Here is a 72,089-nt window from a genome sequence, read left to right as displayed (position 1 = left end):
ATGAAGGGGTATTGAATTTTGTCAAATGCTTTTTCATCACCTAAAGAAATGACCATGTGGTGTTTTTTTTTCCTTTGAGTTTGTTTATATAGTGGATTACATTAATGGATTTTCTTATATTTAACCATCCCTGCATCCCTGGAATGAAGCCTTCATGATCATGATTGATATTCGTTCTGATGTGTTCTTGGATTTGGTTTGTGAGAATTTTATTGAGTATTTTTGTGTCAGTATTTATAAGGGAAATTGGTCTGAAGTTCTCTCTTTGTTGAGTCTTGTGTGGTTTAGGTATAAGCATAATTGTGGCTTCAGAGAAGGAATTTGGTAGTGGTCTGTCTATTTTTATTTTGTGAAATAGTTTGGACAGTATTGGTATAAGGTTAAATAATTCCTTTTCGGAAATAAATTCTTAACTTTGTGAGGAACAACATTAATAGCTCAATCACCATTTGCAATGCATGGTTTTTACTCTATGTCCCTGTATATAGTTTTGCACATAGATATCCTGATTCCTATAACACTAATATTTCATATAGATTGAAATTTAACTATTTATTGTACTTTTCCCACTGATTTCACTCAAAAGAAAAGATTGACATCAATACATACATACTATCTGTGTGGAATAGTTTTAGGCGGTTGATACAAGATAGGTTGAAGCAAGCTAGATGTTCCTGGACCAATGAATGAATAAAGAAAATGTGGTATGTTTTAACATTGCAGTATTGCTTAGCTGTTAAATACAAACACATCATGAAATTTGCAGGGAAAGGGATGAAAGCGTGAAAGATCATCCAGAGTGAGGTAACCCAGACCCAGAGAGACAAAACTGGTATATACTCACTTATAAGTGGATATTAGTCATAAAATATAAACTTGCTTTAATCTACAGACCCAGATAAGCTAAATAACAATCTCATCATGAATAAAAAAAAATAGAATTGACATTGTGGGTGTACTTGAGGAGGGTCTGGAGAGAAATGGGGTAGGGATGTGAATAGGAGGTGTCAGGTTTCTGGGAGTATAAAGGGAGAGTGTATTTGGAGAGACAACTGGAAGGAAGGGGTCTGTAGGATGAACCAGGAACTAGGGAAATGCAAAGTCTGGGAAGTATATGAGGTTGACCCTAGCTAATATTCCTAGCATGCTGTACATGAACCGTGCAAGCTATTTTCTCTAACCAGGCAAGACTGCCTTTTGAAGGTTTGGGATGATACCCCAGTCACAAAACCTTTGAACTAAACTTTGTCCTGCTTAATGGAAATACTGGGGTACAGATGGCACAGAAATTGTAGGAGTGGACAGTGACTGATCCATCTTGAGGTCCATGTCATGAATCTGGGCTCAACACATACTGCTTCAAAGCCCAAATCCAGAGAGTGGAAACCTAGGGCAGAATAAACACAACTGTCATGAAAATCAATGAGATGATTCTTAATGGTAATCTTCCATACTCATAGATTGGGGCTAACTCAATTATTATCAGAGAGGCTTTACTCAGGACCTGATGGAAACAGATTCAGAGAATCAAACAGACAGAGCCCAGAGTATCCTGCAGAAGAAGGAGAGGAAGGAATGTAAGAGACAAAAGCAGCAAAATACTCCACAAGAGAACCCACAGAAAAAAACTAACCTTGGCTCACAAGAACTCAGAGTCTCTACCATCAATCAGGGAGCCTGCATGGGATGAACTTATTCCCTCTGCCCTTATTATACAGTTGGGTAGCTAGGTCTTCTTGTGTGAATCCTAAGAGTGGTAACAGGCCTGTCTGATTTCATTGCTTGGCTACAGGACCCTGTTCTCCTACTGGGTTACATCCTCCTGTCATGATAGGAGAGAAGGTGCCTGGTCTTGCTGCAACCTGATATGCAGTAGTTAGTTGATATCCATGGGAGGCTTGCCTTTTCAGAAGAGAAATGGAAGAGGAGAGGACAGGGATCAAGAAGGTGGAAAGGTTGGGATTAGGGGACTGAGAAAAATGGAGGGAGGGAATCCTGTGGTCAAGAAGTAAAATTTGAATAAATAAATAAATCAACAAACAAACAAACATACAAACATATAAAGTGAAAGTGTTAATGCAATAAAGCATCAATTTCCATGTATAGTCATGTTTTCCAAAAATAAATTGAATATTTGTTTTTAATTTTTTATAATAAAAGATAGGTTTTATTTAAACATTTCATCTTTTTAACTTACTGGATTCCATTTTCTCATTGATTCTTCTCCAGGACGTTTACCCATATCACATTAAGTTTACTTCATATTTCTTCTAATTTTCATTGGATATTTTTTATTTACATTTCAAATGTTATTCTCTTTCCCGGTTTCCCAAACATAAGCCCTTTATCCCCTCCCCCTCCCCCTTCTTCTAGGAGGGTGTTCTCCCTCCCCAACCACCCCCTTTCTGCATACCTGCCCTGATATTTCCCTACACTGGGGTGAGGGTCCAGACTTGAAAAGAAAAAGGGCTTCTCCTCCCATTGGTGCCCAACAAGGCCATTCTCTGCTCCATTTACAGATGGAATCATGGATCTGTCCATATGCACATTTTGAGTAGTGATTTCGTCCCTGGGAGATCAAATTGGTTGGTATTATCATTCTTATGGGGTTATAATCCCCTTCAGCTCCTTCAATCCTTTCTTCTATCTCCTCCAAGGAGGACCCTATTCTCAGTTCAATGATTTGCTGTTAGCATTCACTTCTGTATTTGTCATGCTCTGGCACAGCCTCTCAGGAGACAGCTATATCAGACTCCTGTAAGCTTGCATTTTTGACATTAGCAATATTGTTTGGATTGAGGGTGTAAGTATAATAAGGGCTGGATGCCCAGGTGGGGAAGGTTTTGATTGGCCATTCCTTCAGTCTCTGCTCCAACCTTTGTCTCCATATCTCCTCGTATGAATATTTTTGTTCCCCCTTTTAAGAAGGAGTGAAGCATCCTCACTTGGTGGTTCTTCTTTTTGAACTTCTTGTGGTCTGTGAATTGTATCTTGGGTAATTCAAGCTTTTGGGCTAATATCCACTTATCAGTGAGTGCATACGATATGTGTTTTTTCATGATTGGGTTACCTCACTCAGGATATTTTCTAGTTCCAACCATTTGCCTATAAATTTCATGAAGGCATTGTTTTCAATAGGTGAGTAGTACTCCTTTGTATAGATATACCACATTTTCTGTATCCTTTTCTCTGTTGAAGGGCATCTGGGTTCTTTCCAGTTTCTGGCTATTGTAAATAAGGCTGCTATTAACATAGTGGAGCATGTGTCCTTGCTATATGTTGGAGCAACTTTTGGGTATATGCCCAGGAGTTGTATAGCTGGGTCTCCAGATAGAACTATGACCAATTTTCTGAGGAACCTCCAGACTAATTTCCAGAGTGGACATACCAGCTTGCAATCTGACCAAAAATGGAGGAGTGTTCCTCTTTCTCCCCATCCTCGCCAGCATCTCTTGTGAACTGAGGTGTTTTTTGTTTTCTGTTTTTTGTATTTTTTGCCATTCTGACTGGTGTGACACGAAATTTCAGAGTTGTTTTGATTTATATTTTCCTAATAACTAAGAATGTTGAACATCCTTAGCTACTTTCCAGCCATTAGGTATTCGTCAGCTGAGAATTCTTTGTTTAGCTTTGTACCCCATTTTTTAATAGGGCTATTTCAGTCCCTGGAGTCTAACTTCTGGAGTTCTTAGTATATATTGGATATTAACCCTCTATTAGATGTAAAATTGGTAAAGATCTTTTCCCAATTTATTGATTGCAATTTTATCCTAATGAGAGTGTCAGTTGTCTTATAGAAGCTTTGCAATTTTTTGAGGTAAAATTTGATGAATCTTGATCTTAGAGCATAAGCCATTGGTGTTCTGTTCATGAAATTTTCCCCAGAGCCCATGTATTTGAGGCTCTTACCCCATTGTTCTAATATTAATTTGAGTGTATCTGGTTTTATATGGAGGTCCTTGATCCACTTGGACTTAAGGATTGTATAGGGCTATAAGAATGGGTAGATTTTCATTCTTCTATATTTTGATCTCCAGTTGATCTAGCACCATTTATTGAAAAATGCTATCTTTTATCCATTGGATGGTTTTAGATCCTTTGTCAAAGATCAAATGAGCATAGATGTGTTAATTTCTGGGTCTTCAATTCTATTCCACTAGTCTACCTGCCTTTTTCTGCACCAATATCAAACTTTTTTTTTTTTATCACGATTGCTCGATTGCTCTTGAGGTCAGGGATGGTGATAAACCCAGAAGTTCTTGTATTGTTGAGAATAGTTTTCACTATCCTGAGTTTTTTGTTATTCCAAATGAATTCATGAATTTCACTTTCTAACCCTAGACGAATTTAGTTGGAATTTTGATGGGGATAGAATTGAATTTGTAGATTAATTTTGGCAAAATGGCCATATTTACTATATTAATCCTACCAATCCATAAGCGTAGGAGGTCTTTCCATCTTCTGAGATCTTCTTCAATTTCTTTCTTCAGAGACTTGAAATTCTTGTCATACACATCTTTCACTTGCTTGGTTGGAGTTACACAGAGTTATTTTATGATATTTGTGACTATTGAGAAGGATATCATTTCCTTACTCTCTTTCTCTGCCTGTTTCTCCTTTAAGTAGAGGAATTTTATTGGTTTGTTTGAGTTAATTTTATATCCAGCCACTTTACTGAAGTTGCTTATCAAACTTAGTAGTTCTCTTGTGGGGCTTTGGGGCTCAGTTAACTATACTATCATATCATCTGCAAATAGTGATATTTTTACTTCTTCATTTCCAATTTGGATTCCTTTGACCTGCTTTCATTGTCTGATTGCTCTGGCTAGGACTTCAAGTACTATATTGAATAAGTAGAGAGAGAGTGGGCAGCCTTGTCGAGTCCATGATTTTAGCGGGATTGCATCTAGTTTTTCTCCAGTAAGTTTGACGTTTCTACTGGTTTTCTGTATATTGAGTTTACTATGTTTATGCAATCGTCCTTGAATTCCTGTTCTTTACAAGACTTTTTTATGAAGGGGGTTAAATTCTGTCAAATGCTTTCTCAGTGTCAAATGAGATGACCATGTGTTTTTTTTTTCTTTGAGATTTTTTACATAGTGGATGAAGTTGATTGATTTTAGTATATTGAAGCATCCCTGCATCCCTAGGGTGAAGCCTACTTGATCATGATGAATGATCCTCTGATGTGTTCTTGGATTCAGTTTGTGAGAATTTTATTGAGTATTTTTCATAGATATACATAAAGGAAATTGGTCTAAATTTCTCTTTCAGTGTTGGATCTTTGTGTGGTTTGGGTATAAGTGAAAAGGTGGCTTCATAGAAGGAATTGGGTAGTCCTCCTGTTTCTATTTTGTGTAATAGTTTGGACAATACTGGTATAAGGTCTTCTATGAAAGTCTGATAGAATTCTGCACTAATCCCATCTGGTCCTGGGCTATTTTTGTTGCTAGACTTTTAATAACTGTTTCTATTTCTTCAGGAGTTATAGGAATATTTAGATGGTTTACCTGATTCTGATTTAACTTTAGTACCCGGTACCTTTCTGAAAAATTGTCCATTTTATCCAGATTTTCCAGTTCTGTTGAATATAGGCTTTTGTAATAGGATCTGGTGATTTTTTCGAATAACCTCAGATTCTATTGTTTTGTCTCCCTTTTCACTTCTGATTTTACTAATTTGAGTACTTTTCCTGTGCCTTCTCATTATTCTGGCTAAGGGTTTATTTATCTTGTTGAGTTTCTCAACGAACCAGTTCCTGGTTTTGGTGATTCTTTGTACAGTTCTTTTTGTTTCTAAATGATTGATTTCAGCCCTGAGTTTGATTATTTCCTGTCGACTACTGCTCTTTTGTGTATTTGCTTCTGTTTATTCTAGAGGTTTTAGGTGTGCTGCCAAGCTGCTAATGTATCCTCTCTCCACTGCTTTTTGGAGTCACTCAGAGCTATGAGTTTTCCTCTTAGCATTGTTTCAATGTGTCCCATAAATTTGGGTATGTTGTACATTCATTTTCATTACATTCTAAAAAGACTTTAATTTCTTTCATTACTTCTTCCTTAGCCAAGTTATTATCACTGAGTAGTCATTGTTCAGCCTCCATGTTTATGTGCGTTTTCTCTTGTTTTGGTTGTTGTTGAAGACCAACCTTAATCTGTGATGATCTCATAGGATGCATGTGTTTATTTCAATCTTCTTGTATCTGTTGAGGCCTGTTTTTTGACCGATTATATGGTCAATTTTGGGGAAAGTACCATAACGTACTGAGAGGAAGGTATATTATTTTGTCTTAGGATGAAATGTTCTATAAATATCTGTTAAGTCCATTTGGTTCATAACTTCTGTTAGTTTCTCTATAGTTTTTGTTTAGTTTCTGTTTCTATGATCTGTCCATTGATGAGAGTAGTATGTTGAAATCTCCCACTACTATTGTGTGAGGTGCAATGTGTCCTTTTCACTTTAATAAGGTTTCTTTTATGAATGTAGGTGCCCTTGATTTGGAGCTTAGATATTCAGCATTAAGAGTTTATCTTGGTGGATTTTTCCTTTGATGAATATGAAATGTCCATCATTATCTTTTTGGATAACTTTTGCTGAAAGTCATTTTATTCAATATTACAATGGCTACTTCTGCTTATTTCTTCGGTCCATTTGCTTGAATTTTTTCTCCAGCCTTTCTATCTGAGGCAGTGTCACTGATGAGTATTTCCTGTATGCAGCAAAATGCTTTGGGTCCTCTTTACATATCCATTCTGTTAGGATATGTCTTTGTATAAGGGAATTGAGCCCACTGATGTTAAGAGATATTGAGCAATACTGATTGCTGCTTCCTATTACTTTTGTTTTTAGAGTTGGAATTATGTTTGTGTGTCTCTCTTCTTTTTGTTTCATTGCAAGGATATTACTTTCTTGCTTTTTTCTAAGGCGTAGTTTCCCTCATTGTGTTGTAGGTTTCCATCTATTACCCATTGTAGGGTTGGATTTGTAAAAAGATACTGTATAAATTTGGTTTTGTCATGGAATACCTTGGTTTCTCCATCTATATTAATTGAGAGTTTGTTAGATATAGTACTCTGGGCTGACATTTGTCTTCTCTTAACATCCGTTCAGCACCTGCTCAGCATCTTCTGGCTTTCATAGTCTCTGGTGAGAAGTCTGATGTAATTCTGATAGGTCTGCCTTTATATGTTACTTGCCTTTTTTTTCTCTTCCTACTTTTAATATTCTTTCTTCTTTTTCATCCTTTAGTGTTTTGATTATTATCTGATGTGATGAATTTCTTTTCTGGTCCAATCTATTTGCAGTTCTGTAGTCTTCTTGTATGTTTATGGTTAACATTTCTTTAGGTTAGGGAAGTTTTCTTCAATAATTTTGTAGAAGATATTTACTGACCCTTTAAGTTGGGAGTCTTTGCTCCCTTCTATACCCATTATTCTTTGTTTTGATCTTCTAATTGTGTCGTGGATTTCCTGGGTGTTTGGGATTAGTACAGTATCTTTCTGTCAGTGTTTACAATGGTATCTTCTGCCTCTGAGGTTCACTTTTCTATTTCTTGTATTCTGTTGTTGATTATTGCATCTATCACACCTTATCTCATTCCTGGAGATTATTTCTATCTCCAGGGTTTTCTCCCTTTGTGATTTCTTTATATTTTTTTTCTTTTTCTTGCCATTTTTAAATCCTGGATTATTTTTCACCATTTGGGTTGTGTTTTCCTGTAATTCTTGAAGGGATTTTTGTGTTTCCTCTTACGAGCTTCTACTTGTTTACCTGTTTCGTCCTGTATTTCTTTATGGGAACTATTCATGTCCTTCTTAAAGTCATGTATCATCATCATGAGATACGATTTTAAATCCAAATCTTGCTTTTCCCGTGTGTTTGTATATCCAGTATTTGCTTTGGTGGGAGAACTGGGCTCTGATGATGCCAAGTAGTCTTGGTTTTGTTGCTTGCCCCTCAACCTCAATTTATCTCTGGTGTTAGCTCATCTTGCTGTCTCTAACAATGGCTTCACCCTCCTATAATCCTGTTTGTCAGCACTCCTGTAGACATGTATTCTTTCAGCCAGATCTCGGTACAGAGATCTGTGGAAGAAGTTCAGCTCCTCAAGCTTGCAGGTACTGGAAGTGTCCTGTCCCAGATTTCTCCTTTGTTTGTGTGTCCTGAGGCCACCAGTCAGGTTGCTCAGAGTAGAAGAGTTGCTCTTACCTCTGCTTTCAAGTGCTTTCCTGGCAACTGGCTTTCAGCTCTGAGCCAGGCAGAAACTGGAAGGTCCTGCCCCTAAATGCTCATAAGCTTCTGGGCCCAGAGGTCATAGAGGGCACTAGGCCAGTACTCTTACACCAGGAATGTGCTCAAAAAAGTTGTCTCCCCTGAGATATCAGAATTGTCCACACTTCTGAGAGTCTAACTGTCTCCTTCATGGGATTTGGGTACAAAGAGCTGTGGGACCAGTTCAGCTCCAGGCACAGGTAGAATCTAGACTCTTATTTGTGTTTTAACTACAGACTATGCATATATATGTGTATATGTAAATATATACATATATATATACATATATATATATATATATATGGCATAGTTATGATTTAAGCCAGCCTGTATGACTATGGTTCAGCTGTTTCCTGGACTCCTCCGTAGGATATGCATCTCTTTCTTCAGACTATATATGAGTTAAAATGCTCCTAAACGTTTTCCTACAACCTTCTCATGAAAAAAAATCATTACTATTATTATTAAATGGACATTGCATATTTAGAGTAATGCACTGTTCTTGCACACCTCTACATTAAAATATATTTAAATCAACTAATCTAAGTTAAAATATGTGAACACAAGATAAAATAATTCCAAATAAGATACTCCCTCCTTATGTATATAAAAGCATGCCTTCTTAAAAGTCTCAAAAGCTTACACCTCTTTTAAAATCATTCCTTCTCAGTTTAATTTATTGGGTTTTCTCCTTTATATGCTGCAATTTAGTATAATCCTCAAGCAACCCCACATGCTTTATTGCTTATACCATCGACACTTTCATAAGTGTCTCAGTTATCAGAACATTATTTCAGCCACCTGGAAGGAAACAAAAAAGGAATCAAATCTGGCTCATCTCAGCTTGCAATTGCCTGGTTGAGTTATTAAGCATCAATACTTAATTTTGCATTTATACTAAGTGAGGTGCTATTAATTGCTTTAGAAAATAAGCAATAAAGAAAATACTTCAATATCATACAAATGATCAATAAATATTGACTTTAAAGAAAATCATGTCTCTGTGGAATAGTTTATTTCCACATTAATGATTTATAATTTTCTTTTGTGTATACTATATGACTATTCTTTTAAAAGTGAGTTAATTGAAGGGCATATATGACAACCTAATATTAATGTCCTAGTAATTTTTTAAATATCAGTGTACATTTTAAATATGTAGATCATCCCAAAATATTTGAGGAATTGATGTGAAAGTGTTGGAAAGTTGCTTCAGGTAAGGTCTTCAACCCGTGTGACTGGCAGTTGACATTGTCAATAAGCTTCCAGACTGAGATTAGTCTATCAGAGTGGCTGGCACAATCAAAAAGGATCTTCTCATTTCTATTTCCAAACTTCTATTGTTTTGATATTAATGAAAAATGTAGTAAACTTAAGTCTAATTGGTTCTCCAGGGAAACTAATGACTAAGTCATGAAAAACCCCAAGGGCATATGAAGGAAATGATAGTGGGGGCAATGAAGGTGTTCAAAACTTAACAGCACACACATACTACAAACATAAAATCACATCCTAAGGGCGAGAAACCCTGAACTCCTCTAGAGTACAAAAGAGGGTGAATTGAGTTTCTTTACAACATAGAAGAAAGTCTGATGCTGCATAAAGTGTCAAGTATCTCCAGTTCAGGTGTTCTTGCTGGGATTGGGTTGGACTGATGAGTGGGAGCATCACAGTAAATTCAAGCTCAGGATGAACTGGTGAGACATTGTCTCCGACAACACAGGGTCTGAAATATAGCTCAGCCAATGAGCACTAACTTCCCAAGCTTAGAAAATGCTGGGTCTAATTCTCTGCATTGAGAAGAAATGCACCTGTGTTCTGGCATGAAAAGTGTTTCCACATGTGGTTGTTTTTTTCCCTAATGATATTTTGCTACACATTCACTGAGTACATGACACCTGAAAGGTAGGAAGGTTCTAAATACTCATTTATTTTTAAAAGTTTTATTTTTCTGAAAGTGGATTTAATTAAGAGTAGCACACTTTCATTTTCTTAGGTACATGATTTTATGTAAGAATAAATTATACTTTTCCATAAATCTATGTTGTATATCTATGTTGTATGACATTTGGCTTTCTCATCTTATATTTTAACCTAAATGTTGTAAATGTATAAAAATTTCCAATTGTGATTTAATATGCATTTTTGATTGATATTGTTGAATATTTTTCTTATAACTAATTGACATTTACTTAACAGTTGTGATGAAAATTTGTTCAAATCAGTTTCTTGATATTTAAAAATTACATATACTATTTCTTGTTATATATATATATATATCACATAAATTATTTCTCAAGGTGAACTATTTTTCTTAATACTTGGATAAGAAAGTATCACAGAATAATCTATTTATTCAAATTTAGACTTAGGTTTTCAGAACTAATTTAACTTGCAAATATCTAAGGCCCAGAGTACTTTGACAGCAGTATGTGTCTTGTTATAAAATTTATTACCATCACTTTTTGTCAGTACATTAACATGGTTACAATTCTACTGGCTACTAACTTAAATTTAATTCCCTTCAATTGTCACCTAATGAACAAAAACATTGTCAGGAATCTCTAAAAATCTCCCACTGCATATTCTTTTTTCTCTGCTTAGTGCCCTGCTATCCTTAACTGCTCCATATTCTTTTACTGTCTTTCATTAACTCAACATAGAAAATCTCAATTTCAGGTTATTTTATTTGAAAGTAAATCAAAATTGCAATTTGTATATGAGTGAAACTAAGGTCACTAAAACTGTTTCTGTTAATATCTAGAGGAATTGTATATTCAAAATTTGCATTGGAACTATGATATATACATACAAATACATACATACATACACACACAATATGTATGGCCCAATCATTGCTTGGCCATTCCCTCACTTTCTGCTCTATCTTTATTTATGGACATTAGGTAGGCAGGACATATTTTGGGTTGAAAGTATTATGGGAGAGTTGTTCTTTTTGACTCTCTCCGTTGGAAGTACTGTCCACCTACCGAAGTTATCCAAGCCCTGATCCATTTCCCCAGTGCTATGAGTTGCACCCAAAGACCCCCTGGAACCTCCCTACATCCCAGGTTTCTAGCACGTATTAGTGATTGCTGTTCCCTCCCACACACCCTACCTCCCAACCTATTTTCATTTTCTCTTTCCTGTTCTCGCTACATCTGGTCCCCATCCCATTGTGTTTCTCTCCCCGTCACTCTCCCACTCATTTCCCTCCCTTTGTCCACCTCTGATATATATTTTAGTTCCCCTTCTGAGAAAGATTCAGCCATCCTCCTTTTGGATGTGTGAATTATAGCATGGAAGCTTGTTGTGAATTTAATTTTCCAGGATGTCTTTAGTCAGTCTTAAGTAAGATGTCCAAAACAATGACAATTGATTGGTAACACAAATGCTGTTTTTTTTATTAGTTAGTTTAGTTAGTTTATTTTAGTAAAGTTGCTACATTTTAAGTAACTTTGAATTACAAACCCAATTCCAAAGTTTTTCCTTTGCAAATTACAAGCTGATAGTTTTTGTTTTAGACTTGTTTCATTTAGTAGTTTCTTAAAGACTGCCTTTACCTTCTTTATGAAGAGATAGAGTGTGTGTGTGTGTGTGTATGTGTGTGTGTGTGTGTGCGTGCATGTGTTTGTGAATGTGTGAATGTGTGTGTGTGTGTGTGTGTATGTGTGTGTCCATAAGCTCATGGAAGCCAGGAAATAACCTTGAAATTGTTGCATTTCTTATGGACCAGTTACCTGATATTTTATATTATTATTCATTTTACAACTGGATCCTGCCCCCTCCTACCCCTCCATCCTCTCCTTCCAGTCTCACCCATACCAATCCCTCTCCCAATTATACCCTTCACTTGTCCTCTTACAATTATTTCACTGTTGGTTATTATTACTCCAAGATAGTTTATATTATGTGGCTATTGGATAAGACATAGTTTCCCCAATTTCCTTCTCAGTAAATTTATTATTTGTATATAGGAGGGCTACTGATTTATGTAAATTAGTTTTGTATATTTTCACTTTGCTGGAAATGTTCATCAACTCTAAAGTTATGTGGAGTTATATTCTATGATACCATCTGTAAGTAAAGGTAAATCAATCCTCATACGTTATGAACATTTACTTTGCAAAAATAGATAATACATATATTTATTATGTAGCAGAACAAGGAAACATACTTTAATACTTGTTTTTTTTCTTCCTGGAACTAGACTTTTTACCTCCTCTAATTCAAAACAGTTGAGGGGAAAGAAGAAAAATTGAAACAGTAAGATTCTTATTCCAGAAATGTTGTCACTAATTGTCATTTTATAGATATGTCTCTGCCATTTATGATTTAGGCACACTTGTATTTTGAAAAAGAGTTTAAAATCATGACTCACATTAGCTATTGTACTTACTCAAATGTACTTCTTAATAAATTATGTGGTTTAGAGTTAGTATTTAGAAATACTAGGTTCGGAGTTTTGATATGATGAAATAGAAAATTAACAGTGCAAACATTTTCAACAGTATAAAGACAAATTAAATATTTTCTGAAAACTGTCATTAATTTTGAAAATCGAATGTAAAAATTTTAAAATGAGACAACTTCTACAAAGTGAAGATGGTATAGCAAGACATTCGCATATAGAATTTAAGGTGGTAGCTGCTTCAAAAAGAAGAGCAACCATGTACCTCAAAAGTCCATATCTTTTCCTTTCAGATTCTGATCAGAGAGCATGGAAAAAGGCAATCGCTCCACAGTGACCAAATTCTTCCTCTCTGGCTTAACAGACCAACCAGAACTGCAGCTGCCCCTGTTCCTCCTCTTCCTTGGAATCTACCTGCTAACAGTACTGGGGAACCTTGGCACGATCATCCTGATCCTGCTTAGCTCCCACCTGAAAACACCCATGTACTTCTTCCTCAGCAGTCTGTCCTTCATTGACCTCTGCCAATCTACTGTTATTACTCCCAAAATGCTGATGATTTTTTTGATGGCGAAGAATGACATATCTTACACTGAGTGCATAATTCAACTTTACTTCTTTGTCATTTTTGTTGTTTCAGAGTGTTATGTGCTGGCTGCAATGGCCTATGATCGCTATGTTGCCATCTGTAACCCCTTGCTTTACAGTATCATCATGTCTCAACATAAGTGCCTTTCTCTTGTTTTAGGAGTTTACATTATAGGCATAGTTTGTGCATCAGTGCATGTAGGGTGTATATTTAGGGTTGATTTCTGCAAATCTGATTTCATCGACCATTATTTCTGTGATCTTATTTCTATCCTTCATCTCTCCTGCTCTAATGTTTTTGTGAATGAGTCAATGATTCTAATTTTTAGTGTAATTAATACCATTCTCCCAAACCTGACCATCCTCAGTTCTTATGTTTTCATCATTATCAGCATCCTACGCATTAAATCCACTGAGGGCAGAGCCAAAGCTTTCAGCACCTGCAGCTCCCACATCTCAGTTGTTGCTGTCTTTTATGGTTCTGCTGCAGTTATGTATCTGAACCCATCATCTTCAAGTCCTATGGGTGAAGGAAAAGTGTCTTCTGTATTTTACACCATCATTGTTCCCATGCTCAACCCCATGATCTACAGCCTGAGGAATAAGGATATAAAAATTGCTCTGAAGAAACTAATAGGAAAAAAATTACTTTTCTGATAAATATAATGTATAAAATATTCCATTAGGTCTTAATCTAGGGCTACTACATAGTATGAGTTGAATATGTTTTAACGAGTGTGTCATTTTTCTTTTTCTGAGACTCTATGACATTATTTCTTTCTTTTTTTTGGCCTTGATCTTGCTAGGCAAGTGCTCTATCACTGAGCTAAATCCCCAACCCCTTCTATGACATTATTTCTTTCATAGCTTTCTTAATATTATTTTCCATATTATCTTACCTCAAATCTTCTTCAGTATCACTTCCAGTTATCAAGAAATTATTTCCTAGTACCAGTCCATGATAATTTTTCTTGATATCTATTTGTCCCTAATATATACAATTGACATCCAATATGTATCAAAATGTTGTTGCTTATTGACCATTCTGTGTTTCACACAGTGTTTTCTGACATTGTACGTAAATTTCACAAGTTGTTCAAGAGTGTATACGAAACTGTTGGCAGCCCACTGTTAATAGAGAAAGTTTGAAATATATTACTCATAGTTTATCTGAAATAAATCATCACACAAAGGTGATAACATTGATTATTTTTTAGTTTTTTTTTTGTTTTTGGGTATGTATGTGTATGTTTATATGTTAATATGATTGTGTACATACATGTGAATGACTGTACACATATGCATTTAAAGGTCACAGGGCAAGTTCAGGCTTTATTCCTTATACGCTGTCTATCTAGCATTATAGAGACAGCACTCCCATTGCACTGACTGCAGCCTACAATACCTGATATCCAGACAAATCCTGCACCTTTCAGTTCCATGACCCTTTTCCTGGTGACCTGTCAAATACAAAAATCTCTGTATACTCTTCCATAAACTTTTGAATTTCTACAATAAGAACATACTAGAATCTTTGGATACATAATTGTGCTAAGAAAATGAACTTTGCTCAGATGAAATTAGAACTAGAACTTCTGATATTCCAATTGCTCACCAACACTGACTGTGAACATTAAGCACAATCTGGTTACTCAAAAACCTGGTACCTTATGTGAATTGCAGACATCTCAACAACCACACAACAAATGTGAAACAAACGTCCATACCAAAAGAAACTACCAAGCGTAAGCTTCACATGCCCATTTTTCATAGTGAAACAACAGCAGCATACAGATAAAAAAGCAAACAAAATGCTTTATCGCTGTAAAAATGATGATGACACAAAATATAAACATGTAAGAAACAGTGAGAAATAATATAAAACTGAAATTATAATAATGGTATAATAATGGTCAAAGAATTCAAGTAGGATATTAATGCTGATTGTAGGCTCAGAAAATACACAGTTAAGGAAATAAGTAAAACAGGTAAGGATACAAAATATATTTTAATTTATTCATTAGTTTCAAAATACAATTTCTGAAGAAAATCCAAATGGAATAAAACTGTAAGCTACAAAATGGAACAAACCAAACAAAATATTTAATATAAAACTTCACCAATAAAATGAATCAAATGTAAGAGATATCGGGATAGAAGACAAAATAGATCACTCAGTCAAAGAAAATGATAAATCTAATAAAACCTAAGAACAGAGCCATAGGACAGTACAAAAGCATGAAATCTATGACTATAGCAGAAGAAACCCAATTAAAGGCACAGAGAGTGTACTTGTCAAAATCACTGAAGAAATATTTTCAAACCTAAGACAGAAACTCATTAGGAAGACACTGTGTATATCAAAATACTTCCAGTCAGGTTTTATGCTCTGTAATAGTTAGCCAACACAAAATATACTTCATAACTATGTTGCATTTTTTGTTGTTTTTACATTGATTGTTTTGGTTTTGTTTTGTTTTTTTGGGGGGGTTTGGTTTTAGTTTTATTTTTTTATTCCAGAGAGAGGTGTGGGGCAAAATCATGAATTTCACTGTGCAGTGCAGGGGAAAAAGTTATTGGAAGGCAAATGTGATTAAAATATAGTGTATAAATTTTTTTTCAAAATATTATTTTAAAAATCTAACAGGAAATTTTAAGAGGAGGAACAGGCATAAAGAAAGGAAAGCAGCTATGTGAGGTGGCACACATAACATAAAGAAAATTTTCTAAATCAAAGGAAGGAAATGTTTATCAAGGAGCAAGAGAAATATGGTCCAGTGAATAGACAGACCCATAAAGGAGTCCCCTGGTAATATAATACTGAAATAATAAACATTAAGTTTCAAAATTAGCGAATTTCATAAGAAAGATGTGTAGCATGTAATTTTATAAAAATGCTTGCTATTTATTGAGAGCTCTGCCTTACTCTCTGCTAGGTTCTGTGATCAGCAGTCACCCCACTCCCTTAGCTCTTTCAAGTGCCAGATAACATTTTTCCCAGGAATGCTGACAGCTGACATACCTTTCCACCAGCCAACAACCCTGAGGCTAGCCCCACAAAGCTGCCAATGAGCACACCAACTGTGCACTTTCTCTCACCACCTTTGTTCTGTGGATGGAAAATCACAGACAGTTCTAACTCTAAAACCCTTGAGATAACACAACTGCTGATGCAGAATCTATTGCCCTAAACTCATCAGCTATCCTATATTAGAATTCTGCTTATTGCAGAAGCTGCCATTCATTCTACTTGAAGCCAGACCTTATATAACATTTGTGCTCCTCCATCGAATGCTGGACTAAGAGGAACTTTTCTATCTTGTTGCTTTCTCTTCCTACTGGGACCTGAAAATCTCATCTTTTTCCTTTGACCCAGCAGTTAGCTTCCACCTTCTCTATTAACACAATCAAGAACCAATTAGGGAATCAATACCTCTCTCTACACAGACCAGGTCACATATAAAAGTAGAACCATCTGAACACCAGCTCATTTTTTTTCAGTGTGATAACTTCATTAGATGATTTAAAGCCTTTGGCTAAATCCAACATTTCTTCATGATAAATTTCTTGGAGAATCTGGAATACCGAATATATATCCAACATTACATTATTAACATGTTGTGTTAAATAATGAAAATTCAAATACAAGGATGTTTCCTTCGCTTGTGTTAAATATAGAACTTGACATTTTTGCTGAAGCAGTAATATCAGTGTAGAAGTAAATGAGATGTAAATAGAAGAAGAAATCAAAGTATACTTCGTTGTAGACAGTATGATCATAGATGTAGAACAACATAAAGCTACCACTCAAATATACATACAGCTGATAAAATATTCAACAAAATACAAACAAGATTATAAAATCAACACATATAGCCCAGCAGGATTCTATGTACAAAAATAAAACAAATCATGAAAAGGATACCATTCACAATAGTATCCAAGAGTTAAATATTCTGGAAACAGATAAGGAAATGAAGTATTTGTTCAATACAACTTCATGACAGGAGAAAAGAAATCAAAGATACCGAAGGTTGAAAACCTTGTACACTCTTGTAGGGATAATATTGTGGAAATGGCATCCTATCAAAAGTAGTCTACAAATCCAATTCAATCTCTCCCTTCATCAAAACTGGCAATAAATAGTCTTAAATGTTACCAGAAATCATAAACACCTAGGAAACCCAAAACAGGTTTGAACATATGGGATTGTGGAGACATCAGCCTTCCAGATTTCAAGTTGGTTATAGTGTTTGATAAGAGCTACAAGAACGTTAGCTAAAAGTTACCATCTAATCTTGGTGTTAAGACCCTAATAGTGAAGATACCACATATCTGTGTCATAGTGTATAGAGAAGTAATGTTATAGCCAACGTGAAAGTGCCAACCTTACTGGCTAGCTTTCATCAGACAGAAATGTACTTTTCATTTTACTATAGGAGAAAAAACACTAGTCCTGCTAAGTTGTGATCCTTAAATTCCCTAGAAATCTTTGTTCAATGTTGTTGTGAAAACAAAATGTTATAGGAATAACCAATAATTGGGCCTAAGTCCTTACCAACAAGATAATTGTTATTTCCAGTACCATTAACTGAGTCACAAACCCAGGCTGGGTAGATCATAAACCATAGAGTTGAACATACTATGGATCACAAAATTAACACAGTGCTGGAGATGGAAAGATGGATTGGTCCCATATTACTGTTATAAGTCCTTTGTTTATATATGCATATAATGATAGTTACATTCATTCGTATTACTACTATTTTTGACCTATGTATGTTTTTGTTAGATCCATTAAAATAAGAAGTATAGGCACTGGAGAGATGGTACAGTGGGTAAATGACCTTACTGCAGGGCACTGAGTAAAGTGAGAAAAGGCCAAATTGATTTCCCATGTGGTTATTCAAATTCACACTCCCACCAGCAATGAATGAGTGTTCCTCTTACTCTACATCCTCACCAGAATGTACTGTCGCTTGGGGTTTTCATCTTAGCATTCTGATGTGTGGAACCTCACAGTTGTTTTGATTTAAGATTCCTCTGTTGAGACTTCTTTGTTTAGTTTTGTACTCCATTTTTTAATTGGGATATTTGGGTTGTTAGTGTCTAACTTCCTGACTTCGTTGTGCATTTTAGATAATGGCCCTCTTTCAAATATAGGGTTGGTAAAGATAATTTCCCAGGCTGTGGGTTGACTATTTGTATTATTAACAGTGTCCTGTGCCTTATAAAACCTTTTAAGTTTAATGAGGTCTCTTTTATCAATTGTTGATCTTAGAGCCTGAGCCATGATGTTCTGTTCAGGAAATTGTCTCCTATATCAATGCTTTCAAAGGTATTTTCCACTTTCTTTTTTATGAGATTTAGTTTACCCACAGACCCAAATAAGCTAAACAAGAAGGAAGGCCCAAGTGAGAAAACTTTTATCTTACTTAGACAGGGGAAGAAAACCATCATAAGAGGCACATGAATAGAGGGAAATGTGATGGAAGAGAATGGGGAGGGAAAAGGCATATTCAGGATCAGGTATTGGGAAAGACAGGGGAGATGGCTTGATGGCCATGAAAATTAAAGAAAATCTCCACCTTATGTGAGTGAGAAGGTGAAGGGCATCTCCAGGAAGAGACAGAGACCTGGGATAAAGGAGGCACACTAGAATTAATGGGGGTGACCTTACTTTTGATTTACTACGTTGAGGATAGGGAAGCTGAAGAGGCCACGTACTATAGCCAGACACAAACCCCAGTGGAGAGAAAAAGACACCAACCTACCCACAAAATTTTCAACACAAAATGTATCCTGTCTACAATAAATGAAGGGACAGGAGACAGAGCAGAGACTGGGGGAATGGCAAACCAATAAGCAGCCGAACTTGAGACCCATCCCATGGTCAAAAACCAATTCCTAACATGAATCTGTCTTGCAGAGGCCCCACCCAGCAGCTGATTAAGACAGGTACAGACACCCACAGTAAAACAGTGGATGGAGTTTGGGGACTCTTATGTAAGAATAGGAGGAAAGATTTCAGTCTGAGAAGGGGATAGGAACTCCACAGGAAGACCAACTGAGTAAACTAACCTAGATACTTGGGGCTCTCAGAATCTGAACCACCAACCAAAGAACTTACATGGACTGGACCTAGATTTTCCCACTCCTATATAGCAGATGTGCAGTTTACCATCATGTAGGTCCTGAATATATGGCCAGAGATTATCCCAAAAGCTGTTGGCTGTATGTCTATTTGTTCTACTGGCTGAGCTGCCTTGTCTGGCCTCAGTGGAAGAGGAAAGGCCAGGACTCCAGAGACTAGGAGTTCCAGGGTGGAAGGCATATCCAGGAGGGTCTCCACCTGTTCAGAGGAGAAGAGGCAAGGGGAAAGCTTTTTGGGAGCAGGTGACCAGGAGAGGCTCAATGATCAGGATGTAAGGTGAATAAGTAAAAACCATCCATGACCTCAAGCAGTAATAGAGAGCAATAGTCATAAAAATTGCATGGTATTGGTACAGAGACAGGCAGAGAGAATGAATTGTGGAACAGAACTGAAGACCAAGAAATGAACCCACACAACTATGGTCACTTGATTTTTGACAAAAACGTAAAACCATCCAATGGAAGAAAGATAGCATTTTCAACAAATGGTGCTGGTTCAACTGGTGGTCAGCATGTAGAAGCATGGAAATTGATTAATTCTTATCACCCTGTACAAAGCTTAAGACCACGTGGATCAAGGACTTCCACATTAAACCAGATACACTCAAACTATTAGAAGAAAAAAGTGGGGAAGAGTATCGAACACATGGGCACTGGGGAAAATTTCCTGAACCAAACACCAATGGCTCATGCTCTAAGATCAAGATTTGACAAATGGGACCTCATAAGACTGCATAGCTTTTGTAAAGCAAAAGACACTGTCACTAGGACAAAATGGTAACCAACAATTTGGGAAAAGATCTTACCAATCCTACATCGGATTGAGGGCTAATATAAAAAATATACAAAGAACTCAAGAAGTTAGACACCAGAGAGCCAAATAACCCTATGAAAAATGGGGTACAGACTTAAACAAAATATTCTCAGCTGAGGAATTTCGAATGACTGAGAAATGTCTAAAGAAATGTTCAATATTCTTAGTCAGCAGGGAAATGCAAATCAAAACTACCCTGAAATTCCACCTCACATGAGTCAGAATGGGTAAGTTCAAAACTCAGGTGACAACAGGTGCTGGCAAGGATATGAAGAAAGAGGAACCCTCCTTCATTGTTGGTGGGATTGCAAACTGGTACAACCACTCTGTAAATCTGTCTAGAGTTTCCTCAGAAAATTGGACATTCTACTACCTGAGGACCCAACTATACCTCTCCTGGGCATATAACCAAATGATGTTCCAACATACAACAAAGACACATGATCCACTATGTTCATAGCAGCCTTATTTATAATAACTAGAAGCTTGAACGGTCCCAGACGCCCTTCAATAGAGGAATGGATACAGAAAATGTGGTACATCTACACAATGGAGTACTACTCAGCTATCAAAAACAATGACTTCATGAAATTCATAGGCAAATGGAATGAACTAGAAAATATCATCCTGAGTGAAGTAACCCAATCACAGAAATCACACTTGGTATGCACTCATTGTTAAGTGGATATTAGCCCAAAAGCTCAAATTACCCAAGATGCAATCCACAGACCACAGGATGCTCAAGAAGAAGGATGACCAAAATGCAGATGATGCCACTCCTTCATAAAAGGGGAAAAATATATCCATAGCAGGGAATATGGAGGCAAAGTTTAGAGCAATGACAGAAGGAACGGCCATTTGGAGCCTGCCCTACATGTGGTCCATATATATACAGCCATCACAACTAGATAAGATCGATGAAGCTAAAAAGTGCATGCTAAACGGAACTGGATATAGATCTCTCCTGAGAGACACATCTGTAGCATGTAAAATACAGAAGTCAATGCTAGCAGCAAACCACTGAACTGAGAACAGAACCCCCTTTTCGGGGAATTAGAAGAAGGATTGAAAGAGCTGAAGGGGCTTGCAAACCCATAAGAACAATAATGCCAACCAACCAGAGCTTCCGCAGACTAAACCACTACCAAAAGACTATACATGGACTGACCCAGGTCTCCAACTGCATATGTAGCAGAGAATAGCCTTGTTGGGGCACTAGTGGAAGGGGATGCCCTTGGTCCTGCCAAAATTGAACCCCCAGTGCAAGGAAATGTCAGTGAGGGGGACAGCAAGGGAGGTGGATTGGGGTGACACCCGAATGGGGGACAGAGAGGGGATGGGTGCTTATGGACAGGAAACTGGAAAAGGGAATAACATTTATATGTAAATATATATATATATATATATATAATAAAAATGAATAAATAAATAAATAAATAAACAAACAAACAAACTATAAAACCAACTTTCTCTAGCAGCAATGCAGCACAATTGGCTGCTCACTCACACCACAGTCTTGAGGACAGAAATGCTGACTTGCATGGACAGGAGTGAAAAGCACACTCTGTTGCACTTTCAGTGAGGTATGGGTAAATGGCAACACTTTAGCAAAGGAAATACAAGTAAGCTCACGTGTGGCAGCTGCTGAGGGGCTTTGGAGGGGGAGCTTGAATCTTCCCCAGTGACTACCATTGTGCAACTTGTGTAAGAAAACACCCCAGAACTATTTAAATGCTGCTATTTTATTATATTTGCAAATTCTGCTATTCAAAAACTCAAAAACAAAAAGCATAGTGTTGCTAGCTTGTCCCATGTTGTCAGATCCCCCAACAGGTAAGGCTTAGCAGTTAAGAGCTAAAATCATCTGGAGGCATCTTGGCTCACACATCAACAGGGACAGTCGGAGAAGCCAGCAGAGCACTCACAGGCTTCTCTCTGTGTGGACTGACTCACCTATACAATGAACAGCAGCCGTTGGGACCTCAGGTACAGGTCCCAAAGAGGGGAGATACAGAACCTTCCCAGATCCAAGCATAGAAAGAATATAATGTCACTAGCCCTCTATTCTACTGGGAACAGTGATATAAGTTGTTATGGCTTGCTAATGCTTGGCCCAGGGAGTGGCACTATTTTAAGGTGTGGCCTTATTGGAGTAGGTGTGTCACTGTGGGTGTAAGTTTTAATACCCTAGTCCTAGCTGCCTGGAAGCCAGTCTTCTGCTTCAAGACTTCAGATGAAGATATAGAACTCTCAACCCCTTCTGAACCATGCTTGCCTGGATGTTGCCATGTTCCTGTCTTGATGATACTGGACAGAACCTCTGAACCTGTAAGCCAGCCCCAGTTGAATGTTCTCCATCATATAAAAAGAAAAAGAAAAAGAAAACAGAAAGAGCTGAAGGGACGTGCAATCCCATAAAAAAAACAATGCCAACCAACCAGAGCTCTGAGAGACTAAACCACTACCCTAAGGCTATACATGGACTGACCCATGGCTCCAACTGCATATGTAGCAGAGGATGACCTTATTGGGCACCAAAGGAAGGGGAAACCCTTGGTCCTGCCAAGGTCCTCCCAGTATAGGGGAATGTCGGGGGTCTGGGTGGGAAATGCGTTGATGGAGAGGGCAACACCCTTGTAGAAGAAGGCAAGGGGGTGGGCATAGGGGGCTTATGTTGGGGAAACCAGGAAAGGGAATAACATTTGAAGTGTAAATAAAAAACACATACAGAAAAAAATGCAGGAAAAACAAAACAAAACAAAAAAATTAAGTTTTAAAAAAGAGTTAAAGAGCAGGAAAAAATGAAGAGTGAAGATGGTCATGTAACTGAGCCCTGTTTCACAGTTTTTCTTGTCAGAATTAGGCACGCTAAGCCTCTAGCAAGTCACTGTTTACAGTTTCAGATTGCAACATTGTCACTAGTTTCATTACAAGTTTCTGTTTAGGGAGTGTTGTGGTAATAAAATTTAAATATAAGGCTTGAAGTTAGTCTTACCTGCTGGAAGACCCACCAAGTGATGCACAAGTGATGCACAAGAACAGAGGTTTAAGCACACAAGAGGTTTAATTTCCAGCATGTCGGGTCAGTCTTCAATCAGCCCCTTGTGGCAAGTGACTAGAAGGAGACCCCGAATGTCTATAAATAAGCAGTTTTTATACTTTTTAGGGTACAGATTACATCAGCAAGTTTAGTTTAAACTAATATGACATGCCTTCAAGCTCTATCTGAGAAAAGAGGGTCATTTAACTATCAGACAGCACATTCTTTGGATGTTCAAGAATGTCCCTGCTCCTCCCAAGAACTGGGGGTAAAGGATGGAACTTGACCCTGCCTTGACCAGAGGCAGGAAGCTAGTACTTGACCTAAACTGGACCTAATGCGGTGAGTGTAAAGCTGGCAAAAGCCCTTAGGATAACCTCATAACCTCATAACCTACCAACTTTCTACCAGGCAAAGCCTCCTAATAGTTCTTATGCTTCAGTAAGAATTAGGGTCCTTCAAAATCTCTACATTCTTCACTTTCAACAGCAGAAATTTATCCCAGGTCCTAAACTCCTCTGCTGAACCAAATTCTCAAGTGTCTGCTTTGGACACATAATGAAACCTTATTTTAATACAGGATTATGATCCTCTAGAATTAATTCTTTTGCTTCTTACTTCATACAGAGTACTTTGATATTTCCTACATAAATGTAACATTCTTAACACAACACACTATTAAAACCTAAATTGCTACAGAGAAATTGTTTATCTGACATTAAGCATGTTAGTAATCTGATATATGGATTGTGAAATATGGACAGAAGATGCTTTTAAAGGAAAAACTATCAACATATGATGAATGCAAATCATTAAATAAAGATAAGTATTGTGGTGGTACATGTCTTAAATCAAAGCACTTAGGAGATAGAGGCAGGAGAATATCTGAGTTCATGACCAACTGGGTCTAGAAAGTAAGTTCTAGGAAAGCCAGGGATAAACAGACAAATCTTGCGTGATGGTTTACCTATGCCCTCCCTAGTGTTTGGCAGGATTAAAAAGAATGGCCCTGTTAGATTTGGTGTGGCCTTGTTGGTAGGTTTGTCACTGTGGGTGTTGGCTTAAGAACTTTGTCCTAGCTCCCCGGAAATCAGTATTCTATTTCAGATGAAGATGTAGAACTTTCAGCTCCTCCTGCACCATACCTGCCTAGATGCTGCCATGTTACCACCTTGATGATAATAGACTGAACCTCTGAGCCTGTTAGCTACTCCCAATTAAATGTTGTCCTTATAAGTGTTGTTTCGGTCATAGTGTCTGTTCACAGCAGTAAAACTCTAAGACAGAAATTGGTACCATGGACTGGTAGATACTGTGATAGGCCTGACCATGCTTTTGTTTGGAAAAATGTAAATTTTTTGGGACTTTGGGTTTGGAAAGCTGTGGGATGCTTTAAATGGGGTTTATTGGGCCATCCTAAAAGACTTTTTTGCTGAGAGTAATTTTAAATGTGTAGACCTAATCCAATCAGTTTCTAAGAAAATGAATTTTAATATGTGGTATAGGGACTGTTTTGTGAAAATTTTTTGAAGAATATGGCTGCTTTTTGCCCTTGTCTAAAAAGTCTACCTGGGGTTTATATTAATTTCATTGACAAAGAAGTCTCAAAAAAAAAAAAAGCCCAGCAGAGACTTTGTTCTCCAATTATGTATCATTAAGGGCATTTTGAGCAAGTGTAGCAAGCTTAGAAAAGAAAAATATAAAATATATATTTTGAGTATTAAAGCGACTTCAAGAAATGAAATGGGGCTGAATCCTGTGCTCTAAGAGATACTAGATTAAGGGAATGGGACTTTAGGGCAAGATATCACCCAGCTAAATTTAGATCTAGACATGGTGGTACACATCTTTAAGCCTAGGAGACAGGCAAGCAGATCTCGGGGTTCAAGGTCAATCTACAAAACAGGATCCAGGACAGTCAAGCTTAAGCAGTTGAAAAACAGAAAGCTGGTGATAACATAAGAGAACAAGTAGGCCATGTTCCAGCTCCAGCAAGCAGAAGAACTCAGCTGCTTCAGTCATGTGACTCTGGTATTATAGTGATAAGTAGAAGGGGCTACTGGTTAGCTAGTTAGCTGGAGCTAAGAATTTAGTGGTAATTAAGAAGAGACTACCATCACTGAGGTGAAATCTTCTGGGAGTGTTTTCTAAGAGCACAAAGCAGCTGTATTCCAGAGGTAGCCAAGGTTGTACCTCATGCTACAGCTGTACTTGGTAAGAGTCTCCTAGGTGGTACTGGGTTTGAAGGCATGAAGGGGCCATGAAGAACAGCTGAAGCTTGACACTATGAGAGGCCAAGGAAGGCCATTAGTGAAGGTGCAGCCTCAGGTGCAGTTGAAGGTCAAGGACTGAAGAAGTCATGCAAACAATTTGAAGTTTGGCAACATGAAGAAAGCCTATTAGAGGCTATTAGTGAAACTTAGTTGCTGCAGAAGACCCCAGTCTATGGGAGATGCCAGTACCATGGGATGATCACTTAGAACAGCAGTGGCAGTGCAGGATCAACCTGAGCTTAGATTCTACAAGGAAAGAGCTAGAAAGATGAAAGCTGATTTTTGGAGGAACTCAGAAGATTATGTGTGGATCCTAGACATTGAAACAAGAAGCTACAACATTGAAATTGCCTTGGACTCACTAAGATTTTGGAGATGTCAGAGCCATGGGCTATCTGCTGAGGAAAGCTACTAACAGTGAGTAAAACCAACCCAGGAAAAACAAAGTTTGTTGCTGTCAATAAAGATGAAATAGAAGTTGAGGATCTAAAGACTGCTTTAACAACAGCCTTGGAGATGCAGATTTTGGAGTTTGCCCAGTGGTTTTCCTGTCTTGCTTTGGGAATTATAGTAAGTGATTTCATGAGTCTCAGAAGAGACTGAACTTTGGATGTTTAACACTGTTGAGGCTGTTATAAACTATGGGAACTTTGGAAGTTGTACTAAGTGTATATTGCATTTTGCTATGTTTAGGTAGGTACCCCATAGACTCATATGTTTGAACAAACCTATGGGGACCAGGAAGTGGAACGTGATAGTTTCTATATGTTCTGCGCAGGGAGTGGCATGATTAGAAGGTATGGACCTGTTCCAGTAGGTGTGTCCTTGTTGTATTAGCTGTGTCACTGTGGGTGTGGGCTTTAAGATCCTTATCCTACATGCCTGGAATCCAATATTCTACTAGCAGCCTTCAGGTGAAGATACAGAATTCTTAGCTCTTCATTCACCATGTCTTCCAGGATGCTGCCATGGTCAGGCCTTCATGATAATGACAAAACCTCTGAACCTGTAAGGCAGCCCCAAATAAATGCTGTCCTTTTAAGATGTTCCTTCATCATCGTGTCTAATAGCAGTAAAAATCTAAGACACTCTGTATCAAAAACAAAATAAAACAAATCACAGAAAAAAATAAAAATTATAAACAAAACAAAGCATAGCAAAAAATATTATCATAGTAAAATTTATAATTAAACATTGTTATGTGCAATTTTGTGCATTTCAAACTCATAATAGATGCTGAATTTAACTGTTGCCATGATGTGGATAGAACCATACCAAAGCAGAGTCAGCCAAGATGACTAAGCCATATTTTCAACTTTGTTGATATTCAGAAATTCGTAATAGCTACAAACTCAAGATAAAAATACTTTTCACATAATTCCTTTTAAGTTGCAAAATTTTAACTTGGTGAGGAGCCAAATTAATAGCTCTATCACTAGCTGCAATGCTTAATTTGGTCCTACATTTTCCTTCTATGTCCTTATAGAATTTTTTATGTATAGATACCCTCTTAAACTAATTTATTTTTTGTGAACCTTCATTTCAATAAATAATCTTTCTAGGTTTTTTCTCACTGCTTTCACTCAGGAAAAAAAAAAGACTTCACAAATATTTCCTGTGTTGAATAGTTTTAAGTCAGCCAGAAACAATCTAGAGTCATTTGGGGGGTGGGGGAATCTGAAACAACCTAGATGTCCCTTGACTAAAGAATGAATAAAGAAAATGTTCTATGCTTGCACAATGATGTTACAGAGCTATTAAATACAAGGACATCATGAATTTGCAGGCAAATGGATGAAAGTAAAAATGATCACCCCAAGTGAGGAAATACAGACCCAGAAAGACAAGCATGGAATACACTCACTAATAGTTGGATATTAGCCATAAAGTCAAGGATAACCATGCTATAATCCACAGACCAGAGACGCTAAGTAACAATCCCACCATGAATGGGAAATAGAATAGGCATTGGAAGAAGACTTAGGGATGATCTAGAGAGGGGTATGGGAAGGCCCAGATTGGGAGGAAGCTGGAAGAAGAGATTAGTGGGAGAGACCATTAGAAGTTGGGGAGACGTCTGGGATTAACTAGAAACCTAGGAAAATGGAATCTCCAAGAAATCTGTGAGAATGACCCTAACTAACATAGCTAGATTGGTATATATGAAATATATACAGGCCATCTCTAACTAGGTAAGACTTCTAGTGGAAGGTTTGGAACACTGACCCAGCCACAAAATCTTCAATGTATAATAGTTGTGCTGGGTTACAGGGTAGCATAGAAAATTTAGAAGTGGCCAGTGACTGATGCCTTTTGAGATCTATAACATGAAATGGAGTCCACCACAGAAATTGCCTGGATGGTCAGGACCCAGAAGTTGGATAGCACAGAAACTTAGGATAGAATAAACCCAAGTGAAAAAATAAATCAATGAAATAATTCTTAATGATATTCTGCTATATTTATAGACTGGAGTTAGACCAAATGTTATGAAAGGGACTTTACAAAGAAACTGATGGAAACTTACTCAGAGAATCAAACATTGTGCAGAGCAAAGAGAATCCAGTTCAAGAGGGTGAGGAAAGGAGTCCACATATGAAAGGACTCCTCCACAAGAAAAGTCGAAGAGTCAACAAAGCTTGGCTCATAAGAGCTCATTGAGTCTCCACCATCAGTCAGGGAGCCTGCATAGGCAAAATTCTGTCCTCTGCCCTTATTTTACAGTTGTGTAGCTGAGTCTTCTTGTGGGAATCCTAACAGTAGGAGCAGGGCTGTGTGACTGTGTTGCTTGATTTCAGGACCCTGTCATCTTAATAGGTTACCTCCTCCAGCCTAGATCGGAGATGGGTGCTTAGTCTTGCTGCAGTTTGATATGCTACAGGTGGTTGTTATCATTGGGAGGCCTGCCTTTTTCTTAAAATAAATGGAACAGGAGTGGACTTGGGTGAAGAAGGGGGAGGCAGGTTGGGGAAGGACTGAAGGAATGGAGGGTAGGAAATCTGGAGTCAAGATGTAAAAATTTAAATAAACAAATAAAGAAATTGAAAACATTAATGAATGGAAAACATTAAATATTACAATATCTAGTAATATTTTCCAATTCATGTTGAATTTCTTTTTAAACTATGCCTTGTATACAAAGCATCCTTATGATTTTACCCAGCTTAAATTCCTCTGGTTCAGCTGTGTCCTGGACTCCTCCAAAGGATAAGCATCTTTTTGTTCAGAATATATATGAATAAAATGCTATTAAACTCTTTTAACTGCAACACTTTCATGAAAAAATCATTATTATTTTAATGGTGACTAGTCATTGCATATTTAGCCTAAAGTACTGTCCATGCATATACAGAAATACATGGAAATTTAGTGAAATCAAATAATCCCTGGTCTATGAAAAAATATGTGAACACAGGATAGTCTCATTTCAAATAAGACACTCCCTTCTTATGTATATGAAAGCATGCCCTCTGAAAAGGCTCAGATGCTTACCCATCCCTTAAATTTACTCCTGTGCAATTGAATGCAATGAGGGTTCCTTTTCCCTTGATATACTGAAATGCAATGTAAGCTTGAAGGAACCCCACATGCTTTCTTCCTTATTCCATGGAAACATTCATCATTTTCTCATGTATCAAACATCAGTCAGTTCTGATAGAGAACAGGAAAGAAGCATGAAAGTCCCTGGTTCAGGAATCAAACATGGCTTATCTTATCCTCCAATTTCGTGGTTGAAGATTCAGTACCTTGTTTTCACAGTCTAGTAAGTGAGGTGCTTTTAGTTCCTTGAGAAAGTAAACACTGTACTTAAGAAACTACTTCAGAACCTTGCACATACTCAATCACTGTTGCTCTTCGATAAGACCATGTCTACATGGAATAGTTTATATTATGATACTGATTTATAATTTTCCTTTTTATATACTCCATTAACATTCTTTTCAGAGTGTCTTACTGGAAGAATACATAAGGTGACCAAACTACACTCTCCTGCTCATTAAATTCTGATGTAAATAGCAAGGTCCATTTTACATAGCTAAAGAATCCCTGAATTGGTTGCAGAATTGAAGTGAAAGTATTAAAGAGTTGACACAGCAAAGACTCTAACATGCTAGAAGGAAATTGAATTTGTCAAGAAGCTTTGCAGTCAAGGTTAGTCTATCCACAGGCTGGCAAACAGGAGAATGATCTCATTTCTATTTCTAAGCTTCTAATCTTTTAATCTTGACGAAGAGTATAGTAAACTTAAGTCTAATTGGTTCCCCAGGGCTACCAATAACTACATTGTGAAAATCCCCAAGAGCATCTGAAAGAAATGACACAGGTCGTAAGGAAGGTGTTCATGACTTGAGAGCATGCACATGCTCTGAATATAATACTACAGACATAAAATCTCAGATCTCTAGGCTGAGAAATCCTAAACTCCTCTAAGTACAAAAGAGGGTGGCTTGAGTTTCCCTTACAACACAGTGGACAATCTTATGTATTTTAAAGTGGCAGGTATCTCCAGTTCCAGTGTTCTTGCTGGGATTAAGGTGGACATCATCAGTGAGAGCATCGCAGTAAATTCAAGGTCAGGATGAACTGGTGAGATATTTTCTCTGAGAACCCAGGGCCTGGGATATAGATCAGCCATAGAGCACAAACCTAGTAAACTTAGACACTAAGTCTAATCCTCAGCAGTGAAAAGAAGTGCACCTGTGTTCTGGCATGAAGTGTATCTACATATCTACTATTAACAGTGCAGTTAAGGGCAGCAGGGGACAAAAGAGAAACCAAGAACGTGCAATGGGAGATTTCAGGGGTTTCCTGATAACTTATTCATTCATTAAATGAAAATTGAAGGAAATTAAAATTAGGTCACTTGCAAGTATAACTGTAACAGTGTCAATATACTGACGATAAATGATGGTAATAAATTTTATAACAGGATACATACTGCCATCAAGATACATTGGTTCCTAGATATTTGTAAATTCAATTCATTTAGAAAATCTGTCTAAACTTGATTAAAGTTAAATGTTAATAAATACAAAATTCTACGATATTTTCTTACAAACAATAAAAAATTATTTACATTGAGAAAATATTTTAAAAAATATGTTACTGATATGAAATATGTAAATTTTAAGTGAAAAATATCCAGTTGGGTAATTTCTCTGACTCAAGAAAAAACAAGAAACTGATTTGAAAATACTTTTCATCAAAACTGTTAAGTGAATCTCAAGTATTATAAGAAAAGCCTTCAGCAATATCTATCAAAAATGCAAATAAATTTACACTATTTGGGCACTATTATACCCTAATAACACTTAGGTTAAATACAGGGTGAGGAAACCAAATGTCTCACAACTTAGATTACTCCATTCACCTGCTTATGAGAGAGAAAGTGTACTTTATTCTTACATAAAATCATGTACCTAACAAATTATATCTGTACTAATCTTAATTAAAAATCATTTTTCAAAAAAATAAAACTTTTTAAAATAACTGAGTGTTTAGATCGTTCCTGCTTTCAGATGTCATGGAGTCAGTGACTATTGAGTTACAGGGAGGAATTTTTGGAGTCACTGATGTATACTAAAATATCTGCAAATAAAGTTAGATCAATCCTAATTAATTATCATTGTTTACTTCATGAAATAGTTAATACATATATTTATTATATAACAGAACAAGAAAACAAAAATTGTAATTTTTTGCTTTTTTTGAGTTTCTGCTTTTGACACACTCTATTTACAAAAGTTGAGGGAACAAAAAGTTTTGAATCAATAAAATTCTTAATCTGGAAAGTTTATCAGTAATTGTGATTTCATTGATATGACTTTGTGTTTATGTGTTAGGTGCAATTATTTTTTTAAAACAATCTTTTTAACTCTTGACATAAATCAGTTATTTATTTTATTCAGATGTATCTCTTAATAAATGAGTTTGTTTCAAAATACTATCTACAATATTAATTTCAAAGGTGTGACACATTATAATACCGTACAATCATTTTTGACACTATAAACACAAAATATGTTCAATAAATGTCATTAATTTGAAACTCAAATTTAGAAAATATTAAAGTGAAATGACTTTCACATAGTGAAGATGTTACAGCAATAAGTGACCATATAGAATTTAAGGTGCTATCTGCTTCTAAAAGAATATCAACTATGTTCCTCCTTTCAGAATCTGACCAGAGAGCATGGAAAAACACAATCACTCTACAGTGACCAAATTCTTCCTCTCTGGCTTAACAGACCAACCAGAACTGCAGCTGCCCCTGTTCCTCCTCTTCCTTGGAATCTACCTGCTCACAGTACTGGGGAACCTTGGCATGATCATCCTGATCCTGCTCAGCTCCCACCTGAAAACACCCATGTACTTCTTCCTCAGCAGTCTGTCCTTCATTGACCTCTGCCAATCTACTGTCATTACCCCTAAAATGTTAGTGAATTTCATAGTGGAAGAGAATGACATCTCCTACCCTGAGTGCATGATTCAACTTTACTTCTTTCTACTTTTTGCTATTTCAGAATGTTACATGCTGTCTGCGATGGCCTATGATCGCTATGTTGCCATCTGTAGCCCCTTGCTTTACAGTATCATCATGTCTCAACCTAAGTGCCTTTCTCTTGTTTTAGGAGTTTACATTATAAGCATAGCTTGTGCATCAGTGCATGTAGGGTGTGTATTTAGGATTGATTTTTGCAGACCTGATTTGATTAACCATTATTTCTGTGACCTTATTTCTATCCTTCAGCTCTCATGCTCTAATATTTTTGTGAATGAGTTGATGATTCTAATTTTTAGTGGGATAAATATTATTGCCCCAACCCTGACCATCCTCAGTTCTTATGTTTTCATCATTATCAGCATCCTACGCATTAAATCCACTGAGGGCAGATCCAAAGCCTTTAGTACCTGCAGCTCTCATATCTCAGCTGTTCTTGTCTTTTTTGGTTCTGCTGCATTTATGTATCTGAATCCATCTTCTTCCAGTTCCATGGATGACGGTAAAGTGTCTTCTGTATTTTATACGATCATTGTGCCCATGCTTAATCCCCTGATCTACAGCCTGAGAAATAAGGATGTCAACATTGCTCTGAAGAAAATGATAGAAAGATTATTTTTCTGACAAATAAAACTATAAAATCTATCATAAAACTTAATTTGTTTCTACTACATAGTATTAATTAAATATATGTAAATTTATTCTGTCTATATAATTTTCTTCATTTTATACGATTCTATGTCATTATTTCCTTTCCATGGGTTTACTAATTTCATTTTCCTCAGTATTTCACCTCATATCTTCATTTCCATAGTCAGAATCATATTCTTAATATCTGGGATGTATTTGCTAACCAGGCTTTGAGAATTTTCTTGATTTTCATTTTTTCCAATTACATTGCACATGACATCCAATAGGTAACCATAATATTGTTTCTTATTAACAATTCTATTTCATTCAGCATGTTTGCTTTGGTTAAATACATTACACATACATTTTATAAATTCATCAGGACTGTAAGACAACTGGAAGCTTTTCTATATTAGTAGAAAAATGTTATAAATATTAGCCTTTAGATTTTTCTGAAATAAATCATAACACAAGTATGTTAATATTGTTAATATTTATTTTACTATTTTGTTTTTGGAGTTGCATGGGTATGGTTATGTAAACATTATTGTGTAGATATATGTATGTGGATGAATATACACATGGATTAGGAGGTCAGTAGGCAAGTACTGGTACTGTTCCTTAGATGCTGTCTGTCTTGTATTTGTTAACAGTACTCATCATTGGCCACAGCCTAAAGAGATATTCAAGCAAAAAATTACCTCTTGGTGACCCAAAGAAAACATAAAACTCGGTGTACACCTCCTCAAACTTCCGAAGATGTGTACTAAGAACCTGCTAACATACCAACACCAGGTTCATTTGTGCTAAGAAGCTGAAAACTACTTCTGATATTTCAATTTCATATTTACAGTGAGGGATCCCAAGTTTGATTATTAAGCACCATCTGGCTGCTCAAATACCTGACTTATAACTTCAAGTAATAGCAGAGGTCCCAACAGTACAACCAAGGTGGGACAAATGTCCATACCAAGTGATACTACCAAGAGTCTAACTCCAGATCAGATGCCCACTTCCCTTACCAAAATCAAAAACAGCACACACGAAAGAGAAACCAAGACACTTTATATAAAAAAAGTGTACATATAAAATAAAAATTTTATCAATGAATTCAAATAGATTAATACTGGAATGTAGACTAGAAAAAGTTATGATAATAAATAAAATAACTAAGGATACAAAATTAATTAATTAATTAATTAATTAGTGTAAGATATAGAATTTCTGAAGAAAATTCAAATGGAGTAAAAGGTAAAATACAAAATTAAACCAAATGAAACACTAAATAGATAGGCATACCATTGAAATAACTCAAATAAATGAGCAAATATCATGTTTGAGAACAAAATGGAATAAAAAGTTGTCAAGAAAACAATATATCTAATGAAACTTTAAGAACAGAGTCATAGGACACTACAAAAACATGGAGTCTATGGGGATATAAGAAGAAACCCAAATAAAGGTGTAGAAAATGTATTTGCCAAAATCATTGAAGGAACATTTCCACATGTAACACTGAAATTCAGTTTTCTTCAATAGAGAGACACTGGATATAGCAATCGAGTTCCAGACAGGCTTTATACTCAATAATACTTGGCCAACACAAAATACACTCTGTAATTTTGTACTTTTTTTGCTCTATTTTGGCATTTGTTTTGATTTTTTCAGAAAGAAAAGTGTGAAAACTTGATTTTCAAAGAGCAGTAGGAAAGAAGAAGCTAAGGGAAGGGAAAAATATGATCAAAATATAGTAAATGAAAAATGCTTTTTAAACTTTTTTGAAAAAACAAAGCAAGAAATTTTAAGAGGAACAGGCAGAAAAAAATAAAATCATCTGTGTGAGGTAGTACATATACTTTGTTTTCTAAGAAAGAAATGCTCATGAAGGGAACAAAGAGGATTTCCGCTTCTATGTAATACTGAAATCACTAAACCTGTATAACAAACTAAAAATATTAAATGTAACAAGGAAGACCACATCACATATAAAGGTAGATTCATTTTAAGATGTGCCATATTTTCAACATAATCACCACATTAGATGCTTAAAAATTCTTTAAAAAAATCAAACATATTTTCATGATAAAAATAATGCATAATCTATGAGTACAGTATACATTCCCAATGTGAAAAAAGATAATATACAAGCCTACAGCCAACATTAAGTCAGATGTTGAAAATTCAAACAATTTTACTAATGTCATCAACAAAACAAGAATATCCACTCTTTTCCCTCTTGTTAAATATATCTCAACATTTGAGCTTCAGTAATATGGGTATAGGGGTAAATGAGATAAAAGTAAAGGAAGAAATCCAAGTATCCCTTGTAGATGATATGATTTTACACATAGGATAACATAAAGACACCACCAAAACCACATATATCAGAGAAAACAGTTATCAAAATGTAAGAATATAAAATTTACACACAAAGGCCAGTAGATTTTCTATACACAAAAAAAGAAAACAGGAGAAAGAAAGACGGAAAGAAAGAAGAAAGAAAGAAAGAAAGAAAGAAAGAAAGAAAGAAAGAAAGGAAGGAAGGAAGGAAGGAAGAAAAAGAAAATCATGGAAAAATACCATTCCAGGACTCTCCAAAGTAAAATATACTGACTAAATTAAAGTAAATGAAAAATGACTAAGCCAACTCAGGCTGCAATGGGTGCTCCAGCAGTGGAGCAAGGATTAATAAGAAACAGAAAACTAAACAATGTGGTAGCAGGTCCCCCCAAGCAAGTTATGAGGCTGAAGTTGGGTTTATTTTTTCCTATTCTGCTTTTATACCATTTTATTATATGTAAATAATAAGGTCAGTTCTAGGTAAAGGAAACAAGCAAGAAAATAAACACAAATAGTCAAAGAACAAGCAAGGCAATAAACAAAGTCCCATGATCACTATTTCTAAGGACTTATCAGGATGACCAAGATAACTGAGCCTTCTTCCCTATCCTAGACCAAAATCATATTCTTGCCTGAAGCCTACATTTCTATAGCCTTAAATCAGATTCCTGCCTTAGCTAACTTCCCTGTCCAGGCCCAATGTCAAATTCCGGCCATGTAGATCCCAAAGCTCTCCACATCCACCCCCCCTTTTTTTTCATAAACAAGTCTGTGTCTGTCATAGGTTATCTTGACAAAAATGCTTTACTTACCCATCATGGTATATGCATTACCAAAGGCAGTACACTTTTGTCTTAGGTTGATAATGCTCTATGCAGAACTTACATGTCTCTGACTGCCAGGCTATTAAATTGATGGCTCTGTCTGGTGGTCCATTATTAGTTTCCAGCCATGTATTTTGGACCCCAACATGTTGATGTTATTAAAAGCAATCTTTATCACAATGGGCAGAAATAAACATATTCACAGGACAAGAAAGGCTAGTATATACTATAGTTATATAGTATAGTTATGTATGCCATTCTTAAAGTTTAACCAAGAAGGAAATATTGACCTCAGGTCATGAAAATTTTGTAAACAATATCTGCTGCATCATAGGTTAGCAAAGCAGTATTCTTTAAATTCATAATCTCACTATGCACAGTAAATACATCCAGAGAGGTGTTATAATTATGCTAAACACACAGCAAGTGTCTTTAAACTATTTCCCAATTATAGTAACTATCATTGTAAATTTTAGAATTAATACAAATCCAACATTATTTAGCATGTCACTCAAGATGGCTTCTTACTCTTAAACTCTGAATCTCCTCTTTAATAATTTGAATACTATCATAAAGAGCATCACAACGCCTATCTAAATGAATTGCAGAAGTAATAGTGCTAGCTATTAATGTTTAATTAATGCTACTATGTCAGCAATACTCTAGCCCACTACTCTCTTGCTTCTGCTTAAAAGCTGACTCACTTCTTCTAGTACTTGCAAACTTTTCTTCAGAATAGCAAGGTCTTGTAATACTCAAAGGCAGTAAAACAAAAGGTAGTTGATAAACTACTTTAAAAGACATGCCAGATTTCAATATATTAATAAAATTAAAAAAATATGTAATCAGTAAAACTTAGATTAAATACTGAAGAAGAAACAATGGTAATTTTAACATGACCAGTTTTTTTTAATAAAAAACTGGGCCTAAACACAAGCACTAACACTTGTTCAAAGTCCAGATCCTGTCCCAGATTTATCTATTGCTAATGCATCTTTATAAAGAACTGCAGCTAACTTCTGAATGTGCCTCTGAAAATGACCAGAACCATCCTTCCAATGAAATCTGTTACTTTCAATATTGGATTGATTTCCAGACCAGCCCACGATTGAGTCAGAATAACTTGCCACATTAAAGGAATTAAAATTTAAAGTCATTAAAAACTTCACTTTTTTTAAGTTTTTGTAGGTTGTTTCCACAGTCTCCATTGTCTCTGTCCCACAGGGTCTAAAAGTTTGAAGCAAGACAGCTTATCCAATCTGAGATATGGGCAAGCAAAGGTGGGTCAGGAACTTATGTCCAATAGAGTTTCCATCATCATTATCAGGGCACTCAGCAGGTTTACAGGTCAGCATCATCCTTTGTCCCAGCACCAGCATGCCACACTAATCACTCCGGAATCCACCACACACCTTCAGCATCCTGCAGGAAAAATAAACAAACAAACAAAGCCACACAAACATGCCCTCTTCCCCATATTAAATACCTGATCAGTACCATGACATACGGCAGTATGTGGATGTTTCCCTTTCACCTAGGTATAAGTATGTCTATTGTAAGGTGCCAAAGACACTCAGAGATTTCCTTGGCATCCAAATTTTTTAAAATTTAAACTAAATAGAACATGATTTAATTGTACTGTGTACGAGGATCTAACTCCCCCTTTTTTATTGTATGAAGATACTGTTTTAAATTTCCACAATACCTTGTCCTTGAGAATTAAAGAATCCCAGTAATATGGGTAACATTAAATTTCCTACGAAACATCTCAAACGACTGCAATAGCCAGATCCATGATCTGTTCTAATCTTATTTGGAACACATGCATAGAGAAACAACTTAAGCAATAACTAATTACGTTTGCAGTTGCTTCTTCTGTTAAAGCAGTTGCAACTTGAAAGCCTGAGAAGGTGTCAATGGTCATAAATAAATATGTTAATTTTCCCAAACCAGAAATGAATAGCTTCTACTTGCTATAATTTATGACATATAAGTCCTCAATCATTTACAGCACTATGTGGTACAGGTAGAAACTGAGGACATTCAGAACAAGTCTTTACAATTTGGCGTGCACATTTTCTAGAAGTACCAAATTGTTGTCTCAAGTTATTACTATTTTGATGATATAGACAATGAGATTGTTTGGCCAATTGTTCCTGTGTAAGACCTATTATCCCGCCTGGTATACAAATCTGTTGTGATATTGCCCTAACTAAGGGGTCCACACAAGCCACTATGAGTTCTTAAATGTCCTTTAAAATAAAGAACAGTACATCCTCTTAAATTAAGTTATTTTTGCATGAATAATTACAAAATTTAAGAATTAGCATTATCTAAAAAAGGAACAGTTCCAAGCAATTGTAAACCTTGAGATATATATTGGTTATCAGTATGCAAATTAAAAGTTTGATTTTTTTTAGGATTTCTAAAACAGTAGCTACAGCATGTAGTTCAATTATTTTTGCTCAATTACACAGGCTGCCCTCCCATTAGATGAGCTATCTGTAGATAAGTGAGCACGTTTCCTATGGGCTGCATGCAGACATTTACAGGAAATACAAAAGCATGCATAAAATTAAAACAACTTTTTTGAATAATAATTATCAATTTTCCCTGAAAGAAATTGCAATAGGTCAAGTATTCTGTAATATCCAATTTAATGACTGTTAAGAATAAGGAATGTTTCATCAAGTTCTTTACCAAAATATTTTTATGATTCTATCCTACAATTCTGAATCATCAAAGCAACAGCCTCTAATTAGTGTTTTAAAATGTTACTTGAATCTCTTGATCTTTGCTCTCTTCTCTTCCCAGATTCTCCTTTATGTCCCTTCTCTCTCCATCCCTCTCCCCTTCCATACACACTCCTTGTAGGCCTTTGCTTATCCCCTCTTCTACTCTTCTTCTTTCATTAAACCTCTCCACGTTGAGAAAAAAAAAACTTTACTTGAAGACAAAAAAAAAAAAGAATCAATATTAATAGTCTTTTTTGCCAAAAAACTTCTGTGGGTACATGAGAAAATAGCAAGAACACAAACAGCCAACAATTGATCATAGTCTATATAATATTCTGTTCTTAACTAATAGCTTCCTCCAATTTCTGGAAAACTATTTGTCCATCATCAGTTAATTGTCAAAGGGAATTAGAATTTGCACCCCACATAAGAATATCAAACAGAGGTTTAAGGTCTCCTGTGGTAAGTTTAAGATGAAGTCTTAGCCAATTAATATCTCTGAACAACTTTTGAAATCATTTGAAGTGAATAAATTATTTTTTTTTATTTGAAATTTCTGTGCCACAATTTCTTTAGGATATAAATGATGCCCCAAGTATTGAAAAGGATTTTGCCTTTCAATCTTTTCTGGAGCAACCACTCCTCAAAATTACAAAGCTCATTGTACAAGAGAAAAGGTTTGTAGTAAAACTCTTTCAGAGGAATTGGCCAATAAATTACCATCTACATAATGAATAATATATACTGGAAAATTCACAGTCCTAAATTCTTGTATTGAAACAGAGACAAAATTATTTTCCATAATGTAGGCTATTTAGCCCTTCCTTGAAGCAAAGCATTCCAATGATATTGCTTGATGTGTTCTTTAAAATTACAGGCAGATATTTAATTTAAAATTACAGGCAAAGCTTTACAATCATGAAGGTGCAAAGGAATAGATAAAAACAATCCTTGAAATCCATAATAATTTGTTGGACTGAAGGACCACAACCAAAGGTCTGCTTGTCCCCAAATACCACTGGTGCCAATATTCGATGCAATCAGCAAGAGGTTTATATTCTGGCGTGTCGGGGTTCCTCAGCCCTCAAGTGGGAGAAGAAGAACCCCATCCTACAGATATAGGCTACTTTTAAGCATAAGGACCACAAAATCCACAGGAATGGGTATGGGTACATCGAGGCACACAAGGATTGGTTGGAATCATTTGCCCTTTAACTTCATTGGTCCACGTCGTGGTCACATTGTCCTTGGAGCCTGGAGCAATGGATAGAGGAAAGTCCCTGCAGGTCCTGCTGGTCATGTGACTACTACATGCTGGTCATAGGACCATGAGGACAGGGTGTAACTAGGTCATAAAACAACAAATGGGTGGGAAAGGTATAACTGGTGGAATTTCCCAGCAAGGGAATTTTTCTTAGGGGAGGAGTGTAGATTGTGGAATTTTCCTTTTGTTCCACAAATTCTATATGCATTTCCTGGAATGCAAGCTGGAGTTACCAAGCCTCCACAAGTTCTGTAGCCTCATCAACCCTTCAGAAACCCTGAAAAATCTCATTTTTTTCTTAATTACAAATATGTGTGTGTTAAACCCCTGAGCCTGTGATTGAGTTGCAAACTGCAGCCAGTGGAACACTGGCAGTATAAGTACAGTGGTCAAGTTTCCCTTGCAACACCAGAGCATAACCACAACTTTGGAAAGCAAAACTCAACCTCCAAACAATCCAGTCTCTCCAAAATCAATACCAAGTACATCATTCCCATGATACAAAGTTTGTCTGCCAATTCTTGCACATGAATGCAAGATGTGCAGGCTCTAATATCTCATCAAAAAGACACTGCCCTAAAACCTATCTTTTATAAGTCTGGTTTCTAGGATAAAAATTAAATAAAATATTACTCGATTTAGAGCTATCTTTAGAGACCTGTTTCCCTGGGTTGGCTTATGCCACGTGTTGTTGTATGTGTAACTCCAACCCAGAGTTACTAGTTTTAAGTCAACTTTCTGTTACAAATGTTAAAAATTTTTAATCATCCCCAATAACTTATAAACCAATGATCTATAACTAAGAGATGCAGAGTATATTTATACATTTGAAACCAGTCAGAAACAAAAATGAAGTGGCCACACATTTATTTACTTAAACCAGTCATAATTATTACTTTCTCTGTCTGTAATTTCAAGAGAGGATAATCTTGTCACCAGCTGAACCCAATAATCACAGGCACAGAGATTTTTATGTGAAACCAGCCATCAACTCTCTTAACATAGAAGCCGAGAAGCTGCTGGCCTTTCTAAGAGCAGCCTGTGCAGACAAACATCTCCTGGCAGTCTTATACAGCTGCCCTAGACTTCAAGCTATAGGTGTAGAACTGCAGAGATCAAATGAGATAGCTTTTATTTTATTTTTTTTTATAATGAGTTAAAACTAAATCAAGGGGGTAATAACCAGCAGACAAAGTTTTAACCATTTATTCTTTTGAACATGAAAAACAGAACAACATTCAAGCAAGGAAAAAAAAAAGATCTAAACTGACAGACATGGACAGGTTGGTGCACTGAAAGAGCCATAGTTGGGGTAAATCTAAGGCCTGTGGGAAAGTTCCACTGCAAACATCCAAGCACAAAGACACCTCCCTTCCATGAAGTAGTTAGTTCCCAGAGAAACTGCAAACCAAACTGTCAAACAAATCCACATATAACGCCAACCAACCTCCCCTTGAATCCCAACTGTCCCCCCGGAAAACCCAGAACAGTCCATTGATCATGAGTTAGCTTGGAGGTCACTTTGACCCATCAGTAATACCCTGCCTAGTTGCCAGTTGTTTGAATTCTTCCCCAATTGTTTGCAAGGTATGTAACTCCTTGTCAGAGTATACTCGGGTTGTTTCCCCTTGTAGGGGGAGGACCTGCCATGTTGGAACTAAACTCCTCTTGCTATTGCATTGATCACTGTCTCTGTGATTCTCATTCAAGAGGTCACAGAAGAGGTTCACACATCAAAGACAGACAATAGGCAGAGAAGAGAACTAGATGATGTCTGACCAAAGGGACCCAGATATCCTACCTAAGGGACCCAGAAATAGAGATAAGCATTTCTCCAGCAGGAGCCAAAAAGGAGGCAGGATATCTTCTGACCTCCTTCTGTACCTAGGAGAGCTCCAAAAAGTTTATGTTTATTTGCCTTCTCTGTCACCAAAGCACCCCCAGATAGTCCAAGAGGAATGCCTTTCTCAAACTCAATTCTCTCTCATGTGTAGGGCATAAACTGTCTCTAGTTAGGGTCTGAAGACTAAAAGCATCTCGGAGAATATTTTCCAGACCTTTCTCCCATGTCTGTAAACTTATGGTACCTTTTTCAGGAAACCAAGGACAGATTTCTCCTATAAAAATCAGAAACTGGGTAATTAGTTTTTGATTTATTTTTGCTTATCTAGCTTTTAGCATATTTTCAAGCATATATACAAATGGAATTCTGCCATTCCGTTGTCCCATTCTTATGGTGTTTACTCACTGCTGGCCCAAATTTTCCTCCATGTGTGCTTCATTTCCCATGGTGTCCTTAACTGTATCCACCTAACTGAAGTCAGGCATTGAGGCACCACCTGTCCAAGCCAGCTCAGTCAGTCAATGGGTTCTCCAGTGACAGAGTAAGGATTAAAAGAGAAGTGACAATTAGACAACACTGTAGTGTTAACCCCAGCTAGTTAGTTATGAGGCTGAAGGTGGGTTTACTTTTTTTTCTATTCTTCCTTTGCACCATTTTAATTACATGCAAGTTATAAGGTCAGTTTTAGGTTAAGGGAACCAGCAAGGCAATAAACAAATTCCTGTCATCAGTGCTTTAATGGCATATCAGGGTGACCAAGATATCTAGCCTAATTCCCTATCCTAGCCCAAAGTCATATTCTTGCCTGAAGCCTACTTCTTTGTTCTAGCCTATAATCAGATTCCTACCTGAGCTAACTTCCATGCCCTGTCCCAATGTCAAATTCCTACCTGGAGTAGCCTTACTTCCTTGTCCTGATCCAATGTAAAATTCCTGTTAAGTGGCCCCAAAAGTTCTCCACAGAAAAATTCGTTCAATGCAACTTTATGACACCAAATTAAAATAAATTAAAGAGGACAACAAAGTTTGAAGATCACCCACAGTATTGTAGGATAAATATTGTGGAATTGGTTTCCTTCCGACCAAAAATAGTCTACTCATTTAATACAATCTCTCCCTTCTTCAAATCTAAAAAAATATTTCTCATTAATCAAAAATACCTAGTATCCTCAAAACAATTCTGAACAAAAAAAGGGGGGTGTTGGAGGCATCAACCTTTCATGTTATATTATTATATTTTATTATATTATAGTGTTTTATTAAGCAATATTAACCCTAAATAAGACTCATGACCCAGATCTTGATGGAAAAACCTTATTGCTGAAGATACCACAAACTTGAAGCATAGTGTATGAAGAAGTCATGTTAAAATGTACCTGAAAATGTCAACCTTACTGGCTTGCTTTCTTATTATCTAAGGGTTCTACTCTTTTTAGTACAGGAGAAAAATCAATAGTCTTTCTCAGTTATTAGCCTTTATTTTCCGAGAAAGTTTTATCCAATGATGGATTAGTGACACAAATGTTATGGGAATAACCAATAGTTGCATCTATGCCCTTCTCTCCAAGAAACAAATAATCATTCCCAGTTTATCTGAGCCTACTTCCCTGTCCTAGCCCAAAGTCATATTCTTGCCTGAAGCCTACTTCTTTGTTCAATATACCAAACCTGTGGCTGCTTAGATCATAAGCTATAGAGTTGAACCTATTACTAATCATGAAATAACATAGGATTAGACATAGAAAGATAGATTAGTCTTCCTTACTGCTATAATTACTTTGTTTATACACACGTGTAATGATATTTTAATTCATTGCTATTAAATAATTTTTGAACAATATATTATCTGTTAGATCAATTAAGAATATGAAATAGAGGAACTGTGGAGATCATGCAGTTGGTAAAAGTGGTTTTGGCATGTCTCTGTGTAAACAATGTAATATAAGTGATTAGGTGATATATTAAGCATCAATGCTTAATTTTCCTCATCTGCTAAATGAACTATTTTTAATTCCATAAGAAAATAATCATTGTACTTGAGAAAATGCATTAGTATCTTATACACACTCAGTCAGTAATGATCTTTAAATAAAAAAAAATATCTACATGGACTAGTTCATATCCACATTACTAATTTATAATTTTCCTTTTCATATTCTGTACTAACAATCTTTTTGAAGTGACTTACTGGGAGGATACATTAAGTGACTAAATGTTTCTGTTCTTTTCAATAAATTTAGTTTTAAATGGCAATGTACACTTTAGGCAACTAAAAAATCCCCAAATGTTTGAAAAATTGAAGTGAAAGTGTTGGAGCGTTGCCATAGGCAAATACTTTAACAGGATAGACAGGCATAGATGTTGTCATGAGGCTTCCAGCCTGAGGACAGATTACCAGGCAGCCTGAAACATGGGAAAAGATCTCATTTCTGTTTTCAAGCTTCTATTGTTTTAACCTGGATGAGGAATTTAGCAAACTAAAGTCTAATTGGTCCCCCAGGGCAACCAATGACTAAATCAGGAAAAATGCCCAAGGGTATCTGAAAGGAATGATGGAAGGGGCATTGAAAGTGTTCAAGACTTGACAGCACAAAGATCCCATGAATATCATTGTACACACACCAAATCTTAGAGCCCGAGGCTAGGAAACCCTGACATTCTCTAAGTTCCAAAGAATACTTGGGTTGCCTTTATAACAGAAAAATATTCCATGCTTTGTAAAGTTGAAAGTATCTACAGTTTCAGTGTTTTTGCTAGGATTGAGTTGGACATCCTCAATGAGAGCATTACAGTAAGTTAAAGCTCAGGGTGAACTGGTGATACACTATCTCACAAAATCCAGGACCTAGGATATAGCTCAACCATAAAGGAGTAATCTAGCATGCCTAGACAATGAGTCTAATTCTCTGCATTGAGAAGAAATACACTTGTATCTAGCAGAAAAATTGTTTTTATATACGTTTTTCATTTTTTGATTAATACTTTACATTAACTGAGTACATGACATATGAAAGTAGGGAGTGTCTAAATACTCAGTTACTTTTAAAAGCTTTATTTTTCTGAAAATGGTTTTAATTAAAATATGAATTTATGTGATTATAAATTATCCTTTATCTCTCATAAGCAGGTGAATGTAGCAATCTATGTTCTGATATTTGGTCTTTTCATCTTGTATTATAACCTAAATGTGATAAGTATCCAATTGTGATTTAATTTGCAGTTCTATTGATAGATACTGTTAAATGTTTCTCTCATTACTATTTGCAATTTACTTAATAGTTTTAATGAAAAATTTATTCAAATGTGTTATTTTGTTTTTCTCAAGCTAGAGGAAGTACCTGAGCATTTTTTGTTTACATTTAAAAATTACATATACTATTCCTTGTTAGATATAAAATTTGAAAACCTTTTTCTCAAGGTAAGCAAAGTTTTATTCTTTTATAAGAAAGTACCAGAGTATTTTTTATTTATTAACATTTAATTTTAATCAAGTTTAGATAGATTTTCAAAAATAATTTAATTTACAGGTATCCAGGACTCAAAATATCTTGATGGCAGTAGGTATCTTGTTATAAAATTTATTACCTTGATTTATTGTTAGTATATTCATGCTGTTACAGTTCTACGGGCCAATGACCTGAATTTAGTTTTCTTCATTTGTTTTCTAGTGAAGAAATAAAGTGTGAGGAAACTCCAGGAATCTCCAATTGTATTTGTTTTTGGTTTCACTCTTTACTCCCTTTCTGGCCATAATTGTTCTGTATTCTTTTGCTGTCTTTCATGATATCAACATCATAATTTTTAATTTTGAGTAATTCAGTTTGTTGTCTTTCAACAACTCACAAATTTAATTGGTATATGAGTGAAACTAAAATGATCTAAATAGTTCTGCTAATACCTAGAAGAACTGTATATTCAAAATTTGCATTTGAACCATAATATATGTAAAAATATCTTTGTATAAATTGTTAGAATGAATCTATAATAACTGAATTTTTATTATTAATTTCTATATAATTTCTCCATTATTCCTTTGAAAAATCTTTTCTTGGGCTATTATCTTTACAGGGTTTGTGGAAAATAAATTACCCATGTATAAGAGAGTATATTTTCTGAATGCTCTATTTGGATGTGCTGAGATATATCCCTATCTTCAAGGGTGCACATGAACTCAATAATGTAATTCTAAAGTAAGTAGTAAAATATGGTTATTTGAATTATATTGTTTTGTTTTTTATATCAAATGCAGAAGTGATTAACTGAATCTTAACCATATTAAATAATTAAGAAAAAATTGCCTCTTCATTATAGTCATTTGGCTTTAGTGTTAGCTATGAAATTAAATTGTTATTGTCATTAAAGTCTATCTTACTTTTCAAATTAATATTGTATTGATTATGAAATTAAGTTTAAAAATAATTTTTAGCAAATTAAGTCTTGCAATATCTGAAAGTACTGTTTTGAACAGATATGGGTGTCTTTTCTGAATATATTCTGCAAATATATATATATATACATATATAGTTTAATAATATATATTTATATTGTTTAAAATGCTGAAAATTTACACACCTGTTTATCTTTGTTTTCAAATAAATTTACATGAAGAATTAATGTACCTATTTTGTCTCTGAATTTGTATGAACATGTGTGCCTGTAAGATATGTATGCAGTACTATATATATATATATATATATAGATAGATAGATAGATAGATAGATATATGTATGTATTGTGTATGTTGACTTTAAAGATCAACTTGAGAGACTAGATTTTCTCTGTCTGTTTTGTGGGTTCTGTGGATTGAATCCATGTCCTCTTTCAAGGAAGCAATTGCCTATACGTCATGAGCCACCTGGCTGGTGAATCTCTATGTCTTAAAGCATTGGTATTCAATCTTCCCAATGATACAAACTTTCAGTACAGTTCCTCATGTTGTTGTGACCACACCCATGAGATTATATCACTGCTATTTCATAACTGTAATTTTGCAAGTGTTATGAATCACAATGTAAATATCTGAGATATAGGATATCTAATATGCAACCATCAAAGTGGTTGCAACCCACAGGTTGAGAAAATTGTCTATAATGTATATAATGCTATTATAACTGGAACAATTTAATTTTAATATCTTTCTTTGTTTATATAACTAAATGCCTAGTATTTTCTATATATTTTTAATATTTTCTGATCTTACTGTTTTTCTATTTCTATTTTTTCTATAAGATTTTCTGGGGATTTTAGAAACTTATTTACAAATGTGAAAATTGTTTGGTTCTTTAACACATCCCCTCCCATTTGGTTTTCTTTGCTTAGATGGCTAGGACTGCCAATTTCATATTAAGTGTATCTATTTTTAAGTACTCATATTTCAATGTCAATTTTTTGTATAAGTCTTTATGTGTGTTTTTATAGAGGAAGACTCTCTCTCTAGTCATTTACAATCTCTATCTCATTATCCATACCTCATGGAACATTATAATAAATGTTATACCACAAATAATATATGTATAAACTCAGTCCTAAAGTTTGGGAATTTATGACATTTTTTATTTGCTTTTAGATTACACTCAATATACCTCATGTGTTATTTAGTCTCTAGATTGGGTTGAAATTTTCCAGACATTATTGATTTGTGTTTGCTTTCTTGTGTTAATCAAAACAGCTAGTACAAGTCAACAATACCTGTTTTCCTTCATACGCAATGCTTTTAGAATACCTGCAAAGCCTTTAAAGAGTTCTATATTGTTCTGTCTCCAAGGTCCCACTGAAGACTAAACATGAGTCAGTGTTTATGAGTCTGAATTCTCCAAATCTCTGTGGTAATCCTTAGTTATATTCAAAGCATATAAAACCTAGAAGCAAGACCTGTCTTCAGTTACTTACATAATTCCTTTGTCTATAGAAATACACACTCTACACACACACACACACACACACACACACACACACACACACACGCACAGGGAGAGAGAGAGAGAGAGAGAGAGAGAGAGAGAGAAGCAGGCAGACATGTATACAGAAACAGATGAGGAAAAGAGAAAGAGATATGAGAACTGGTCAAGATAATGATCCTCTGTCCATAAAGTTTTTTAATTTAATTTTATTTTATACATATTCACTTTCCATCCCACTCACTGCCCCCTCTATAACCCCAAACCCACATTCCATCCTCTTCTCCTCTGAGTCAGTGGGGGCCCCATGAGTATCCCAGACTCTGACACTGTAAGTCTCTGTGAAGCTAGGTGCTTCCTCTTCCACTGAGGCCAGACAATGAGTCCAACTTTAAGGACATATCCCACAAACAGGCAAGAGCTATTGGGATAGATCCCGTTCCAGTTGTTTGAGAACCACACGAACCTGCATATCTGCTACCTATGAGAATAAGCCTAGGTCCAGCTCATGCACATTCTTTGGTTTTTGTTTCAAACTCTGAGAGTTCTAAGATTCTAGGTTAGTTGACTCTGTTGGTTTTCCTGTAGTCTCTATTCACTTTAGGGCCCCAAATTCTTCCTCCTATTCTTCCTAAAGAATCCTTAAGCTCCATCCACTGTTTGTCTTTGGGTATCTGCATCTGTCTAAATCAGCTGTTGGGTGGGCCCTTTCAGAGAAAAGCATTATCCTGTCCTCAAGCATAACAGAGTATTATTAATAGTGTCAGGGATTGATGCTTGACCATGGGATGTGTCCCAAATTGGGCCAGTTAATGGTTGACCATTCTCTCATTCTCTGCTCCGTCCCCCATGCTTTCATTCTTGTAGTGAGGATGAATTTGGGGTTAAAATTTTGTGGGTGGATTGGTGTCTCTATCATTTCACTGGTGTTTTTTGTCAATTGTACAGGAGGTGGCCTCTTCAGGTTCCATATCCAATGTTGTGAGTCACATCTAAGGTCATTCCCATTGATATTTTGGCTCCTCCCTTGTCACCTAAAAAAGTTTTTCAACAAGTTTTGTTTATACATTTTTCAAACCCATAAGTGTTGTAGAGGGCACAATTGGAATGAAGCAGGAAGAGAGAGGAAAGTAAAAGAGTGCAGAAGTAATTACTGAGATGGATATTCAGGAATGAACCCAATTCTTTTCACTTGGTATAGACACTGAACTACTGAATTAGAAAATATGGGTTATCTTATATATTTTAGTGTGATTACTCCAATCATGACACAATCCTATAGTTTATTTACTTTCTTTTTATACTTATTTGATATAATACAATTAGTTTCTTCCTCTCTCTTTTCCTCCCAAAATCCTGTTATATGTTCCCTCCCTTGTTTTTTTTCTCAGTTCATGGCCTTATTTTCAATTATTTGTTGTTATATACATTTATGTTCCTAAATAAAACCTGCTCAGTCTGTATAATTTTTACATGTAAGTTTGTTTTTAAGGTAGACCATTTGGTATTGAATAAACCGTTCGTATACTTTGCTCTGGGGATGACTTTTTCTCCCACTTGTGTCCTAGTTATATCAGAAGCTACACACATCAAATTTCAGTCCTACAATAGTAACTCATTTTCTACACTCAACAAGAGAGCAAAAATAAGGAAGAAGAATCTCTTTTAAGAATGGAATATTATACTTTGGAATAATTCCATATGTGTTAACTGCCACTACAATTATTACAATATTATTATAGGAGTAAGCCCTGTCACATGGATGCTGTCTATAAACCTCTATTAAAATAAATATATAAGACCAAAATAAAAAAAAGAATGGAATATTCTTTGGATGTTGATCTCCTTTTCCATGTCTGCTTTCTATTGCTTCTCAAAATCCTTAATAAAATGAATTGTACTCTGCCTATAATGTTAATTCTAATCTTTAGCATATCAAGATCAATATAAATAAAATTCAAATCAAGGTCTGACTTTTATCAAACTGAGAAAAATCTCATAGTCCTCAGTTACATTAATACCTTTATTGTTTTCATGTTTTTTTTCCTCAATGTAGATCTGCTCCTGTATCATAAGGATGTTTTCTTAAGAAAAAACAAAAAGAAAGAAAGAAAGAAAGAAAGAAAGAAAGAAAGAAAGAAAGAAAGAAAGAAACCAACATATGTGTGAGAGAAATTTTTAGTTTGACTTCATTGTTCATGCCTTGGAAATCACTATTCTGGTTTAAAAACAGACATTCTCAAAGCTATGAGTAATCTCTCAATAGTGACTCAGTTTATCCTTCTGGGAATCCCCCACACAGAGGGTGTGGAGACCATGCTCTTTGTCCTATTTTTGTCTTTCTACATCTTTACCCTAGTTGGAAATGTGCTCATTCTTCTCACTATTGTCTCCTCCAATCGGCTTCACACACCCATGTACTTCTTCCTGTGCCAGCTGTCAGTGTGTGACATATTTTTCCCTTCTGTGAGCTCTCCCAAAATGCTGTTCTACCTCTCAGGAAATAGCAGAGCCATCTCCTATGCAGGCTGTGTGTGCCAGCTCTTCTTCTACCATTTTCTTGGTTGTACTGAGTGTTTCTTGTACACAGTGATGGCCTATGACCGTTTTATTGCCATATGCTTCCCTCTAAGGTACTCAATAATCATGAACCACAGGGTATGTGCCATTTTGGCCGTGGGGACATTATTTTTTGGCTGTATTCAAGCTACTTTTCTGACTGCTCTTACCTTCCAGTTGCCCTATTGTGGGCCCAATGAGGTGGAATATTATTTCTGTGATATCCCTGTGATGCTAAAGCTGGCTTGTGCAGACACATCAGCACTGGAGATGGTGGGGCTCATCAGTGTGGGCCTGATGCCCCTTAGCTGCTTCCTCCTCATCCTCACCTCTTACAGCTTCATCCTTTGCTCTATTCTGCAGATCCGCTCTACTGAGGGGCGGCACAGAGCCTTCTCTACTTGCAGTGCCCATCTTGCTGCCATCCTCCTTGCCTTCATGCCAGTGGTCCTCATATACCTCCAGCCTACCCCAAATCCCTGGCTCAATGCAGCTGTTCAGGTCTTGAATAACCTCGTGACACCTATGCTGAATCCTTTGATCTATAGCCTCAGAAATAAGGAAGTAAAATGTTCTCTAAAGAAAGTGCTACAGCAAGCGCTTATTCTGTCTAAAAGGAGATAGAGAAAGGCTTAGATGCTAATACTTTAATAATACTATAGCTTCTTCAAAACACATTTTGTGCAATGGATAACACAAATGTCACCACTGCTTTGAAATATTGAAGCTTAAGGGCAATTAACTCATGATGAACTAATAAATTATTTGTTCAGCAAGGACTATCTCTTTCCAATTGGCAGAATATCTGGCAATTTCCATTGTATGGCTTATGCTCTTATCTCTACAATTGTATTTTTCCCTTTCATTTATTTTTTCATCACCGTATAATTTTCTTGTTATTTCTCCAAACGTCTGAAATAAATCAGCTTTCATTTCAAAGTCTGGGATTTCTTGATAGAAATCAAAGAATTTCAATCATATGGATTTCTGAAACATAATGAAATGCCATGAATCATAGCTTGGAAAAGTTATAGCTAGATGGGACCCATTGTGTTCTTATGAATGACACAGAATACTTCTATCTATAGCCACCAATGAATCCTTTGTGTTAGTTATACACAAGGAATGGTAAAACAGAATTTATAGGTTGTGGATGAGGAAACTTCGTGAATGGCAGGCAGTCTCTGTTGGTTGTCATTCCCAGAATATTTGAATTTGGATTTGGAATTGTCAGCACATACTAATGCTTTTCCATAGTCTATGGTGCACTTCATTTGTCATTTCACACAGTTTTCTTTCAGAGAAGCTGTCATTTCTATGTTTCCTGTAGATTTCCTTTTCTCCTGTGTTCATCAATGATATACAGGTAGAATCCCAGTATTATTTATTTATCTATTTATTTAAAAACAATATATGTTGAAATGTGTGCATGTGTGCATGCATTCATGCTTGTGTGTGAATGAATGTCTATGTCTTTGTGAATATATGCATTCTGTTTGTTCTTAAGCTCTTTGTGCAGAAGATAATCTCAAATCCTTTTGAGCTAGAGTTATATGAATTTGTGATATTTCTGAAACAGATTCTGGGATCTGAGCCATAGTCTCTACTTCATTATTTTTAAAATTACATCTATATTTCTTATCTATAAAGGGTATTTGTTATCTGTGGGTATAAAGAAAACTACTTAGATGCTAAATATTTTGGAGGTGTAGGAAGGTGGCAGTTCACTGGCAAATTTTCCTCTGAGACGCAGGACTTCACTAGCTGTAAGAAGAGTTAATGATTATTGTGAGGAGGGCTGTAATGGGGGGAGGATGGGGAGGGGAACACCCATATGGAAGGGGAGTGGGAGGGGTTAGGGGGATATTGGCCTGGAAACCAGAAAAGGTAATAACAATTGAAATGTAAATAAAAAATACCCAATTTAATAAAGTTGGAGGAAAAAACAGAAAAGAAAAAAACTGCTAAAAAATAATAAAATAAAATAAATGTATTGGATAGAGAATAGTAGAGGTATAGAGGTGGGTTTGCGGGGAGGAAAAATGTGGGGAATATAATTATAATATAACTGCAAAAAGAAAAAAAATTCCAAAATCATTCAATAAAAGATAAAATATCATATAAGCAATATTTTCTATTTACTGAACAAATAAACATCAATGGACAGGTTGGTCACTTGATAGGATGGTGAAATAGCAAAGCAAAATGCTGTTTAATGAAGACTTAAGGAATCAGTACTGACAATCAGTAGATCACTTAGATGGCAAGACCCTGAGAAAGTCTGTCTTGCCCTAGATGCCTCCTCTAGGCCCAAAATAGATTTGTTCTGAGCCATGTACAAAAAACATGTAATGTGTTTAGTAGGTAGAGGAATAGATTCATTTTACTTCAATGTCACAATTTATGATGATTATATTTTTCTCAGTAAGTTGGGCATAAAAATAATTTAAAGAAAAATATATTTCAGATTTTTATTAAAATTGTTTTTAGAAATTTAGACGAAAGCTTTGTGATACCTCAATCTTTTAATCTTGATCTCAAATTTGGATCTTTTCTCTGAATTTTTGTAAGGAAAGAATCCTAATGAAAAATGTCTAATCTAAAATTTAATATATCTGTTAATACACAACAGACTCATGGCTGTTGATAGTATATTTTTTCATATAATACAGAAGAATAAATATTAATGAATATGATCCATAATAAATCATACCAACATTCAATAATTGGCAAAGATAGTCGGATCTTTTGAGTATACCCCTCCCTGATTCAATTATTAGCCAGTGTTATCAATATTAACAAAATTGATACAATAAAATAAATGATGATTGAGCACATGAGAACACATTTTGTATATTCTATCATTGGAATAAGCAAATTCGAAAAACATAAAAATAGGCATACATTAAAATTGATAATATCAAAATAATAGTATAAAATCAAATTTTGGGTTTAAATTACACGAAATAAAACTTATCTATAGGAGTTGAAATTTTAAAATTTATCTCATTCAGAAGCATATTGGCTGTTTGCTGCATGACTCAGAGCTTATTTAATGTAATGTACAATGATTCTAATGAGATATTTGTTTAAATTATATATATGAATAGATAATCATACCACAATAGAATTGATAACAACTCTAATTGTAATAGACTAAAATACCCTGATGACCACCTATAACTAAGTGATATACTGTCATAAATCCATGCATACAATAAAATTCAAAATATTAGAATTGCTTTATAGATAATATTTAAATGATTACTTTGAGAAAGAAAACCTAAGCACATGTTAATAAAATATTTATTTATATAAAATGTTAGAAATGCCATTCTCAGTTTACTGTGACTGTGTAAATATCAGCTATTGTCCACAAGCAGAGGTCAAAAGAAGAGTCATGAAAAATAATCAAACTGATTGTCATTTTGACTGCAGCAATAGTCTTAGAATTTATAAGTGTATCAAAGTTACATTTGTTTCTTAAATATGTGCAGTTTAGTGTGCTTCAACTTCCCCTGCATAAATTTGTGTGTATGATGTTTCCCTACGTAAAAATAACTGGCAAGAATCATGAAAATATTATGGAGATTCTGTTAGTGTTTTGTCAAATTTGCAAATTAATTTAAAAACTAGTATCTTTAATTGTTGATACATTCTATTCAAGTATTAATGGTCTTTTTGTTTATTTAAGTTTGCTTCTGGATTTATTGGGGAGAATTTGAGAATTTCCCCCAGATAAATTCTTCACATTTTTTTCTTCAGTACATGTACTTATGTTCTATTTTCTCCTCATTACAATGGTGTTTATGTTTTGTAGATACATATATGTCCTACTGAATTCTGAGGTATTAATTTATCCTGAAGTTTTAGGTTAGTTTTGTTACTGATTCTCTAGGGATTTAGGAGTAAGCGATTATATAGTCGGCAATTAAAACTATTTTTCTTTCTTTCCTAATTTTTACATTCTCTGGGGATTTCTTATATTGCAGCTAATTAAATAACAATGTATACTTAATAATAATCATGATGAGGTAGGTGTACACTTCCTTATTATTGTCCTGGTATAAGGAACTATTGACTCATGAAAGTCAGGCCCAAATGGAAATTGAGAATCTTGAATAATCTGAATAGAAAAACCACATTAAGTTACACTGAGCAGAAGCTGCACCCTAAAACTTCCCATCTTCAACTGTTTTTCTCTTGGGTTGCTTTTGATTTTCTTGTGCACTTGTTTTGTCCTCTCAAATATTAATGAACGGACCTATAAACCAGTTGCATATTTAGAAATATTATGTATTATTAAGCAACTCACTATCTCTCACATTGCAGGTTTTCTTTTTAAAAAGTATACAACTTGTACTTTGACAATTTTATACATATGTTTCACGCATTTTGCATTTTTCTTCTTTAAACTGCAGCTTCTCTCATCTCCATCTTCCTCATATCTAGTCCCCTTTTCCCTAACAATCACTTCTCACATTATATTTACATTTTCTGTCTCCTGGTTATGGCCAGGACCATTTGCATCCTTGGGATTAAAACTCTGTGTTGCACTTCCGTGGCCACTTGGGTGCCACTACTGTAGAGAGTGTCTCCTCAAATTCCAGATTCCATCTGCAGTCTACAGATCAGTTCTGTGATAGAAAATACTAATATTAATTTTCTAAATAGTCATAATTACAATCTGTCTTCCATTTTGTTTATATACATAAGCAAAAGTTGTTTCAGCACTTATTGGAGACGCGTACATTTACACTGAACAGTGTGGTAAATAGAGACTAATGGTTACCTAAAAGGCTGGGAGAAAGTGATGAATAAGGCATGGAGCCTGAGAAGTCTTTTGTAATACTCTCACCTCTAAGGTTCAAGAAACATTACAGATGAGAGGACAGGAGGGAAAATAAGGTTTAGAAGATAGGGGGAAAGGAGGTAAAATAATATCATCCAAATATGACACAGTCGTTGCAAACTTGAATTAAAGAATTTGAGCTTGCTCTATTGAGCCTGTTTAACAGAATAACTCACAATTCTTTGTGAATCCTGAAATGGTCCATGAGAGGACATACCCTAGGGCTAAATAGTAATTCAATAATGAACGCTGAATATTAGGATGAGAAGATTTAGGTTAAAGAATCCTGCTGTATTATTTCTTTCATATAAAAGAAAAAGTTCAGCTTTCCTGTCAAATCAATGACATGAGATTTACAAAATCATGTTCTATTTTGCTGGATATTGAATCATGCTACATGTTAAGGCACTTTTTAAAAACTGGATACTAGATACAGCCCCATGGTATAGTTCTTGCCTAAAAGACAAGATACTCTGAGATTTATCCCATTACAACAAGCATAGATATGTTGAATATTTCAAGAGAGAAATGAAAATGAATAGAAAGAAAATATTTGCTTTAGATTAGTTCACTTCTACCATGTATCATATGTCAAATGTAAGTCTTATCTCCTTAGTACGAATCTTGCCAATGATTTCTTCACATCTTTGTTCCTCAAACTATATATTAATGGGTTCAGCATGGGGATTACTGTGGTATAGAACACAGAAGACACCTTCTCTTGCTGCAGGGAGTTACTTGAAGGAGGCTTAAAATACATAAAGGTGATAGACCCAAAGAAGATCCCCACAGCCATGAGATGAGAGCTGCAGGTTCCAAATGCTTTGGACCTGCCCTCTGATGAGCTGATATGAATGATGCTGCAGAATATGAAGATATAGGAGATGGCAACAGCTAGTGTAGGCACCAAGGTGTTGAAGCCTGCAATGATAAATAGGAGAAGCTCATTCAGCTTTGTGTCAGAGCAGGAGAGGTTTAGGAGGGGAAGAACATCACAGAAATAATGGCTTATGATGTACGATTTACAGAAGCTCAGATTCATCATAGCACTTGTGTGTGCTAAAGCTGACATAAAGCCTAAGATGAAAGCAACCAGTACTAGCAGTGAGCAGAGTCTAGGGGACATCATCACATTATAGAGCAATGGTCTGCAGATGGCCACATAGCGATCATATGCCATGGCAGTCAGGAGGTAACCCTCGGCCACCACAAAGATTACAAAGAAAAAGAGCTGGGCCATGCACTCTGAATAGACAATCATATTTTTCTTCCCAAGGAAGTTCACCAGCATTTTGGGTGTAATGGCAGTGGAATAGCAGAGATCAACAAAGGATAAACTGCTGAGGAAATAGTACATGGGAGTGTGCAGAAGTGGGCTGACTGAGATGAGCAGGATCATGCCCAGATTCCCCACTGCTGTCACCACTTAGATGCTCAGGAACAGAAGGAAGAGGGGCAGCAGGAGCCCAGGCTGCTGGGTTAATCCCACCAAGATGAACACAACTGCTGCAGAATGATTCCCAGTGCCCATTCTTTGATGGTTTCTGTGGAAATAGAAAAATCAGAGTTTAGTGTATTATCATACTACAAGGAAAATGCCTGACCTCATATAATAACTAAATATATCTTTGAAGAAGATCTTTATTCCTCTTCCAAAAAAACTAAAGGTTAAATTGGAGGTTGCAAATGTGCCAAATGTATTATTTTCATCTCCTGTTGAAGGACCTAAATCTATATCCTTTAAATTTCTCCCTTAGGATTTTGTGAATAAAGTGTTTCCTTACTGACTTAGAAACATTTTTCTCCTTTTTGGAGCAGCAAAATAAATTTATCCCTAAGGAGAAAATGAAGTATGTGCAGACAGATGAAGAGTAGAAACTGTTTTTTTGTCATTCATTTAAAACAACTCAAGGAGCTGAGACAGAATTGATGTGGCTTTGACAGCAGTTTGGGCCATATTCATTATAGTCTCAACTGAGGCTCCATTTTTCAACCATTTCTCAAAAAAACAGAAAACAACCCCCAAACAAACAAAAAAAAAAACAATAACAACAACAACAACAACAACAACAACAACAACAAGCTATATGAACCTATCCAACAAAATTTCAATGAACTAAATCAAGAAACTAAAACGGAGTAAATGGCTGTGGAAAATCCTACAACTCTTTCTCCAGTTTCATTACATAAAATTGTCTTCAAAATACCTGCAAAAAAAAGAAATGGTAAAGTCTCAACCCCACTGAATTGAATATCAGTTTTTTCAATCTCTATCTGGAGGGAAGGTATAAATGTACATGTGTAAAAAGCATTCAATCACTGTCAGAAGGAAACTGTCTCTCACCTAACAACTCCTGAATCCCTCCTATGTATATACAGACTGTTAAATAGCTATTTCCATAGTTCATTGTGATGAAACTCTGCAGCCTATCTACACTTGCTTACCCCAAGTTTCACAAGGAGAGTTTTCTCCATCTTAACCAGTCTCAAAATATCACCTATGTAGTACTCTAATTATAAGGTTAAAAGGCATTACCCATGAAACACCAAAATCCAAAGGACAATCATTAAAGGACAAGGGTATTTTATTCAGAACATGATAAAAAAGGACGATGTAACTATACTTGACTATTTTGTTAACTGATGCCCACAATGGTTTTGACACTGGATCTATACAATTAATGGATGTGCTACATATTTCTACCCAAGAAACATTAAAATCTAAGGGGCCAATCTTTTCCTCACTGTGAAATAATTTTGTAATGGAGCCATGTTAGATGACACTGTATTATCAGAGCAAGTTACATCTTCTATTTTGATAGAAATGATGGTTACCCTCTTCCCTTGCCCTCTTCTTCCTCCCCTTTTCTATCTGTCTATCTTCATACATTTTATGTTCATTTCTTTCATGTGCTTTACATACCTTATGACACTGAATTCTTTTAGACCCTTAAAGGGTTAAATATTTCTCATTTAGAAATGCAGGTTAAGACAATATGAGGGTAGGTTCATAGCCAGAGTCTAGGGCATATGACAATATATTAGTGGTTGACATTTTATTGACATTTGCCATCTATCTAACCACAAATCTGAGAGGTTGCCAATGTGAACCATTTTAGCTGTCAAAGGATAGTCCAGATTTCTAAAGCTTCTCAGAAAGGGTAATTCTAGATGATAAACAAGAGTATGGGATTGGGATCTCCTTGAAGTGAACAACTTGGAGCTTATTCACTATAGGATTAAAACAGCGAGACAACAGTTCAAGCTAAGAGTACCTTATCTCAAAACTTTTATATAATTTCTAAAAATTAGGTTTGGATAAGCCATAGAAAAAGGAAAACATATATATCGGGGTTTAATGGATTTTATTTTTTATCAAAAAGGGATGTTAAATATAACATGAAAGAATATTCTTCCAAAAGCCTTCTTCAAGGAAAAGAAGCCCTGGTGTGAATAGGTTTGAGGTATATTTCTTAGACTTTATCTTGATGGTCTCGAGATGATCTGTGAGATCAAACCCCACAAATGGGTAATAATGAATTCAAATGAGTGTTTTCCTGCTACTCTCATAGTCACTGAAAGTTTACATGGGTGTATTAAAACAACTAATACTCCAGCTGCAAATAAAGCTGTCAAACCTTGGGATTTTACATATTTTGGGGGCAAGTAAAATAAAAAATGATTTAAAAGGCTGAACTTTCCAATACTCTCAGCATCAGTAAAGGCTTCATTTCAAAGTCTGACTTTATTGCTGATAAGTTTGACATTTTGCACAATCATTTAGTGAGTTTTAATGTGGAACAAGAAGGAGAATACAACTTTGTAAGAATTACTTTGACCAACCAAACCATGACACTAATCAATATGTAATATACTTTTAAAAACTTAAATATTGTAATACAGTGCAGAGATTTGAAAATATACATGCTTGGAATAAGAAGTATAGATTTGTGACTTTCCTTTTCAGTATAGCTACTTCATCTTTGCAGAAGATAGTTTAACATTTGAGAATATGTGCCTTTTATACATTTACTAACATCTAGATTTTGAAGTGAATTTAAAGTACCAAGCATTATTCTGGAGCCTAGTGAAATTGTGACATTTACTTTATCTTGTTGAGAGTTACTGTCTAGTGCTTCTAAGTCAGGAGGAAACTAAGAAGATTAATAATCTGTTTCCTCATGGTCTGAAATTTTTCCTTCAAGACAAAGTAAGAAACAATGTTTTCTGTTTACCAAGCAGTGATATATTTAAGGTTGGTTTTCCCTGTGGTCTCTTTCTTTTGGAGATGTGTGTCAGTTAATGCAAGATACAGAATCCTGTTAAATGCACCCTACAGAAAAGCTTTGAAAATGAAATACTTCAGAGTCCTAGATTCTGGGTGAGGTTCTCTATACCACAGCTGGGTAGATTTAGAATATAAACCGTTCCTTCAGATTTTGCGACCCAGTCATAAAAAAGAGCAAAGGATGATAGAAAAATAGGCAGGAGATACTAGCTACTGAATGTTGAGTAGTGAAACAAACACTGCCATATAAAACTGAGAGGTTATATGTGTGTGAACATGATGGTTATCCCAACCGTTCCTCTATGTGATATATTGTTGTCATAAATGATACTGTGTACTTACCTAGGTTCGTCACATAAAACGAAGTTCTTTAAAATTGTTTGGTTTCTTTTTTATGTAACATATAACTATTTTTGCTTTCAAAGAAATACCTCCTAATTTCTTGCACACATGTAGCCAATGCCGAATTCAAATTATTGGGTCAAGTGAATTACCAATATTCATTTAGTAAAACAAACTCAGTGTCCTAAAGCAGGTCACCTAATGCTTCCAATGATCTTTAATCATGAGTGTGCTGTTATATAGTTTTATGTGATACTCTTGAGACTTGGGGTTTATTATGAATACAAAACACTAATAAATGTACAAATCCCCTGTAGTCCCCAACATTAAAAAATAACCCGCAGAAATGACTACTGGGCCTCATATTTCCATCTGTCCCAGGAGTAATGATGATGGTGGAAAATAAAGTATTTATAACATATTTGCAAGTCACCTATCAGAATACAAATTAAGTTACATATTAGCTACTGCATTCTTTGAAACTAAGTTTTATTGATTTCTTTATACAGAAAATAATTTATTTTGGTTGGCTTTAGGTTACTTTAAAAAATCAAAATAAATAAGCAGAGAACTGTTTACACTTTTTGGGGGGGCCCTTGAGAGAGGTGCAATTTTTAAGAGGAGAAACTAAACAAACACATGCATTCATTCCCCATTCTCAAGGCCAGACACATTGTAGTTTTGAAAATGTTCCTCCAACAATATATTCAGAGATGAGTTTCCCCTCTATAAGATTAATTACAGAATTCCTCTCCTGTTTTGATGTTGTTCTTGTTGTTCTGTTTTGATTTTGGTGTAGAATCTTGCTGACCAGTTTGTACACTCAAATATGCAATTCTCTTAACTCTGCATTCAAGTGCTTAGATCATCTATGATCTAAATGCTTTGGTTCCTTTTTAATTATTCATTTATTTAAAAGATATTTTCACATTTATGCAGATTATGGTGTTCTCTTCTACTGATCATCTCAGTTTTCCTCATCGCCCCTCCTATCTGAATCTAAATTCTTCCTATCTCTTATTAGAGATATGCTATGCACATATTAATAAAATGTCTATTTACATGAAATGATAGAAATGTCCATTGCAATTCCCCTGTGACTCTGTGGAAATCAGCTATTGTCTATGTGCAGACATCAGAAGAAAACTTATAAGACATGATCAAAGATTTGTCCTTTTGTCTTGAGCAAATGTTCCATTATTTATAAGAATGTCAAAATTAATCTGTTTTATCTTAGATAGGTGAAGCTTCATGTACTTCAACTACCTCTAGATATGTTAGTGTATGACAATGGTTCTCTAAAGTAAAACTTAATGTCTAGAACCAGAAAAACTAATATGGGATTTTTGGTAGTGTTTTTTGAATTTATAAATAAATTGAAAAAATTAGTGTCTTTAAATATTAAGTCATTCTATCCAAGTGCAAAGTTTTACAAGTTCAAATCTGGTGAATTTTTGAAAATTTCTCCTATAAAAATTCTTTCTTATTTTTTTCAGTGCATGTATATGAGTTCTGCCATCTCTTCCTTCCATTACAGTAGAGATTATGTCTTGCAGCCTCACATATTTCCTTCTGAATTCTGTCTGCTAGTTTAATCTCTCTATAACTTACTGAAGTCTTAGGTTTTTTTTTTAATCACTGATTCTCTAGGGATTCGGAAGTAAGTTGTTATATTGTCTACAATTGAAAATAATGGGGTTGGGGATTTAGCTCAGTGGTAGAGCGCTTGCCTAGGAAGCGCAAGGCCCTGGGTTCGGTCCCCAGCTCCGAAAAAAAGAACCAAAATTAAATAAATAATGGTTTCCCTTCTTTTCTCACTCTTACACTCCCAGGGCATTTCTTATTTTATAGCTAATTCAATAAAAATGTACTTAAAATAAATCATGATGACCCAGATACAAGCTTCCTTGACCTTGTCTTAGTATAAGGAGCTATTGACTTGTGAGAGTCAGGACCAGATGGAAATCATGGATTTTCAATACTCTGAAGAGAATAAAAAAGTTAAGTCATGCTACAGACTGAAACTGCCAATCTTTTCTGCAATGGTCATTTTCTGAATTTCTTCTGTGAATTTTTCCTGATCTCTCACAGATTCATGAGTGGAACCACAACCCAGTTTCATTTTTATAAACATTAAATATTAGTGAGCAGACCCCCACCTCTCACATTACAGGTTTCAATTGAAAAATCAAATTTGTGCTTTGACAGTTTTATACATGTGTTTTTCTTAAGTTCATAATCTTTTATCCCATCTTCTTTTGTATTTCCTCTACCCTTTCCTTTTGATCATTTTCCATATCAATCTGTTTCTCCCATTGTCTATACATGTTTTTGTCTCCTGATTATAACCAGGGCATGTGTGTCTTTGGAGTTAAAACTAGGTGTCATGTGGGCACTGTGTTGACACAAGTAAAGATGTTCTCCAACTCCAGATTCTATCAGTAGTCTTATATACTTCGGTTATGAGAATTGCTACTTTTCATTATCTCAAATGACATACATCCAAACTGTATTCTAAATATTTAACATCCTCAGTGAAAAGCTATTCTCAACACTAAAGAAAAAAACTTCCATTTACATTTATCAATGATAAATAGAGACTAAGAAATTGAGAATAAGTGATAGATAAGATCTTTTGCATAAATAAGTCATTTGTACTACTATCCCCTCTAAGGCTCAAGAAACAGTGAAGGTGAGGAAAAGTAAAGAAATAGAAGAGGTAGAAGATAGGGAGAAGGACAGCAAAATTATATTATTCAAATATAACACAGTTATTATAATCATGAAATACAAGAAGATGTGCCTACTTCTCCTGAGCCTGCATAAAACAGAAACATTTACAGTTATTCATGAATCATGGAAAGGTTCATGGGACCAAAACCCTTCCTACAGACATAGAACTACAGACATAGAAAGGGTTCAATATACAACTATTAGATATTAGGTAGAGAAACCAAATACTAGAGAAAAGTCTAAATTATCATTTTATTTATATAACAAAGAAAGACCAATTTTTCCTGTCAAAGCAGTAATACCTACTTTACAAAACCATCTTTATTTTATTGCAAAAATCAAATCAGTGATACATGGTAAAGCACTTAATAAATATGAATACTAAATTTAGTCCTATGATGTAGTACTTGGCTAAAATTGGAATCTGCTTTGAGATTAATCCTAGCACCACAAATAAAGATATATTATATATTTCAACAGATAAAAGTAAATATAATGGATTTTCATTGGAACAATTCACTTCTACTGTGCATTGTTTGCAAAAAGTAAGACTTAACTCCTGACTGAGAATCTGCCCAGTGCTTTCTTCACATCTTTGTTCCTCAAACTATATATTAATGGGTTCAGCATGGGGATCACTGTGGTATAGAACACAGAAGACACCTTCTCTTGCTCCAGAGAGTTACTTGAAGAAGGCTTTAAATACATGAAGGTGATAGACCCAAAGAAGATCCCCACAGCCATGAGATGAGAGCTGCAGGTTCCAAATGCTTTAGACCTGCCCTCTGATGACCTGATGCGCAGGATGCTGCAGAAAATGAAGACATAGGAGATGGCAACTGCTAGGGTGGGCACCAAGGTGTTGAGCCCCCCAATGATAAATATGAGAAGCTCATTGAGATGTGTGTTAGAACAGGCGAGTTTGAGGAGGGGAAGAGCATCACAGAAGTAATGGCTTATGATGTACGATTTACAGAAGCTCAGATTCATCATAGCACTTGTGTGTACCACAGCAGAAAAAAGGCCTAGGGAGAAGGCAACCAGCACTAACAGTGAGCAGATTCTAGAGGACATGATCACATTATAGAGCAATGGTCTGCAGATGGCCACATAGCGATCATATGCCATAACAGTCAGGAGGTAGCCCTCAGTGACCACAAAGATTGCAAAGAAAAAGAACTGGGCCATGCACTCCGAATAGGTAATGAAATTTTTCTTCCCAAGGAAGTTCACCAGCATTTTGGGTGTAATGACAGTGGAATAGCAGAGATCAACAAAGGATAAGCTGCTGAGGAAATAGTACATGGGAGTGTGCAGTAGTGGGCTGACTATGATGAGCAGGATCATGCCCAGATTCCCCACTACTGTCAACACATAGATGACCAGGAACAGGAAGAACAGGGGCAACAGGAGCTCAGGCTGCTTTGTTAATCCCACCAAGACAAACACAACTACTGCAGAATGATTCCCAGTGCCCATCATTTGTAGATTTCTGGGGAAATAGGAAATAATTATTTAGTTTGCTATCACAGCACATACCTGCTCTCATATACAACTAAAAATTACATTTTGGAAGACTTTTAGTCAATTTACAAATGAAATTAAAATTTCAAAGAGGGATTACCAGAGTGTCAATATATTGTTTTGGTTCTCTGGCCACGAACACCTCATGTATCACTTTTATATTTTAAGTCGGGGGTAAATTCATATCACAAAATAAATTGCTTTCTTACTGCCTTTTGTATTCAAAAGTCAAATAACATTTTTGCCCTAAGGAGGCAGGTTTTTATCCCCAACAGACACAATTTTTCCTGAAACATGAAGAGTAGAAATTCTTTGTCGTTTTTTTTTCATGCATCTAACACACAACTCAAGGAGTTGAGACATGACTGTTATAGTTTGAAGCAAATTTAAGCTACCTCGGATATACTACCAACCTCATTCCATTGTTTAATCCTTTCTCAAAAATGCAAAAGAATCTCTGTGAACCAATTCCCAAATATTTCAACAAAAGACACGCAGCAAGCGTAGAAAATGGAAACAGTTTTGCACAGTTTCTTCAGAATCTTTACATAGATATAAAGGTAAGTTGAAGCTTCAGCCTCACTACTTTGAAAATAGTTTTATTTTTGTTTTGTTTTTAATCGCCAGCTAGAAGCTCAGTAGATAAATACTTTTCTAAAAAGCATTGAATCATTCTAAGAAGGAAACTGTCTCTAACCAAGAATATTCACCCAACACATCTTAGATACTATGTTGACAAAGTCTGAGACTCAGTCCTTTTCCCACTGTGCCATGATAAAAGACAGCTGCCTTTGCTACATTTGCTTAGTCCCCGGTTCACAAGGTGTGTTTCCTCCCACTCAACCATTCTCAAAAGTGTCAGTTGCTTAGTATCCTAATCATTACTAAAAATCTAATATATAAGATCTGATAAATACAATGGACAATCATTATGAGACAAGAACATTTGCTCAGGAACATACTAGAAAACAGTGCTGTAACTAAATACCTGACCATTTTACAAGTAGAGTTCAATGGATTTTTCATACTGCATCTGAAAAATGAAAGCACGTGTTGCATTTCTTTCCCTCAAGAAATACCACAGTCTCGTGGGTACATTCTTTTTCTGTTTGAAATGATTTGCTCATATAGCCTTGTTAGATGACAGTGTGTGATATCAGGTTATAGTTATCTCTTTCCTTTTGATGGAGATAATGTTTACTGTCTCCTATTTCTTTTGTACCTCTCCGTCTTTCCTACCTAGTCTTTTCTCACATGTTACATATTGATTGCATGTGTTTTCTCCACATTATGGCATGAGCTCTCAAGGACCCTTGAAGGAATATATATTTCTGATGTGGAAATCTAAGTTAGAAGAATTGAAGAATGCATTCAGGACTTAAGTTCAGGGTATATGGTTCCAGTACAACACTTCCATTGGTTTTACCTAAAATATAGTTAATATTTTACTGCCATCTAATTAAACCACAAACCTGAGAGATATGAGATTTTGCCAGTAGGAATTATTTTAGATATCAAAGGATGGACCAGATTTCTAAGCTTCTTTAAAAGGGGAATTCTAGATAATATACAAGAGGAGGGGCATGAGTTCTTGTAATCAATATAAAAGTCATTCTACACAAACATAAAACAGCAAGATGCCAAATTGAGCAAAGGGTACATTAGCTCATAATTGTATCTACTTCAGAGTAAATTAGAGTAGGGGAAAATAGAAAAGGGAAAATAGATTTTCCTGTGTTTAACAAAGCTATTATTGGGGATATTCAATATTTATGGGGAAAAACTCAAGAGAATATACTCCTCAGTCATTCTTCAAAAAACAAAAGTATATTTGAGTAGCTTTGAACTATATTTCACATACTATGGCTTCAATTGATCCCTAAAGGAAAAGAACCAAATCAATGAACTTCAATAGAGTGTTTCCATTGTACTGCCATAGACATTCAGAAACAACCTATGTGGATTGAAATCACATAAGAGTCCTCCTGTAAATAAATTCTCAGTATTTCCCATACCTTTGTGCAACAAAAAGATACATTATATTAAGAAGCTGAAATTTTGGATAAATTTAGCTACAAGAAAGTTTTAATTTCAAAGGCCAATTTCATTGCTGATTATTCTGTGACTTTCAGTAAGTTATTTTGTCACTCTTAATGTGAACTAAGCATGAGAATATAACATTCTAAGAATCCCTACGATGATCAAAAGTCGTGTGTGTAAATATTCAGTATATAAAACAGTAATGAATACTTTATATAGATTAAAAATTAAATATTGTCATACATTGTGGTTATGTACAAATAAACCAGCTTGGGATGAAGTATATAGTTTTGTGTATTTCTTCTTCATTTCAGATTCTCCACCTAGATGTGGAAATATACTAATATTTAAAAATAGTTGGCTTTTATACATGTTCAAATTATGGAAGTTCAGAGTGAGGTTAGAAGTACCAAGCACTATTCTGGTGGCCTGGGAGAAATTGTGATATAGACCTTTACCTTATAGGGTATGCCCTGGCTGGTGCTTTTTAGGCAAAAGGGAAACTACAAAGTGGTTCATGCAGTAGATAAATTAATAACCAATCTTCTTATGCTCTGGGATGATTCCTTCAAGTTAAAGTAGAAAGCAGGAATTTCTGTTTACCCAAAGGTGATATATTTGGTATTGATTTTTCCTTTGCTTTCCTTCTTATGGAGATGTGTGTAGGTTAATGTGCAAGGAACAGTGTCCTAGTAAAAACAGCATAAATATTTTTGGAAATTAAATGTTCCAGGCATGGATTCTCAGTAAGCTGGTTCAATTTGAATTGGATTAATTCTCTCAGATTGTGGGACCCAGTCATAGTAAAGTAAAAGCAAAGAAAGAGACAGGAGATAGTCACTACTACAGAGAATACTGAAATAAAAGTAAGTTAAAACTAAGATGTTGCATGTGCACAAAAACGATTGTCAAGCCAACTGCTCCTCTACAAGATATTATTCTGTTGTCATAAATGACATTGAGAACTTACCTAGGTCTGGCACAGAAAACAAAGTTCTTATAAATTGTTTGTTTTCTTTTTCATGTAACAGATAGTTATTATGACATTCAAGGAAATGCCCCCCTGATTTCTTACACATGTTGTATCAAGTGCTGAAATAAAAATTTTGCCCAACTGGCTTATTAACATTCATCTAATAGTACAAACTATCAGAGTCTTAAAAAGATCACCTCTAGCTTCCCAGGACCTATGAATGTGTTGTAACATGGAGCCTTTATGCAGTGTTTCTGAGACTTGGGATTTATTATGAATTCAAAACACTAATAAGTTTACAAATCCCCTATAGTCTAGAACACTTAAGAAGAGCCTCCAAGAATGACTTCTGAGCCCAATGTTACCCTCTGTCCCAAGAGTAATGGTGATAGCTTCAAAGAAAACTATTATAAACAAGTCATCTATCAAGATGGAAAATAAAGATATCACTTTTTACTAAGTTTTAATTGATTTGTTTTGTACAGAGAATTTCTTTTGCTTAGTCTTAGGTAACTCAAAACCATTCAAGAAACAAAACAAGCAAAAAGCTGTTTACACTGTAAGTGTGGCCCTTAAGACAGGCACCATGTTTATGAGGAGTAACTAAAATTGTATCATAAATCTTAATTTGTTTCTACTACGTAGTATGAATTAAATATATGTAAATTTATTCTATGTAATTTTTCTTCACTTTTTGAGATTCTATGTCATTATTTTCTTTCCATGGGTTTACTAATATTATTTTCTTCAGTATCTCACCTCATTTGCAGGGTCATAACCATATTCTTAATATCTAGGATTTATTTGCTACCAGGACTTGAGAATTTTCTTGATTTTCATTTTCTCCAATTTTATTGCATGCGACATCCAATATGTAGCCATCATATTGTTTCTTATTAAAAATTCTGTGTTTCATTCAGCATGTTTGCATTGGTCAAATACAATAAGCATACCTTTCACAAATTCTTCAAGAAAGTGTAAGACAACTGGCAGGTTTTCTAAGTTATTAAAAAATTGTTAAAAATATTAGCCTTTAGGTTTTTCTGAAATGAATCATAACACAAGTATGATAACAAGGTTTATTATTTATTTTACTATTTTGTTTTTGGAGTTGCATGGGTATGTTAACATTATTGCATACATATATGTATGTGGATGCATATACATGTGTATTAGGAGGTCAGAAGGTAAGTACAGGTATTGTACCTGTAATGAAGAAAATTCAAATAATTTTACTGATGTCATCAATAAAACAGGAATGTCCACTCTTCCACTCTCGTTAAATATATCTCAACTTCGTAGCTTAAGTAATATGGGTATAGGGATAAATAAGATAAAAGGAAAGGTAGAAGTCCAAGTATCCTTTGTTGTAGATGATATTGTTTTACAGATAAAGTCAACACCAAAAGTCACATACAGCTGATAAAACATTTATCAAAATATAAGTATACAAAATTTACACACAAAGGCCAGTAAACTTTCTATATACAAAGAAAAAGAAAAAGAAAAAGGGAGAAAGAAAGAAAGAAAGAAAGAAAGAAAGAAAGAAAGAAAGAAAGAAGGAAGGAAGGAAGGAAAGATAGATCATGGAAAGAATATGTTTCCCGGATGTCTAAAGTAAAATATACTGAACAAATTAGAGTGAATGAAAAATGACTAAGCCAACTCAGTCTGCCAATAGGTTCTCCAGCAGTGGAGCAAGGATGAATAGGGAACAGAAAACTAAACAACGTGGTAGCAGGTACCCCAGACAGTTCTGAGGCTGAAAGTGGGTTTATTTTTTACTATTCTGCTTCTATATCATTTTAATTATATGTAAGTAATAAGGTCTGTTCTAGGTTAAAGAAACAAGCCAGAAAATAAACACAAATAGTCAAGGAACAAGCAAGGCAATAAACAAAGTCCCATGATCACTGTTTCTAAGGGCTTATCAGCATGACCAAGATATCAGAGTCTACTACCCCATCCTAGCCCAAATTCATATCTTGCCTGAAGACTACTTTCTTTCTAGCCTAATATCAGACTCTTGCCTGGGCTAACTTCCCTCACCTGGCCCAATGTCAAATTCTTGTCCTGGAGTAGCCTTAATTCCTTGTCTAGTTCAATGTCAAGTTCCTGCCAAGTGGCTTCAAAAGCTCTCCACATCTCTCCGTTTTTTATTTCATGAATGAGACTATGTCTCTCTTAGGTTATCCTGACAAGAATGCCTTTCTTACTTGTCATGGAATATTCATTATCAAAGGCAATTACTTTTGTCTTTGGTTAGTAAGGCACTATGCAAAACTTACCTATCTCTGACTGCCAGCCTGTTAAATTAATGACTCTGTCTGGGGGTCCATTTTTAGTTTCCAGCCATGTATTTTGGACACCACCAAGTTGATGTTATTAAAAGCAAGACTGATCACTATGCGCAAGAATAAAATTATTCCCAAGACAAGAAAGGCTAGTATTGTCAAGTTATATATGCCATTCTTGAAGCTTAACCAAGACGGAAATATTGACTTCAGGCCATGAAAAATTTTATCAGCAATATCTGTAACATCAGAGTTTATCAAAGCAGCATTCTTTAAATTCATAATCTCACTAAACAACTTAATACATCCAGACAGGTGTTAGAATTATGCTCAACACACTGCAAGTGTCTTTAAACTATTTCACAATTATAGTGACTATCATTTTAAATTTTTGAAGTAATACAAATCCATCATTAATTAGCATGTCACTAGAGATGACTTCTTACCCTTAAACTCTGAACCCCCTCTTTGATAATTTGAATACTTTCATAGAGTGCATCAAAATGCCTACCTAAATCCTCGAGAGTACTCAGAGCATCAGTAATATCATTTGTTAAATAGTTAATAAGAGTAGCTGTCTTAACTTCTTGTGTCAAATGAATTGAAGAAGCAATGGTGCAAACTATTAATAAATTAACAAATGCTGCTATGTCAACAATATTCTAGCCCATTACCCTCTTGCTTCTTTTAAAGGCTGACTCACTTCTTCTATTACTTGAAAGGTTTTTTTTTCAGAATACCAAGGTCCTGTAATACAGGCAGTAAAACAAAAGCCAGTTGATAAACCACTATAACAGACATGCCAGATTTCAATATATTAACACAATTAGAAAGTGAACAATCAATAAACTTACATTAAATACTGAAGAAGAAGCAAAAATAATTTTAACATGAACAATAAAAGTTTGGGAGACTAAACACAAGCACTAACACTTGTTCAAAGTCCAGATCCTGTCCCAATTTTATCTATTGCTAACAGATCTTTATAAAGAACTGCAGCTAACTTCCAAATGTGTCTGCGAAAGTGTCCAGAACAATCCTTCCAAATGAAGTCTGTTGTTTTCAATATTGGATTGATTTCAAGACCAGCCCATGATTGAGTCAGAATAACTTGCCTCATTAAAGGAAAGAAAAGAGTCATTAAAACTTCACTTTTTAAGTTTTTGAAGGTTGTTTCCAGTCTCCATGTTCTCTGTACCATAGGGTCTAAAAAACTGAAGCAAGGTAGCTTATCCAATCTGAGATATAGGCAAGCAAAGGTGGGTCAGGAACATATGTTCAATAGAGTTTTCCGTCATCTATGTCAGGGCAGTCGGCAGGCTTACAGGTCAGCACCATCCTTTGTCCCAGCATCAGCATGCCACACCGATCACTCTGGAATCCAACACATACCTTCAGCATCCTACACAAACCAAACCAAACCAATACAAACCAAAACAAAACAAACAAACAAAACCACACAAACATGTTCTCTTCTCCAATTGTTTCTGTGTAAGGCCTATCATCTGCCTAGTATTCAAATCTGCTGTGTCATTGCCCTAACTAAGGGTCCACACAATCCAGTATGAGCTCTTAAATGTCCTTTAAAATAAGGAACAGTATATCCTCTTGAATTATTTTTGCATGAATAATTGCAAAATTTGAAATTTTGCAGTACCTAAAAAAGGAATAGTTTCAAGCAATTGTAACCCTTGAGATATATATTTAAAGCTTGATTTAAAGCTTGATTTTTCAGCATTTCTAAAGCAGTAGCTACATCATGTAGTTCAATTATTTGTGTTCAATAGCACAGGCTGCCCTCCCATTAGATGAGTTGTCTATAAATATAGTAAGCACATTTTATATGGACTGCATGCATAAATTTACAGGAAAAACAAAAGCATGCATAAAATGGTAACAACTTATTTTTTGGATAATAATTATGAATTTTGCCTGAAAAATTGCAATAGCTCAAGTATTCTGTAATATCCAATTTAGTTGCTATTTAGAATAAATAATATTTTGTCAGGTTCTTTCCCAAAATATTTTTATGATTCTATTCTACAATTCTAAAACAACACAAAACAGCCTCAAAATAGCATGTTAAAACTTTACTTGAATCTCTTGCTCTTTGCTCTCTTCTCTTCCCTGCTATTGCCTTATGCACCTTCTCTCTCCATGTCCCACCCCTTCCATCCACATGCTCATGGCCGGCCTTTACTTATCCCCTCTTCTACTCTTCTTCTCTCATTAATCCTCTTCATATTAGGAAAAAAAATTCTTGAAGACACACAAAAAAGTATCAACATTAATAGTCTCTTTTGCCGACGGACTTCTGTAGGCACATGAGAAAATGGCAAGAACACAAACAGCCAACAATTGATCATAGTCTATATAAAGTATCTCTTCTTGTCTAATAGCTTCCTCTAATTTCTGCAAAGCAATTTGTCCATTATCAGTTAATTGTCAAAGGGAATTAGAATATGCATCCCCCTTAAAAATATCAGAGTTTTAAAGTCTCCTGTGGTAAGTTTAAGATAATGTTTTAGGCAATTAACATCTCCAAACAACTTTTGAAAATCATTGAAAGTGAGATCTTTATTTTAATATGAATTTTCTATGCCACAATTTGTTTAGGATATAAATGATGCCCCAAGTATTGCCTTTCATTCTTTTCTGGAGAAACCATTCCTCAAAAATTTAAAGCTCATTGTACAAGAGCAAAAACTTGTAATAAAACTCTTTCAGGTGGAACAGTCAATAAAATACCATCTATATAATGCATAATGTACACTGGAAATTGTATTGAAGCAAAGACAAAATTATTTAACATAATGTAGAGCAATTTAGCCATTCCTTGGGACAAAAGTTTCCAATGGTATTGCTTCATGTGTTCTTTAAAATTACAGACAGACATGCTGAA

General features: G+C 35.4%; 4 protein-coding genes and 1 pseudogene across 4 annotated transcripts; 3 read left to right on the top strand and 2 right to left on the bottom strand.

The window, feature by feature from the left end:
• The first annotated feature begins 12,988 nt into the window (after nucleotides 1-12,988).
• Nucleotides 12,989-13,924, top strand: Or8g17d (olfactory receptor family 8 subfamily G member 17D). Its single transcript, NM_001000800.1, has one exon. The coding sequence runs from the start codon at nucleotides 12,989-12,991 to the stop codon at nucleotides 13,922-13,924; it is 936 nt and encodes a 311-aa protein (NP_001000800.1).
• A 17,816-nt stretch (nucleotides 13,925-31,740) lies between these two features.
• Nucleotides 31,741-32,673, top strand: Or8g21 (olfactory receptor family 8 subfamily G member 21). The gene has a single exon (NM_001000801.1). It carries the CDS (start codon nucleotides 31,741-31,743, stop codon nucleotides 32,671-32,673), a length of 933 nt encoding a protein of 310 aa, NP_001000801.1.
• Nucleotides 32,674-49,829: 17,156 nt separating this feature from the next.
• On the top strand, nucleotides 49,830-50,765 carry Or10d1g (olfactory receptor family 10 subfamily D member 1G). The gene has a single exon (NM_001000458.1). The coding sequence runs from the start codon at nucleotides 49,830-49,832 to the stop codon at nucleotides 50,763-50,765; it is 936 nt and encodes a 311-aa protein (NP_001000458.1).
• On the bottom strand, nucleotides 55,598-56,524 carry Or8d1b-ps1 (olfactory receptor family 8 subfamily D member 1B, pseudogene 1; annotated as a pseudogene).
• Nucleotides 62,601-67,081, bottom strand: Olr1271 (olfactory receptor 1271). Its single transcript, NM_173300.2, has 2 exons — nucleotides 66,891-67,081; nucleotides 62,601-63,848 (listed from the first exon to the last, which is right to left on the bottom strand). The coding sequence occupies exon 2, from the start codon at nucleotides 63,836-63,838 to the stop codon at nucleotides 62,909-62,911; it is 930 nt and encodes a 309-aa protein (NP_775422.1). The 5' UTR covers nucleotides 63,839-63,848; nucleotides 66,891-67,081; the 3' UTR covers nucleotides 62,601-62,908.
• Nucleotides 67,082-72,089: the final 5,008 nt, after the last annotated feature.

The sequence above is a fragment of the Rattus norvegicus genome, chromosome 8, assembly GCF_021556685.1.
Source record: "Rattus norvegicus strain SHRSP/BbbUtx chromosome 8, alternate assembly SHRSP_T2T, whole genome shotgun sequence".
Classification (NCBI taxonomy): domain Eukaryota; kingdom Metazoa; phylum Chordata; class Mammalia; order Rodentia; family Muridae; genus Rattus; species Rattus norvegicus.
This window is presented reverse-complemented; position numbering and strand designations above follow the sequence as displayed.

Bases quoted from the DNA above. Each gene is read 5' to 3' on its own strand.
- Or8g17d (NM_001000800.1), top strand. From the start codon at position 12,989: ATGGAAAAAGGCAATCGCTCCACAGTGACCAAATTCTTCCTCTCTGGC.
- Or10d1g (NM_001000458.1), top strand. From the start codon at position 49,830: ATGAGTAATCTCTCAATAGTGACTCAGTTTATCCTTCTGGGAATCCCC.
- Olr1271 (NM_173300.2), bottom strand. From the start codon at position 63,838: ATGATGGGCACTGGGAATCATTCTGCAGTAGTTGTGTTTGTCTTGGTG.
- Or8g21 (NM_001000801.1), top strand. From the start codon at position 31,741: ATGGAAAAACACAATCACTCTACAGTGACCAAATTCTTCCTCTCTGGC.